Below are 55177 nucleotides of genomic sequence, written 5' to 3' on the forward strand. Positions count from 1 at the left end.
TAGACAAGTTGATTTTCCATTTTTTTTAGGTCTGAAAAGAACGCTTTTATTGAAAAACGCCCATATTTGTAAATAGTGTACATATTATGTATTCTGTAATTTATAATTGTGCTATTTATTACATGTAACTTCTGTATACCATTGTATTGACGAAGGTTTGTCAGAATAAAGATATATTGTCTCGAACTCGGTTGACTCGAAATTTCGGATGAGTCGAAGTTTTCACGTGGTCCCGAACTTTATTCCATTCAAAAGTATGTAATTCGACTCCTAATTCGACTCCTGATGAGTCGAAATTGGATGAGTCGAAATTTCGGTTTAGTCGAACTAAATTTACGGTCCCAAGATTAACAAAAGCATTCAAATTCATTGTTTATCTCGAACTAATACACATGTCAAAACATGACCTCTGGGATTTAAATGGATTGAAGAGTTAATCTGACAATACACGTGTAATTAAATTTCCGGTCACTGACCACTGTATTGATTTATGACATGCTATTTCCATGAGTGTTTACCTAAGATTATCTTTTATAGAATTTTTATAAATAATTAGTGATACATTGTTAATGTTCATGAAAAAGTATTTAAATTGTTTACAAAACAATTAATTTGTGATTTACACTAATGAGCTTGGGTGTGTAAAAGTGAGGATTATGGCTTCCGTTGATGATCACCTAAAAACTACTCAAGCGGCGTCTTTAATCTTCTGAAAAGAAGATTCAGATTCAATATTTTATTAAAGTCTCACTACTTGCAATACATAAATATACAGTACATACAGAGTATATACACACTATAAAACAGACAATACACAAATATAAATTACAAGTACCATTCTATTAAGAATTATGAGAGACTATAAAACAATTTCTATATAAAACTAGTTAAAATACATACGATTATTAAAATAATTTCATTTTAAGAATATAAAAAGGTATTTCTTCTACTTAAAATATCAAAGCAGGTTTTGGCAACCATATCATAACAATTAATGTTTTTAAATAAATAAACAAATTTATCATCATCAGACAAATCATTAAAATCTACATTATATTTCATAGCTTCGCTATATAAACAAAAGCGCAAATCTGCATGTAAAGGACATGATAGTATTACATGTTTTTCGTCTTCTATGTTATCATTACACATAAAACACACTCTTTCGTCTACATTTTTATTTTCATACCGCCCTGTTTCAATTCTCAACGGAGCTACTCCGCATCTAAATTAAGCAAAAGCACTTCTATATCTATAAGATAATTTTTTTGATAAATATAATTCACTTCCATAACTGTCTTTAAACAATTTATAAGTCCGCAATTTTTTACCAACATCTTGTGTTAATATTCTATTTTGCCAGTTTTCTATATACTTATCAAGTAAAAATTCTTCTATCTGCATAATACTTTGTTTACACAGTACATTATTTAAATCAGTATACAAATCTAAATTACATTCTTTAAACTTAGACATAATCCTAAAACACCAATTTCTTCTCTTAATTAATTATTAAGAGCATTTCTATAACACCATTTAAATATTCTATAATTTAATCTATCTGTGCACATTATGTTACACCTAGCCCAGTGTCGAAAAACACAAGTCCACTGCTTAACACTTGGAGGTCTCCAGCCCATATCCCCTTGAATTGCATCGTTTGGGGTATATTTACCCACACCCATAAAAGACCTGATAGCTCTGTTCTGGACAGCATTTATACATGAAAAATCTCTGGTGCCCCAAATGGCTGCAAAAGAAAGAGTGAGATAAATCAAAATGAAAAGAAATCAAAATTTTCTTAAATCTCTTGTATCCGAGAATGAACAATTTTGTCAGCTATTAGCGACCTGAATTACGAAACTGTCGATTGGAAATTACTCTCTTAAAAAAGCCATAGGATTTTATTTTTAATTGAAACAATTGAATAAGTAAAAGTAAAAGTCATTATAATAATAAAAGACTGTGACATACAAATACATCGATCTGATACTAGAATATCGATCCCCTTGCCATATTCACGCGGATTTATTTTAGCTTTACCAAGATAAGCAAGAGTTGTGTCCCTTAGAATGTCGAACTTCCAGTGTTCGTTTGAGTCGAACTACGTGTATCTCGAAATATTTCTCTGGTCCGGCTGACTTCGACATAACGATAGTCGACTGTATATACAAATCAAAACAGCGTAAAAATAAAATATTAAAAATAATATTCGTCTTTTTCACAAATAAATGTTCCTGAGCTTGAGTAATTAGTTATATAAAACATAATTTATACTCATTTTACAACAAATGATAAAAAAAATCAAAGTACCTTTTATGATAAAATATCAGTTTATAAATCACATTGTCTAATATGCTAATTATACTAAATAAATAAATGATTTGGAAAATACGTTGAAGGTATAAAAAGTCATGAGAATTACGAATGCAATTAGGTTCTATCCGGGCACTCTGGTTCTAAATTCTAAACCTTGGTTCCATCTGGGTTTTTTGGTCCTGAACCTTGGTTCTATCCGGGTTATATTATTTGGTTCGAAACCATGATAACTGGTTCAACATCCGGGTTGTTTGGTTACAGCAACCCAACTTCTTGCTTCCATCTGGGTTCTACTCTAGTCTGAGCAATTGGCAAAACATATATAAAGGAGTACCACAAGGTTCTTTTCTAGGTCCTATACTGTTTAACATCTTCATTAATGACATATTTCACTTCACCACAAACAGTTCACTTTACAATTATGTTGATGACAACACATTATCTTATGCAAATAGAGATATAGACAACGTTATCTCCACACTTGAAAAAGACAGTTTGGCTCTGATAGAATGGTTTTCTTCCAATCAAATGAAGGCAAACCCTGAAAAATTTCAAGCTTTGGCAATTGGCAAAAAAACAATGGGCAAAACATTACGTTTGATCTAGCAGGTAACAAAATAAAATGTGAAAAAGAGGTCAAACTATTAGGCATCACCATTGACTTTGAACTAAATTTCAACACGCATATATCAAACATCTGCAAAAAAGCATCCAGACAACTAAATGTTTTAAAAAGACTTGGCAAATACTTAAACAAACTTTAATTTCTGCTCATTGTCCTGGCATTTTTGCAGCGAGGCCAACACCACAAAAATTGAAAAAGTACAAGAAAGAGCACTTCGCTTCATTTACCAGGATCACAATAGCACATATGAAGACTTACTTTTAAAATAAAAAATGCCATCACTTAAAGTAAGACGCCTAAGAACCATGGCAATATAGGTCTTTAGAACAGTCAATCATGAAAACCCAGTGTACCTCCATGATCTTATAAATATTAAAAAAACAAAATATTCTTTCAGATACTAAAATTTAGCTGAAATACCTGACGTAAGAACAACAAGGTATGGCTTGAAATCTTTCAGATATTCTGCTGCCAAACTATGGAATGAGTTGCCAAACCACTTTAGAACTGAAACATCTTTTACCCAATTCAAGAGTCTAATAAACTCATGGAATGGCAACTCATGCCATTGCAATGCATGTGCTTAGTTTTATTTATTTTATGTTACAGCTTGAAATATAATAGTGCTGCTTTTTGTGAATGTTTGCTTAGCTTTTTATAATTTGTGAATGCTGTGCTTTATTTTTTATGTTTGCTTTTAGTGCTTATTCTTATGCATGTATAGAATATAGTATTTAAATAGTGTAGCCTAAATGTGCATGAAATGTATGTTCTATATGTCTTTTATGTTTTAATATTTGTATTGTGTATGTTTATTATGTAAATGTATGCATTTGTCGGTTATAAAAGCTCAGAGAGCTTATGTTTATTTGTTATGTAACATGCCGACTATAAATAAAGCTTTGAATTGAATTGAAGATCATTCTAATATTCCCGTTGAACTTGGAGAAGATAACCGCAAGTATTCGAATAAAAAGATAAAGTAGGTCAAAGACGCTAAAATTGTTTTATAACATTAAACATATCAGCATCGACGGTAAAGGAAGCTGTAAGGTATTTATCCTCTCATTTTAATTATTTTGATTAGGAAACTAGATGAAAATAAAGCATCGTTTAGTTTTTCAAAAAATAAACCGAAATATACAGTATATATAAAACATCCATTTATTTAATTCAGTCGTTCTGATTTCATTTATTTTCCTTTACTCATCTCTTATTTCCGTTAATATTTCTAGAAGTTTTAAAACCACGCAATTAGGACATGTCGTTCAATTGGCCAACGATATGTGCATCTAGCCAAGGATTTGTATAGTGACGCTTGACCAGTTGACGACTTGCATATATATTTGATTGCACATTTCTTTTCAAGTTCGACTGAATTATATTTATTGGCTTGTAATAATGTCAGATTTGATCGAAATACATATAAAGTATACAGGCCCGTAGCCAGGAATTTCCAAGGGGGAGAGGGGGGATATTTGGACTCACGAACTCGACTTTAACAGTCACAATTCAAACAGAACGTTGACTTTAACAGTGCTTATTTGTTTTCAAGGGGGGGGGGGGGGGGGTCGTCCAACCCCTACCCCCTCGAACCCCCCTGACTACGGGTATGGTATATGTAACAAATCGACCAATACAGAATGTTAAAAGACATATAAAAAGAAAGTGATGATCAATTTAAGTTTGTAAGCTTTTAATTTAATAAGTTGAAAAATAAGCTATCAAATATTACAAAAATGTATATGTACAATAAATTTGTCAAATTTGATACTTCTTGTGAAGGGCATGCATATAATCATTCGGCCCAAAATAAAGAAATAAAAAAAAAATAAGATTGAATATTTTTATAATAAAATTTAGTGTGTGTTAATGACAGTGCTAGTGGGACGAGTATACCAGCACAATAGTCAGAACTTCTGTGTTGGCGCCATAGTGGAGGGGCATAAAGTGTTACCCTAGTCCGTCCGGCCCGAACGTCCCCAAAAATGGGTTCCGTTCTACTAACTTTAGTTAAGTTTGCCTCAATCAAAATACTACAAGACTTATACACAATATAAAAAGGAAGATGTGCCATGAGTGTCGATGAGAACTCTCCACAAGAGACCAAAATGGCACAGAAATTAACAACTATAGGTCACCATACGGCATTTAACAATGAGCAAAGTTCATACCACATAGTCAGCTATAAAAGGCACCGAAATGACAATGTAAAACAATGCAAACGAGAAAACTAACGGCCTAATTTATGTACAAAAAATGCACGAAAAACAAATATGTAACACATAAACAAACGACAACCACTGAATTACAGGCTCCTGACTTGGAAAAAGCACATACATACAGAACAAGGCAGGAATAAACATGTTAGCGGGATCCCCAACCTCCACCTAATGTGGCACGAGTGCTAATGAGAACTCTCCACAAGAGACCAGATGACACAGAAATTAACAACTATAGGTCACCATACGGCCTTCAACAATGAGCAAAGTGCATACCGCATAGTCAGTTATAATAGGCACCGAAATGACAATGTAAAATAATTCAAACGAGAAAAGAAACGGACAAATATATGTACAAAAAATGGAAAAAAACTAATATGTAACACATAAACAAACGACAACCACTGAAATACAGGCTCCTGACCTGCGACAGTCACATACATACCGAATAAGGCGGGTTTGAACATGTAAGCAGGATCCCCACCATCCCTCTAACCTGGGACAATGCTTATTACCACACAACACAAAATCAAATATGAAATTTGGTAGCGTCCCTTTAAAACATAGAAAATGCTCAATTTTTCGTTTCCGCGTTCTCTTAAATAAGTTTGACCCAATCAAATAAACCTTATACGCAATGCTTATTACCCCATAACACAAATCTATCAAGTTCGGGTGGCATCACTGTTCATGAGTTTGATGTTAATTAGATGTAAGAAGCTGTGGTACGAGTACCAATGATACAAATGCCAACACGGAGCCTTAAGATAGGGAAAATGCTAAATCTGTTGTTTCCGTTCTCTAACTTTAGTTTGCCTCAACCAAATGTTTTGAAACTTATACACAATGCTTATGGTCACAAAACGGTCAAAATTACGCGAATCATGCATCTACATGTGAAAGTTTACTCATGGTTTTTTTCACAAGCAGGGGAACCTGTGGCAAATAGACATATTCTACATTTATTTCAGTAAACAGCTTATTACTTCCATTGAATTCTACACTGTGTACTTCTAATAGAATTAACTTGCATATTTTTTCAGGATATCGGTGCAGTTTAGTAACAGACAGTGATATTTCAAGTTACATGTGACCAGCATTACAAAGTGTGTCACTAGATTGAGCTCTCTGTCTAAGTGTACTTTAAAGGTTCTTTGCACTGAGTTCAGTTTATTGATATGCGTATACCTTCTGTGTGAAATTTTAAGATGTAAAAAACAGACTATCCATATCTTCATGTGCATGAAATGAAATGAAATCTACGGTAAAATGATGGAAGCATTTTGCATTTTCTATCACAATTCGCAGCACATGGTGATACTGAAGTAGTAAATGTTCTCCCTAACTCTTCATGGAAATTAATGGATTTAGTTTTTATTTGAACCAAACATTCTTAAAAACGAGAAAATCCCACACCCGGAGCCGGGCTTCATATGGCCCCTGAACAAAATTTGTAATAATTCAAACTTCAAAACATAAAACTGAACTTATAATTAAAAACATACAAGAATAACAAAAACCAGATACTCCTGACTTGATATCAAGGATACTAAGAGTCAATACAATGCAATATGCATAGGTCAAGAGTCAAAAAGTCATAGTCTGGTCAAGAGTTATTTGTTAAAAAAAACACAAAGCAGATTTTTAGGAAAGGGTCATCGTGGTACACAAAACTAACATATATATCTTTATATCTAATATTGATATGTAAGAAAATATGGTATGTGTGCCAATCAGACAATTCTCCATTTAATTCAAACAAAATAAACATGTTGTAAATTGAGGGCAAAGGTCAAGCTCACATGAGGTTTCTGTGCCACTAGACTCACCATGTTATGATAATACATCTACATGCCACATATTCAGAAGCAAGGTCAATTGAAAATTATATTTTGAGGTCAAGGTTATATACGCACTGTATCATGATGACACACCCAACGTGCATAGATCAAGAGACTTAAAGTCAGTGTCTGGTCAAGAGTTCCATGTCAAATATACTCACAGCAGTCCTGCACAAAAGTTCATCGTGGTACACATAACAATGTCTTATGCTATGATGCACTACACATGCCAAATACAGAAAACCTAGGTCAGAGACAGAAACACAAGACATATAACCAAACTCAATGGAACATGATGGAATGGTACTTGTATTGCGAGTCACTACAATTGCCTTCAACATAGAACATAAATTCTCGCAACACTGCAAAGTTAAAACCGTCTTTTACAAAAGTTTGAGCAGGATTCTTTACAACAATTATCTTACCACTGTTAATTAAGAATCTAGTTGTACAGCTATGTCAATATACTTAAACTGTAAGATTTATATAATAGTTCTTGAAAAACTGGTCATTATCGTGATATATGGACTGCCCACAGGACAATGGTATTGACTAAGATAGTGATAATGACTGAGCCGAAGGCGAGGTCATTATCGCTGTCGCAGTCAATACCTCTGCCCTACGGGCAGTCCATGTATCACGAAAATGACCAGTTTTTCAAGAACTATTATGTTTATTTCATTGAGAAACCATGTTTTAGAAAATTCTCATAAATTCAAAATGCCTACAGCGAACTCGAGTAGTTGTACGATTTCTATGGCAAAGAGTTCAGACCAGTCGTAGTAATACTGCCATTCATTTTAGTGCAATTTTTCAGTATATCAATACTTATTAATCAAGTTATCTTTAATTTTATAATTAATGAAAACATATAATTAACAATTCAACAACTTAAATATAATCATATATTAAAAACATTTTTTTATAAAAGGTACATCTCTCTAAAAAGAGAAACCACGCCCCACCGGTCATTATCAGAGAAATCACGCCTCAACGGTCATTATCAGACGGAAACCACGCCCCAACGGTCATCATCAGACGGAAACCACGACCACCAGTCATTATCATATAAAAGTTCGTTCACGATCGGTTTTCTGGTCCGTTTTTTTCTGTTAATGACCGATGGAATTTATTACTGAAGAATAATGAATGTCATGTGACCCCTTTTAATCCAATAAGAGAATCTTATTCTCAACCGATATGAAATAATAGACATTAAAACAGTAAAAAGTAGGGTTTACCATTAATGTATAACCTAACCATGCGATAGTTCTATGGTAAGCTGATGGAAACACATGATGCAGTCATGAAATTGAATAATTGCAATAGTACGACCCGAACAATACAAGACAGAGTTGTAAACAAATAAAAGTAATGATACATACGAATTTTTAATCACAATGAACAAATAATGAACCGGAGTTTTTTTTTCAATTTATCTAAAATGTACGCTTGCGTTTAATAATGGAAATTAACACTGTATATTTATATAAACGATCAATCCTGTAAATAAATAAATAAAAAATATCAACTATTTATAAAATATAAACTTTTAAAAATATAGTACCCTGTTATTTGTCCAAAGGTATAAAAAAGAAGTTGAATCATTATGAAAATAATTTTCTACGGCTAAACAAATTTGTGTCGACTTTTACAAAAATAATGCTGGATTTCTGTGCCATTCATAATTCTTAGAAATTTGTCATTAATGTTAAAATTGTCAAAATTCGTAATGTGTTTAGAACATTCGTAAAACAAGTCATATCTTAGATCACTATACAAAGGACATTCCCTTAGGAAACTTTTTCATCTTCAATGGCTCTACAGTCACACAATACACATAAACGTTCCTCTGTAGGCATAGACGGCCTGAAGTATCTCCCTACTTCAATTGCGAGAGGAAGGGAGCCTGAGCGGAAGAGGGCCATAGTTCGTCTTTCCATTCTAGAAATGTTTAACTTAACGTATGTTTCTGTTTTCACAGAGTTTTTGTACATACGAAACGTCCGAAGCTTGTTCCCATTTCGTGTGTTAGATCTGTCAAGATCTGTCAAAAGTTCTGTATACCATTCTGTATTGTCAAGGTCAACAAGTTTTTCACTAACCAATCGCATGGCACATTTTGTTGATATAGATAAGCCATTAACCGTATCTCTAACATACAACCGATTAATGGTCTTTTTAACTTCGAAAGTCCATCCTTTTTTTCGATGTGAAATCCACTTGAAGATTTTATATGATTTTCTCGTTTCATAAGTACGTAAAAGTCTTCACAAAAGACGACAAAAGTGTATTTGGTCCAACATGATGTCCATGCCATATCACCTCTTGTAGCAATATTTGATGTATGCTTTCCGACAGTGAGAAAGTATTTACAAGCTCTATTTTGGACGACAGTGATACAACTGAACTCCTTTGTGCCCCAAATACCGCTTCCGTACATCGATTCTACTGTAGATGAATAAGTTTGGTATAAATACTTTATGCGTCATACCTCCCGTCTCTACTACTTTTGTAAATAACGTCCCTAACGCACGACTAGCAGCCTTTGACAATTCTTTTGCGGTTTTTTTTAAATGTCAAATTTTCATCAAACCAGACTCCAAGGTATTTGTAACTGTCACTATAATCGATTAGTTTATCAGAACATTGGAACATAAAATCTGATTTACTGCTGGATTGTGGTCGAACATGAACGATCTTATTAATTAGTCTTATTAATGTTGATAGACAATTTCAATTCTGAACAACAATCTGTCACCACGCATACTTTGCAAACTGTTCTCATTTGGTGCTATCAATTTGAAATCGTCTATACTCACGCCACAGTTTAGAGAGTTAATACGTTCAGTCAAATCGTTTATGTACACAGAAAAAAAGTGTAGGCGACAAAATACAGCCATGTTTCACACCAGCCTCTATTTCGAACCACGGGGTTAGGTGGTCGTTAACTCGAACAGTACATCTTAAATCGTTATACAGTGATTGAACGGCGGTTAAATATTTTCCTCGTACACCATCCCTCTGTAGCTTGTACCACAATAAATAATGTTCAACGGTGTCAAACGCCTTCCGCATGTCAACGAAACACACATAAGATGATTTCCCTTGATATTTTTCGGTCATTTAATACGGAGTGAAGCGAGTGTATATGTTCCTCACAGCTGCGACCACCTCTCAATCCATTTTGCTCATCGCATAAAATATCATTTTGATTAAGCCAAACACCTAAACGTTGATTCAATATGTAGCAATATATTTTGCACGGAACGGAAAATCAGAGTTATTCCACGATAGTTCAAAGGTTGTCTGTCGTCATCTGCTCATGGTTTAAGTATCGGATTGATAATTCCACTATTCCATTGAGAGGGTACCTTTCCTAGGTTAAAACATTCGCTTATAATTTAAAAAGTAAATCAATTGTTCAGGAATCTATTCCTGCTGCTTTACGAAGTTTAGCATGAATAACGGCTTTTAAGACTTCTTCTTTCGAAATTGGTTCGTTTAAACATGTCACATCTATTTCAGTATTACAGATTGTTTTTTTTTTCTAAATGATCATTTATATCTTCGTTACGTTTGAATAAAGTTTCAAAGCCATTCTTCCATATGTTTAAAATAAAATTGAGAATGGAAATGGGGAATGTGTCAAAGAGACAACAACCCGCCCAAATAAAAAACAACAGCAGAGGGTCACCAACAGGTCTTCAATGTAGCGAGAAATTCCCGCACCCGGAGGCGTCCTTCAGCTGGCCCCTAAACAAATATATACTAGTCCAGTGATAATGAACGCCATACTAATTTCCAAATTGTACACAAGAAACTAAAATTAAAATAATACAAGACTAACAAAGGCCAGAGGCTCCTGACTTGGGACAGGCGCAAAAATGCGGCGGGGTTAAACATGTTTGTGAGATCTCAACCCTCCCCCTATACCTCTAACCAATGTAGTAAAGTAAACGCATAACAATACGCACATTAAAATTCAGTTCAAGAGAAATCCGAGTCTGATGTCAGAAGATGTAACCAAAGAAAATAAACAAAATGACAATAATACATAAATAACAACAGACTACTGGCAGTTAACTGACATGCCAGCTCCAGACTTCAACTAAACTGACTGAAAGATTATGATTTCATCATATGAACATCAGGCACAATCCTTCCCGTTAGGGGTTTAGTATCATACCATCATAACATATATGAGTAGAACATAACCCGTGTCATGCCAACAACTGTTTTTAGAATAAATGTGTTTAGTTCCGATGCAAAGACCTTATCAATGACTCAATATTAACGCCAAAATATGCAATCTTTAATGACTTGACAACAGTATCGTAATTATATCCCTTCTTAATAAGTCTATTCAAAGGTTTTGTAAGTTTCTGAGGTGAATACTGACACCTTTGTGCTTTATAAAGAATATTACCATAAAAAATTGGATGTGAAATACCTGAACGTATTAAAAGTCTGCATGTTGAGCTATATTTACGAATAATGTCTTTATACCGATGATAAAATTTAGTAAATGTTTTGACTAGTTTGTGATATCGAAAACCCTGGTGTAATAATTTTTCAGTAATACATAAATTTCTCTCGTTAAAATCTAAAACATTGTTACATACACGAGCGAATCGTACAAGTTGAGATATATAAACACCGTAAGATGGTGACAAGGGAACGTCACCATCTAAAAACGGATAATTAACGATAGGAAATGAAAAATCATCCCTTTTATCATAAATTTTAGTATTCAGCTTTCCATTAGTGATATAGATATCAAGATCGAGAAAAGGGCAGTGGTCATTGTTAGTATTAGCTTTATTTAAAGTAAGTTCAACAGGATAAATTTCATTAATATACATACTGAAGTCGTCATTATTGAGAGCCAAAATATCATACAAATATCTAAAAGTATTATTAAATTTGTTTATCAGATGTTGTTTCGATGGGTCTTTGCTTATTTTTGTCATAAATTGTAACTCATAACAATACAAAAACAGGTCCGCAATAAGTGGTGCACAGTTAGTTTCCCATTGCTTTTGTCATTTGTCACATTTCCGCAATTACCAACCACTGCTAATGGAATCGCTCGTTTCCTATCGTTCGCAATTCCGATTTTCCCGATCGACTTCCAAAAATCTTTTTGATTCATGTTACTCAATTTGTCTTCTAGTTTTTGCTGTTGTTGTAATTGGTACTGTCGCTTATACTTTCTATTCAGTTCTTAGTTTAAACATAATTTATTTGCTAAAAGCAAAAAAGGACCAGACACAAGTAAAACATACTTATAAAGTCTTCTCCACAATACAATATTATATAACAATACAAATTGAACGTGAGCATGCATCATATAATATAAACAACATAAATATTACTAAACTATACTAAAAAAAAGGGAGCGGGAATGAGGAAAGAACGATCGAGATTAGGATGATGATGATGATAATGATGATGTGCGTTTTACCTATGTTGATACTATACTACGAGGAATCGTTTTGATCTCTTTATAAAATTGAATACTTGTTTAACAATTTGCACATTTTGATCATAGGAAAGAGTTTCTTTTCCAAAAACCAGTAGTTTTAAGTCCAAATCGCAGCCTTCGGGAAGCAGCTGAACAGAATAGCCCTTTCATTTAGATAGAAAGGACAATCAAAGTAAAATGGTGCATGTCCTCAATATCCAAACCACATTTACATGTTGGATCAGATATAATGTAAGCTCTAAACAAGTCACAATTCAAGAAGTAATTTTTTAATCTTTTCACATTTGACCATCTATTCTCCAGTAACTGAATGAGGTATTTCTTTCAAGGCAAATTGATTTGATTGGGAATTTAGTACCATGATGAGAGGTATTTAGATGCATCAATCCACAGTAATAGATAATTCACCCTTATTAAACAGTTACATTGACACAAAGCCCGTAAGATAATTTGTAGCTTTAAAAAGACCTTTTATAATGTTTTGAAAATTCTTTTTTCCTAAACATTAATTATATCATTTTATTCTGGTATCACCTAAGTTGAACAAAGGTATACAGAAAAACATAGTGATTAACATTACATTGCGTTGTACATTTGTTGAGGAAGAATTAAATATGAGGTATATTACAACGGTATGATCAGTACAGCGGACAGGTTAACATCAGAGAGAATCCAGTTTGTCATTTATAATTCTAATAAATTGGCACAATTTTCGAAGTTTAGATTTCTGTTTTTGGTTCATAAAAGCTTTAAATTTTAAAACATTACAGTTCGATAGGTATTTTTTGTCAATTAGTAGTGCTCTATCTGTCTGTAGACTGTCGCTTCATTAAATAGTGGTATTCGTCACCGATAGCAACTCTGCACAAAGGACACTTTGTCTGTTCTCGTGTAATGTTTTGCCATCTTTTTCAATCGGTAGCTTATGGTTCATTGTCCTGAACCGCGACATTGTTATTACATCTTTATCATCAAGTATGTTAAGGTAGTGTTCGAAATTGTGTCATGTCTTTTATAGGCGATAATTCAGAGTTTTAGGTGAATTGTTTACCTTTACTGACCATGACTGTGTAAATTGATCTTCCAGTCTTTGTTTAATTACTGATTAAATGTTAGGTGTTGTGTTTTGGAATGACCATAAGTAAGAGAATCCACAATTGTCTAGAATACTTTTCATCTTGTCTAACGATCGTGCTCGAAAATTTGTTTCTTGTGCCAACTTGAAAAGGTATCTAAACATTACAGCTGGGAGCTTACTTTCTTTAATGGTTATAATCTTTGTCCAATAAGATACAATTCTAGTTTGTACATCTATTTCTAGGGGATACCGACCTAGTTCTCCATAAATGAAGTCGTTTTGAGTAGATGGTTTAAGATGTAAAAGTAGATTAAAAAATTTAGTTTGAACTCTTTCTAGTATATCTATATTTTTGTTACCCCATTAGAAAAGCTTTTGACACTGTTTTAAGAACTGGATTATGGCAAAAACTACATCTTAGTGAAATCAAGGGGAAATGTTTCAAAGTTATCTTTAATATGTATCAAGGTATTAAATCTTGTGTTCAATATAATGGTGAACAATAAAAAAAATTTTCGTGTCTGATTGGTGTTAGGCAAGGGGAAAACTTATTTCCTTTTTTATTTTCCATTTTCTTGAACGATTTGGAACAATATTTTAGAAATTTAGATGGTATTCCTTTAGAACTTTTAAAGGAAAAATTTGAAAACGAACTTCACATATTTTTTTGAATTGTTCGTAATTCTGTATGCTGATGATTCAGTAATCTTTTCAGAAACTAAAGAAGGCTTGCAAACTTCCTTAGATATTTTCCAGTTGTACTGTGAAAATTGGAAACTGAAGGTGAATGTTAAGAAAACTAAAGTTATGGTATTTAGCAAGAGGAAAACTAAACAAAATCTGAAATTTTCACTGCAGAACGATTTACTTGAAATTGTTGATACATATTCGTATTTGGGTGTCATTTTCAAATACAATGGTACATTTTTTGATACCAAGAAGAAATTTGTAGATCAAGCCCAAAAGGCACTGTTTTATATTTACAAAATTATACGGAATGAATCTTTACCTATTGATCTACAATTTAAACTCTTTGATTCTATGATAGAACCTATCTTACTGTATGGTTCTGAAGTTTGGGGCTTTGAAAACCTGAAAATTATCGAAAAAACTCACTTGAAATTCTGCAAAAGGGCGCTGAAAGTTAGAAACACTACGCCTTATTTTATGGTGTACGGAGAATTGGGTAGATTTCCTCTTGAAATAAAGGTGAAAATTAGAATGATTATATATTGGTGTAAAATTGTAAATAATGAATCAAAACTATGCAGTTTATTGTATAGACTGATGCTTGGTTTAAGGCCTAAATCTAAATACACCTTTAAATGGGTAAATTGTATAGAAGCAATATTAAACGATACTGGCATTGGATATATTTTTGCCAACCAAACAGGCTACTGTGATAAAATGTACTTAAAACAAATAATTTGTGATCAATTTGTACAACAGTGGTTTAGTAATATTGAAAATTCATCACGAGGACAATTTTACTCAATATTTAAAAAAGATTTTACTTTAGAAACATACCTGCTAAAACTTCCTGAATATTGAATGGCTTTGGATCACACACTTTAGGTGTTCAAATCTGCGTCTGCCTATAGAAACAGGCAGATGGCAAAATATCCCGAGGCACGATAGAATATGTACTTTGTGTAAGAGTAATATTGGTGATGAATTTCATTTGTTATTTAAGTGTACTTATCAAAATATTGTTGTATTAAGGGAAAAGTTTCTGCCAAGCTATTACACAGTGAACCCTAATTATAAAAAAATGGAAGGTCTTATTTCAATATGTAATGTACAACTGTATAAACGTCTTTCTGTATTTATCAAAAACATTGCCAATATGTTCTGAAAATGTTAAAAAAAAACCCAACATGTTGTATGTTATTGTTATATCTTTATACTATGTCATTGATACCACATAATTACTTCGTCATGTTTATATAATGCTATTATGTATGACCTCATGTTACACATGTATCTGTGTCTGAGTGTTCAAATAAAATCTTAAAAAATCTTATTTGGTATCCATATAGCAGGATAGGTTTTACTAGTAGGTAAAATAAACCTACGTGGCACTTAATTGATAATTAATCAAGTTGCACTCTAAATAATCCCCAAAAAATCCTAATAAAATGTCGTGTACATGCAAATTGAACAACGGGGTTGAATTTTGTTTGAGTTTACTTTTGGACTCCTCCTTACCACAAAAGTACCTTGTAAAAATTAAAATGAAAGTAATTAAAAACTCTGCATTTGTATGCATATATTTCTAAAAGAAATACGTTGGCAATAGACTTAGATTTATAGTTAAGTTTTATGGATAATGGGTTTCTTCCGCAGGTACTTACTAAACAATTGTTTTCAAATTTTTATCCTTTACTTTCCATTTCCTGGTTTAATATGAACAAAAGAAGGGAGTTTCCAAAAAACTTTTCAATACGAATGTGAAACTTCCTGTTTGACAAGGGAATACGATAGTGTGAAGCTCAAAGAATGATACAATTTTATAAAAGGGACTAAAAATTAATTGAAATCACAAGGAAAATGGGAAATAAAGTAATTTTATCAAATTATTCGACTAGGTGTAGCTGTATTAAATGGAAAAGATTATTAAAGCAGGAGTAATTGAGAAAGGCGTTACAAATTCATGTCTAACTTAATAAAATTTAATTATATCTTGACAATGAATCTTGCAAGTAGTCCGCGAATTCAGTGGAGGGGAATGACACGGCTTTTCGAAAGTGAGATTTTAGGGGTAGAAGGATTTTACAAAACGTGGCGATGTGGGAAATAGGATTGTAAAACATGGGGATATGAAATATAGGGGACAATAAAGGTGGGATCTGGGGGAAAAAGAAAAGAGGATTTGGGAAAAGGAGCACCCCGTGTCACCCCGACCCCCTCACATAAATAAATTTATAATCCCACCTAGAATTTCTCAGTAAAATTTTAACAGTGTGGTTTTCTTTTTGAGTGGAAACATTATATAGAAAAATCTCCCACCTCTCATTCAAAATATGGATAACTGTATGTTAAGGGGGTTTATAATTGTTTGACAGCTTCAGACATAATAATGTTGTACCTTTTTCAACAAGACCAAATCCTGACGTTAACTTAACATGCAAGTGTCAATCACGACTCAAGTTTGTTTCCAATTAACATCCATTGTCCATATTGGACTATATATAAAGAAAACAATAATTTCAATTACCTCTAACAAGATCGGGGCCTAATAATTTAAGATTGCAAAACATTGCTTTTTTTTTAAAATGTCATATATTGTCGCTGGGCTTCCAAAATGTTGTAAATTACAAATTTTTCAAGAAAAAAATATCTCACAAACAGGCTTTGAAAATTTTGACAAAGTGCATGCTTCCAAAATGTCGTATGTGAACTTGAACATTTTTGTAAATAGCAGTGAAATAAAAACTTTGACATTTCTGGATTATCCAAGATTTTAAATGCTCTTCAACTTTGTTCTTGTTTGGCTTTATAAATATTTCGATATGAGCGTCACTGATGAGTCTTATGTAGACGAAACGCGCGTCTGGCGTACTAAATTATAATCCTGGTACCTTTGATAACTATTTACACCACTGGGTCGATGCCACTGCTGGTGGACGTTTCGTCCCCGAGGGTATCACCAGCCCAGTAGTCAACACTTCGGTGTTGACATGAATATCAATAATGTGGTCATTTTTATAAATTTCCTGTTTATAAAACTGAATTTTTCGAAAAACTAAGGATTTTCTTATCCCAGACATAGATTACCTTAGACGTATTTGGCACAACTTTTTGGAATTTTGGATTTTAAATGCTCTTCAACTTTGTTCTTGTTTGGCTTTATAAATATTTCGATATGAGCGTCACTGATGAGTCTTATGTAGACGAAACGCGCGTCTGGCGTACTACATTATAATCCTGGTACCTTTGATAACTATTTACACCACTGGGTCGATGCCACTGCTGGTGGACGTTTCGCCCTCGAGGGTATCACCAGCCCAGTAGTCAACACTTCGGTGTTGACATGAATATCAATAATGTGGTCATTTTTATAAATTTCCTGTTTATAAAACGGAATTTTTCGAAAAACTGAGGATTTTCTTATCCCAGGCATAGATTACCTTAGACGAATTTTGGATTTTAACTGCTCTTCAACTTTGTTCTTGTTTAGCTTTATAAATATTTCGATATGAGCGTCACTGATGAGTCTTATGTAGACGAAACGCGCGTCTGGCGTACTAAATTATAATCCTGGTACCTTTGATAACTAATTATCCAAGAACTTAAATTATTTTCACAGAAATAAAAAAATGTACAATTAATTTTTTCCCAAAGCCATTCTACAACGATTTTCAAGTTTTCATACAACATTTTGGAAGCAAACTTTACAAACAACTGACATTGGCAAATTTGTAATAGGTCTTATTTCAAACATTTTGATTGGTCTTACTGTATGCTATTTATTAATACCAAAGATTTCCTCCCGTCCAGACCATTGGTGTCAAAAGTATTTTTAGCCAAAAAAGTCATATAATAGAACGACGATATATATATATATATATATATATATGTAGAGATATATATATAAACAAGTCTAAATTGAAAACAACGTTCAAACCTATGATTGCGTTAGATAAAAACCGCAATTTTTATATGTGTGCATGTAAAACAAATTTCGTTGTAGAGGGGTCCAAATACAGCACAAACAACATTTTCCAAAAGACCAAAAGAGTGAAAAGTATATTTTAACAACAAGCATTTGACAAGCAGGTCGAACAACTGATGTTCTTAAACCCTGCTGACTGCCATTGACGATTGCCAAATAAATTGATCACAAGATGTAACAAAATGGATCTAAATATTAATTTAATACTAAACAGAAAATAATTAACTTGCGGCAAAGATGTTAACCCACAAACATGAGGTGCAAAAATTAGTACACCATATGTCTCTTCAGTGATGTTAGGGATCAAAACGGTATTTGGAAGGCCATATAATTTACCTCAGTTTAGGATAGACTCTTGAATTTTAAGGAGTAGAGATAGGATGAACGGATTATATAAACCGGAGGGAAAATATAATACAAGCCCAAACGAAAAAATATAAACAAGTCTAAATTGAAAGCAACGTTCAAACCTATGATTGTGTTGGATAAAAACCGCAAGTTTTATACGTGTGCATGTAAAACAAATTTCGTTGAAGAGGAAAATAGTCTAGCCGAACAAATAGCGTTTATATGGAGTAAGTCTAACTGCCACATACATGTAAACACGTCCTTTTCATATGTCTGAATGTTTTATACAACACGAATACAATCATTGACAATATCGTTCAGTTACACTTGGAAACAATCTGCAATGCATGCCATAATATAATAACTACATTTATTTTATTTCCCCCTTAATACACACAAGCTATGTGCTTTTTCTATATGCCTTTTTTATGTTTCTTTGGTGCATATACGACGTGGCTGTGTACTTATACATCCCGTCATTGTGTTATTTTACTATGGTAAATTTGTGTATTCTTGTCATTAATTTTTGATAAAATGCTTGGTCTATATGCCATTTTGTGCTTCTTTGTAACATATTTTTTTTGTGCTTAAGATTATAACACAATATTGACTGATGTACTCCTATTTTTGACATTTTTACCTATTATGTCTGTTTGTTTTGTTCACGCATCGTTTTCAATATAATGGAACTTGATGCGACTGTCATACAAGTGAGAGGGTCAGCTAGCTATAAAACCAGGTTCAATCCACAATTTTCTACCTTAGAAAATGCCTGTACCAAGTCAGGAATATGACAGTTGTAATCCATTCGTTTGATGTGTTTGTGCTTTTGATTTTGCCATTTGATTATGGACTTTCCGTTTTGAATTTTCCTCGGAGTTCAGTATTTTTTCGATTTTACTTTTTCCAGTTACTCATGCTGTAAAGTTGGAAGATTCTATCTTCTACAGTGGTTAAGATTTTTGTTACAAATTACAAAATGCATTAAAAACCATTTGCACCCTTTGCAAAATTACCGTGTTTTTGTTTTGCTAAAAAAAAAAAGAAGATGATTCAATCATATATACATGTTGAAGGATGTCATTGTGACTAAGGGATGCAAAACAGCATAAAAAGTGTTGTTCCTTTGCGTTTTGTTTGGTTTTGCATACACTGATTTTGTGTCATGGATGTATATCCCACATCCTTTGTTTTTTCTATTTTAATGATTTGTGAAACATCAAGCTTGATGATAAATAAAGTTCATGAAGTTTATGAGGAAGTTTTTATTATAAGACAAAACAATGGAACAATTAAACTAACTGTAAAGAATGCTTGCAATATGAGATAAAAGCGAACTCCCTTGTTCTTTCCTTCACTGTAAGTATTTAGGAACTCAGCCCTTATTACCCGATTGTTTATTTAATCGTGGGAAATACTTTTTGTTTTAATATTTATTAGAAAGAAAGAAATCATAAAACTGTATATTCAGCGAACTACTTATCTTTAGCACAACAGTATGGATTTGCAACAACGATCAAGACCTGTTAATTTCGGAATATATGAGAACAATACAGAAAGACATGATGATGATGGACAAATGCCAGATAAAAGTTACCAAAGCCTTGTTAGAATTAAATCACAAAATGCAGACGATACTTATGATGTTCTTCTCCACGAAGAAGCAACTTCAAGAAGTACCGAAAAGAACAATTTGAAGAATGGAAACACTACAATATGGAAAATTTTAGCCTTACTTTTTTGCTTGAGTACCGTCATTTTAGGTGGTGCGGTAGCATACTTATGTGTAAAAAAAATGTGTATAAGAAGTGATTTGCGTTTATCTGTTGGTAAAAATCAAACAGGACTCGATCACGATTTTGCATGCAAATGCAAAAACGGCTATTCCGGACAATGTTGTGAAATTACGCCATGTGACAGAATAATTTGCGAGAACGGAAAATCTTGCGTTTATGGGGGGAATATGACATTATGTGTTCATATTTTAAATCAGAGTCAAGGGCTAATTAACTGTACATCTGCTTGTGCTTCGTTTCCCTGTAGAAATAACGGACAGTGTGTAGAAGTGGTTGGCGGATACAAGTGTATTTGTTCCTCTGAATACACCGGTCTCACTTGTAAAACTTTGATTAATCCGTGCAGTCGTTCACCTTGCAAAAACAACGGGGTTTGTACTGAAAATGGTTATGACTATCAATGCGTCTGTCCCAAAGGGTTTTCTGCATCTGACTGTCGCTTAACTCCATGCGACAACTTTCCTTGCAAAAATCAAGGTCGTTGTGAGAACATTGGCAGTGGACGTAATTGTAATTGCAAAGAAGGCTACACAGGAAAAGATTGTGAGAAAACACCTTGTAGTGGTAGCCCATGTAAGAATGGAGGATTTTGTTTAATTTGGGGAAGTATCTATCATTGCACATGTCCCCTTGGTACATCTGGAATTAACTGTGAAAACATTTCGTGTGGATTTCCAGAGTATAGACAAAACGTTCTAAAACAAAATAGATGCAATATCTCACCGTGCCTAAAGTACTGGAGATTTAACATTGCGACATTTTCATGCTATTGGATAGACACCAGAAAAGCGAATTGGAGTTCTGCAAATGAAATATGCAAATCAAAAGGGTCAAGTCTCGCTTTCATTCAAACTCTGGAGGAGATTAAATGGCCGGAACAGTTTATAAGTGAAGACATATGGGTAGGTGGACATGTGGTTAACAACAAGTATCGATGGCACAGTACAGAGTATAATTATACTATCGATATTCGGTCTCCTCTATGGGCCAGAAATGAACCAAAGATATTTTCTAATAATTATTGCGTACAACTCTGGGAAACAACTGAAGGTTTTTTCCTGGACGATACAGCATGCTATTACGCCCAGCGATTTATTTGCAAAACTACAAATCTTCCAGGAATCTAAAACTAACGCCCTAAACTACTAACTTGAAAAACTAGTGGACAAGATTAGATTTAAGAGAGAAAAAAATTGTTATGTGTTCATTGTTTCTTTGTTATGAATAAAAATGAGAAGCATGCAAATAATACGTTATCTCAATGTACATCTGACCCTTGACCTGCGATCAACCCCGGTTTTCGATTGGCTTCGTATTGCCCAGTCTTTTGTTTGCGTTGTTGTGTTTTGTGTTTTGTGAGCTATTTGTGTTTTGTGTACTATTAGTATTATCGCCGTTTTGTTTCTTTTTCGTTTTTTTTTTTTTTTGGTTTTGACATTGTTTGTTTATTTTTTACTTATGAGTTTTAATATGCTATTAGTATCTTCGGCCTCTCTTTTACATACTCTTCAAATGTTCTATTGTAGCGGCTGTTTCATGGAGAATATACATGTCAAGGGGGAATGGCGGATACACTTCGTTTAACATCCGGTTTATTAAATATTAAATCTATAATAAAAAAGGCAGTCAGTGGGTAACATACAATCATCAGAAATAAAATTTAAAAAAAACAAACTAAATATCAGCCATCATCGTCCTAAATTAACATCAGCAATAATGTAATGGAACGCGGGAAACACATTTGAAGGAACAAATAAGTATTCCTATGAGAACCAACTGTGCCCCTCTTTTTAATGATTTGTTCCTCAACTCATATGATGCTGAATGCAAATAGCAACTCTTTAGAAAAAAAAAATTATCAGTATCCTTTAACTTTACTTTCTGTTACAAGTATATAGATGATTGATTGATTGATGTTGGCTTTACGCCGCATGAGTATATAGATGATGTTCTCTCACTTAATAATTTCAAAGTTGGTGACTGTATATTTTATTTGTCCCATCGAGATAAAGGATACAACATATACAGTTGAAAGTGTCTCTTATCTTGACTTGCATCTAGAAATTGACAATGAGGGTCGGTTGAAAACTTTACGACAAATAAGATGTTTTCAGCTTCCCGATTGTAAACTTCCAATTTTTTGAAGCAACATCCCAGTTGAACCTGCAAACGAAGTTTATATCTCCCAGTCGGAACGATATTCCAGGGCTTGTATTAATTTTCACGATTCCTTTGATAGTTGTTTGCTGTTCAAAAAAGAAGCTACTAAACCAAGAGTTCCAAGCTGTGAAGTAGAAATAATACCTTTGTTTATTTTACGGATACCATCATGAGTCGGTTGACCGCAGTTGGTTGGCCATAATGAATATTAGTTTCACAGATGATAGCGGATATGTTCTTTACGTCGTAACTACAGTCCCCCTTTTTGCCCGACCTACCGAATTGAACTTATTACCGGGTTTGCACTAACATCTAACATGAACAACATGACGGGTGCCTCATGTGGAGCAGAATCTACTTACCCTTCCGGTGCACCGGAAATCACACCGAGTTTTGGGTGGGGCTCGTGTTACTAAGTCTTTAGTTTTCTGCTGGTCATTTTATTTTTAGGCCATGGCGTTGTCAATAGATATAAGAAGATGTGGCATGCATGACAATAAGACAACTCTCCATCCTAGTAACAATTTGTAAAAGTAAACCATTAAAGTTCATTATACTGCAATCAGCTATTTTACTATACAGATAAAGCTATACGTATAAACGTTAGCTTTATACGTCAATGACATCAACTCACCTATAAGCCCCGCCTACTTACAACGTCACGTCACAACCATGACAACGTGTAGTAACAATGGTCAAACTTTTATGAATTTAAACCTGTTATGTCTTCAAATTGGTAATTTATATACCATGTTTATCAAATGTTATTAATTAAATTCATTTTCCCTGTCTAATTCCTTAAATTGTCAATGCTTACCGCCTAGACTACGCTCATAGGGAAATACCCCAAAATGGTACCCCAATGGAGAAATTCCAAACACTTTTTTTTAATAATATTTGTTTCATATCTTTATTATTTTTTTTTTTTTTTTTATCGATTTCAGTATAAAAACAATATACATATAGTGTCTTGAAATATGAAGTTTATTTGTATTCGGCACGAAACGGGAAAATGCTCGGTAGAACCTCGCATTTTCCCGTTTCTAAGCCTCATACAAATAAATTTCATATTTCAAGACACTATACGTATATTGTCTAAAAGTACGGTCTTCAATACGGAGCCTTGGCTCACACCGAACAGCAAACTACAAAGGGCCAAAAAATTACTAGTGTAAAACCATTCAAACGGTAAAACCAATGGTCTAATCTATATAAAAACAAGGAACGAGAAACACTTATGAACCATCTCAATAAACGACAACTTCTGAACGTCAGTTTATTTTCCACTTATGAGTTTGGATGTCCCTTTTGAATCTTTGGCCTTTTTTATATATAGTTTGATGACATAGAAATTAACATTGAGTGAAATCAAATTAATTGGCGAATTTCATGTGCACTGCACGGAAGGGAAGTCTATAAACAGTCCCTGTTCTATAATCTATCATGCTACCATAGTAATGTATCATTTATATCTCGAAACATTGCAATTACATTTAATTTCCATCCACATACATTTGTATAAACATTTTATGCTGAAACTGCCAATTGCACATCATGATTCTAAGCTATAATTGGACCCTTTTGGTGTAATGGTAAGGATTATCGGTTGTTTACCGAAATTTGGATCTATTAATACAATTGTCTTTTGAATTGGTTCTTATTAAATTATGCATGCACTGATGTGTTTGAATATTTGTTTTGGTCTACTTTTTGAAGAAAAAATTTCAGATAAAAATGAATTATTAGTTATTAAGAGGGTGTCCATGGAAAAACCAGGCAGTGGATGGCACATGACATATTTTGTTTTCAATTTTTTCCATCTATTTCATATCACCAATTCATTCTTTCTCAAAGTTAAATTTTCGTTTTTTATTAACTGCAACAAATAAAGAGAAAAAAAATACATAGAAAGCACTGAAAATTCATTGAAAAGGGGAGATAACTCTTCATTTTGTACAAAAATTTGTTGAATTGTTAGTGAACATCATTTTCTGAGCCATCCACTGTTGATTCGAAAATATCTTTGACATATATTTCCTTTAGATAAACATTGCATTGGAACCAAAAATTCAGTGGGAAAAAAATTATGTTGTGCAACCCATATCATAGGATATGCCTGATATTTACTTGGACAGCCTCTTAAAGGTACCAGGATTGTAATTTAATACGCCAGACGCGCGTTTCGTCTGCATAAGACCCATTAGTGACACTCAGATCAAAATAGTTATAAAGCCAAACAAGTACAAAGTTGAAGCACATTGAGGACCCAAGATTCCAAAAAGTTGTGCCAAATACGACTCAGTAATCTATGCCTGGGATAAGAAAATATTGAAAAATTCTAAGTTTTTTAAACAGGAAAATTATATAAATGACGCATATAATTGATATTCATGTCAAAACAGAAGTGCTTGTGATACCCTCGGGGACGAAACATCCACCAGAAGTGGCATCGACCCAGTGGTGTAAATACTTATAATAATTAAAATTGAAAAGAAAAACAACTTGGCTTTTGTTATAATTTTAAGGCTAAAAATTGTTTTCGACTCTTGACAATAAGTTAACAATGGTGGGAAAATCAAATTAAAATTCATTGATATTGAATTTAATCCACATGTACTAACCTAGTGTGTTGTAATGTTTACCATCAACTCTTCATCTCTCTATCTAAAGTGTCACCGGATGGAGAACTACAGAACAACAAGCCGTTTTCTCTTATTTTACATTGCACTTGATATATTGTTATCTCATCAAACAGATTTGAAAAGTTTACAATGATTATTAAGCAAGATAAGTCGCTCGTGAATATCTTCAAATAATATCCTATTAAAAGTGCCTACAATTCAAACTTACAATTTTACAACTGGTCTGATTCTTTGCTTCTTTCCTAACCGGGACTTGAACCTGTATTTCACACTTTATACATTTTACATATACTTCTATGATTCTATGGGCTGTCTTTCTGTCAATAAAATTCAAAATTGTCCAAATTTGTTTGAAGTTTATGCGAATTATTACTATGTTACTCCTGTTGTCGTCTCTATGTACTTTTTATTTTAGTTTCACATTTTTCTCTTTCTACTGAACTTAATAATACTTTTTGAAAATGATAGTCAAAAACTAAATCCAAAACAAAATTCAGTAATGAATGGCATGCCCACTTTCATTTGTAGAAGAACTAAGAGGTCTGTGGATTAAATGAAAAGCTATATTACGTTTGTAAAGATTGTTGCCAATCTTTAATTTAAAAACAATATCTTTGGTTTCTGGATATTAAATAATAACTAAACAACTTTTAAAAGTATCAGAGATTATTATTATCAATAATACTAAATACAGGTAAATGAAATACAATATATTAAAACCTTTGAATGTGTTTTTCGTGTATGCGTTATTACCTCTTGGATTCTTTCAAGCTCGGGTCAAATTCGTTTCGTTATAAGAAAAGTCCGGTTTTTATAGTTCTTAGCACGCCATGTCCTTGCGTGTACGAATATAGTTCGTTGCCGGTCAAAGTCTATCATGTAAATAACTGTCAGTGTGTAAATAAATATGAATTATAAAGAAAGCAAGCACGATGTCATAAGTCTTGATACCGATTCAACAATATAAAGCATGTAAATACAAGTAACTAAAGAAATGTAGGATTCATAACAAGCTAGAAAACAAAGATGTTATTCGAACGCCACATGTTGGCGGAATTTCGTAACGTTAAATCGGCAACTGTCAAATTTGCCGGGAACGACGTTACGTTTACAAAAAGGTACTGCCGCGATACTTAACGTTCACAACACTGCCCTCTGTCAAAATAGAATTTCGTCTCGAAATTTAAATAACTACGAAAGATTAAATATATACAATGCAAAATTTAAACAAGCACCTACTGTCTCAATAGTATATTCAAATTAAGAAAATTTGTTTTTGCCAGTCAATTTCGACTAGATCACGAATAACCTTTTATCACGATTCATGGCACGTGTAATAGTAAAATTGTACCAACGGCATACAAAACAATATGCATATAAATAATGTCAACAAATTTCTATAGTCATGTGTCTTTTCAATATAATAAAATGTTTTTAAAATTTTCAACGTCTTCTTTTTCTAACAGCTCCACTGTGTTATTGGTTCGTCTCTTTTGGTCTGTCTTTCTGTGTATCTTGTGTTCTTTCTCTTTATGTTTTCTCTACTGCTCCTTTCTTCGATTTTTCTAATCTTTCTGTGTGTCTTGTGTTCTTTCTCTTTCTGTGTTCTCTAATGCTCTTTTCTTCCTTTTTCTCCAATCTTTTTGTGAGTCTTGAGATACATATTTTTCCTTCTCAAGTTCTTTCTTCGTTTGGTCTAAGTCTGTTTTACGAAAATGTTCTTTCAGTTGACTCATTTTTTCCTCCTGACAGAACAGGTTTTGGTCTTCTTCTGTAACTGAAACATTTTCATTTTCTTCTGTTCCTAGAACATTCACAATTTCATCTGCAACATTTACGGTTTCTTCTGCAACATATACATCTTCTTCTGCAACATATACGGTTTCTTTTGCAACATTTACGGTTTCTTCTGTAACATAATGCAACATTTGGACGTCGACCTTGTCCGTTTGTGTACCCTTATAACTTATAACATTTTCTATATACTCGTGCATGTCCTGCGTACTTGATACCATGGGTTTTCTGTCATCTGCCATTACCGACTCTACCATTGAATCTCTGGTTGACAGGAACTCACTTCTTTCCGCTTCTTTGTTAATGACTAGCCCAGAATTGGTGTCCTTTTCTCCGACTCTGACTACTGTCATTTCATCAATTAGGTCACAGCCTAATGACATGTTATCTCCAATGGGCGCTACATAAACTGGCCATTTGAAGGTTTCACTCCCGAGATAAACTTTCACCTCTGTAATCCCTTCTGTTGTTAAGTTCTCTCCGGCCCCAGCAACTTCCACATTTCTTGCTGCTCTCCTTAGTTTTTGCTGTTTACTTTCAGGAATCTGATTATACAACTTCTCACTTAGAACCGTCACCTCTGCTCCAGTGTCAATAACTGCGTTCGTCGCAATCTTGTTAATGACCACTGGAACTGCAATGCTAGCTGCTGTCACCCGATCAATGATAATATTCTCTTCTATCCTGCTGGTCGTTTCTGCACTACCCATTACCTCCTCTGGTGTGTTCTCTGGTGTGTTCTGTTGTATCTCCTTAGACTCCTCAAACAACATCTCTAGGCTTAAATCTAGGTCCTGTATATCTAGGCTATCTTCTTCAAATTATCTCTTTATACAAACTGTACCCACTGATGTTTTCGGTTCCACCAAATGCTCTTTCATTTGGCAAGGTTTCTCTTCATTTTTCAAATTATTCTCTTTAACTATTTCTTTGTCATATTTAGGGGCTGACACTTGGTCGATTGTTTAAACCCTTAGCAGTTTAAAGACTCTTTAGTTTGGTTTTGACTCTTTTCATTATTCCGTTCAAAACCGCTTCTGTTTTCTTTATGATAGGGGCTTCTCTTTTCTTTTGGACAATCTCTTATGTAATGGCCATCCTCATTACAGTTAAAACATTTGAGATTCTTCATCTTGGTCGTACGGTCTTTATACAATTGCTTATTTTGCCATGAAATACCGTCATAATCTTGTTGTGTATAATACTTTGCCATTTCTCTTTGAATGACTGTCTCTAGTGACTCCGAAATTCCTCTTTCAAACTGAGTCAATCTCTCCTCTGTTACAATTTTTTTTCCTCCTACTTTTCTGACCCCTATATCTTCGGACCCACAATCATTTCTATGACTGTCCTCTATTGCACCAAGCTGGCGAATGTTTCTGTCTCTTGAACCTCTCTTGTAAGTCTCATATAGCGTGATTTGGTGTATTACCTCTGTGATACTGGAAATCCTTTTGGTCAACAGCTCAATAGCAATACTTTGGTCCGGCAGTCCTCTGAGCATATACTCAACACTGAGTGTACTGTGTGTTGCTGTGTCAATTGTGGGGAAAGACTTCCTGACTAGTATCTCTACCCTAGAAGCATACTCTTGAATTGATTCTCTATCATTCTTTCTCAGAGTATGAATCTCTTGTCTGTATGTTTCTGGATACCCATGGTCTCCGAATCTATTTGACATGGCTGCACAAAGTGCTGAAAATGATCTCTTTGTCTCTGTTGTAAGAAATGAGGCATAAACCATTGCTTCATCCTTTAGGGCTGTAACCAGTTCTATGACTTTGGTTATTGGAGTCCAATTATTCATTTCTGCAATTAGTTCAAATTGCATCACATATGCGTTCCATGGATCCTTTCCGTTATAGAACGGCACTCTTGTTCTTCGTCCATTATCATTAAATCTGTGAACTTCCGATGTATTTATATACCGTGGTTCACTGTAATGCTGCATTTCTAACAAGTTTGGCTCTGTGATTGAGTGATACTGTTGGAAATCTCTATATCGAACTGGATATTGTGACAGATTACTGTTCGGGTCTTGATTCTCTATATATCGGCTATTCTGTACTGTATTTGGCGAATAGTTACTTTCTTGCAGTGTATTATGAGGATAGGTGTTGTATGAGCTCATCACTATCAGAGTATGTTGATCTTGAATTTAAAGCGCCATCAATTCTACTTTGGGTTGGAACCAGGAATGTATTGGACTTATTCTCAATTCCTAGACTTATATCAGATAAGTGAAAAGAATGATCCCTTGTACGAGAACTTTGATTAGTCATATGAGTTATCTCCCTTTCTCCTTCATTAATTGAAGTAGGCAATATATTTGTGTACTTATTTATTGTCTCCCCTTGATTAAAGTCAGGGCCAAATCTTGCAGTAAAATGATCATAAGAGTTTCTAATATCCCCTGGAAAATGGGCCTCGATATTCCCAGATGATATAGCATGGTTGGGATTTGTTAAACATGTTGGGTTTATTCCAGATCCCCTTTCCCTTCCTAAAGACCTTGATCCCGTAGACATAATAGGTTGTCTATTTATAGAATTATACATCTTAAATTTTTTAATTGCTAAATGGAATCAAGAGTTTCAATTTACTTATCAATTAAACTTTATCCTTACTTAGATTACTTTTTATCCTTGTTGAAATTGAAAAAGAATTTCCTATGTCTTACTTTAAAAACTCCTTTTAAATTATGAATCTATCTTTTACTTTGTGAAATAGACTTTAATTTACAACTTTGAAATAAACTATAGTTTTTACAACTGGACCCGTTTGAAAAATTATAGTCTTCATACTTAACTTGGATTCAGATTTATCCTTGTTAAAAATAGAATCCTAAATTTAAGCTCAACTTGGATTAAAATTTATCCTTGTTGAATATGGCATTTACTTTTATTGTATTCAAACTTTCAACTTAGATTAAAATTTATCTTTGTTGAATTGTACACTTAACTATTTTCAACTTGGATTTATATTTATCCTTGTTGATATATTTTATAACTAACTATATTATCACTTTTCAACTTGGATTATAATTTTTCCTTGTTGAATTTTAAATTATAACCTTTTCAACTTGGATTAGAATTTATCCTTGTTGATATAGATTTTGACTAACTAATATATTTTTCCTTTTCAACTTGGATTAGAATTTATCCTTGTTGATATAGAATTTAACTAACTATATAATTACTCTTCAACTTGGATTAAAATTTATCCTTGTTGATATCTTTTAAACTCAATAACTCTTTTATTTCAACTTGGATTATAATTTATCCTTGTTGAATTTAAAATTACTTAAGTATATACTGTAATCTAATTTATATTCACCAACTGTACTATCTATTTCTTTCAGCTTTCGTTGAAGTGTCTTTTTTTTATGTTTAGTTTTTTTTTTAAGTGTAACCAAATATCATAAAATATGGACAGAAACAATGGATGTCTTAACAATTGCGTGCCTAATAAAATATTCACGTAAGTTCTTAAAATTTTCTTAAAAAAGAAAACTAAATTCGCTGCCACCAGTGTAAAAAATGTTGCCAATCTTTAATTTAAAAACAATATCTTTGGTTTCTGGATATTAAATAATGACTAAACAACTTTTAAAAGTATCAGAGATTATTATTATCAATAATACTAAATACAGGTAAATGAAATACAATATGTTAAAACGTTTGAATGTGTTTTTCGTGTATGCGTTATTACCTCTTTGATTCTTTCAAGCTCGGGTCAAATTCGTTTCATTATAAGAAAAGTCAGGTTTTTATAGTTCTTAGCACGTCTTATCCTTGCGTGTACGAATATAGTTCGTTGCCGGTCAAGGTCTATCATGTAAATAACTGTCAGTGTGTAAATAAATATGAATTATAAAGAAAGCAAGCACGATGTCATAAATCTTGATACCGATTCAACAATATAAAGCATGTAAATACAAGTAACTAAAGAAATGTAGGATTCATAACAAGCTAGAAAACAAAGATGTTATTCGATCGCCACATGTTGGCGGAATTTCGTAACGTTAAATCGGCAACTGTCAAATTTGCCGGGAACGACGTTACGTTTACAAAAAGGTACTGCCGCGATACTTAACGTTCACAACAACGTTAATATAATGCTGAAATCTACAATGTTGACAAAAGATTTTTTATTGGATTGTCAACAAATATTGCCTGATAAATATTTAGACACTCTTATTGACTCACAACACCAGTAACTAAAATGGTGTTTAATTTCAAAATTATATTTGAACAAAAATTTGTTTCTTCCTGTTAAAATATTTTAAAAAATCGAGTTGCAAACCTGGAAACGAAATCATGTCAAATTTCAAAAGTTTCGAGCCATCATATCTATAAATGAAAGAACTCATTTGTTGATAGATGCAACTTAGCTAAATAGAAAGAGCATCTAAAGCTTCCTCTGGTATCCGACTGACATCAGACCCATAGAATATTTCCATGGTAATATTTGTCTGTTCTGGGTTGTATATACCAAAAACTGGCCACAATGGGGGCTCTGTCGGTGAAACTACTAAGTTTTTGAAGTGAGCCACTACCTTTCTACCTTTTAAATCAACAACTATCCAGTGTCTTTTAGACGTATCCAGCAAAAATCCGTAATGTAATTTAGAATATGATCTGATGGCTAAGGGAATTCGATCACTGAATGGATAATGACTTAACATTTGTCCATTATGCCATCCATGAAGACACACTTTCCCACATAAGTGACAACCACTTCCACTGATTACCCAGGCGAACGGACTACGGTCGTTTCTAAAACTTTTATCGATTACGTCATTCCTTGCTAGACCAATCTCAAATAAAACTGTCCGTCGAATTAGGCGCAAGATTTTGAATTTAACGGAAATTTCCCAATAAAACAGCCCCGGTTTGTTGAAAGATCGTGTTCCTATAGTTCCTGGAAATAAACGAAGTCTGCGAGTTCCGGTTTTCCCTGGAGTAGATCCATATATTTGCTTTGTCGATTTTAAAGCCAACGTAAGACTGTCACGTGACACTTCTACTGAGGGATGAGAAACAGCTGCATCAAATGCTATACTCATGCCTGAAAATGTATAAATATAGACTTGAATAGTGAAAATAATACACACACTGTTTTAGTTAATTTACCTTTTTATAGGAGACAAACTGGAAAAATATTGTTCAATAAATATAAAGAAATTTAAAGAAAACAATACAAAATCAAACGTCAAATCGGAACAGAAAACACCTTGAACAAGTTAAAAACCGAAAAATGAAACAAAATCCTCTAAAATGGATGGACGAATAAAGGACAAGTATACATAACAATCAAAACACCACTTCAATTTTTTTTTCAAAACAAGTCCTGCTAAAGGAATATGAGTACAATTATTTGACTCAATATATGTCTTGAGACTGTCATCCATTTTTTTTAAACTTACAGTTTACGTCATTGTACAACAAATTCCGCTCCGTAATGGTCTCAGAATATATTCGTGTAGAGAAATCTGCAATTAAATAAGATTAATTTGTATTAATGATAACATTTTATGAATGTATTTCTGCAAACATGTATAATTTTGATTATTTCTTTTGTACAGAATTTCCGAATTTCATTTTTTTTTAATAGTTCAGAAAATGACCAAGTACATTAAAAAAATTAAAGTTCTTTGAGAGTCCCTTATAAAAACATTAACATTAATTATAGTAACCCTTTAAATTGATATATTCAAAATTAATCCAAACGGTCTCGTCGCTTACAACGATTAGAATATTTATGAATAATTTATTTGGCATTCTCAGTGTTGTGGATTTTTTTTTTAATTGGACGTGTTTCTACGAACAAAGCGTGTTGAAAAGATGTCCAACCTATAACGTATACTGATTTCTTTCATAAATCCTGATTTTCTAATTATGTCGAAAATTAAGTTATTCTTATTCTAATCATAGGAAGTCTTATGCCTGCATTGGCACTAAGATTGGACGGAAAGTCCATTATCACTGACAAAGACCAAATATAGAAGTTTATGATTGAGCATTTATTATTTGTTTCCAATTAATTTCTGTCACATTGATACCAGTGTTAAATAACATTACTATTAATAGATATACTTTACTTACTATCCGTGTCAACTTGATCTCTGGCAGAGTATATGGGTGCATCTTGTAAAGACTCATCTGCAAGTGATATGAAAGCCTAGACAGGTAGCGTTTTATCTAAGTACGTTACATATAATCCGGTAAACACTTTATGTTAAAGGAACAGTTGTTCTAAGTAATGCATTACAGGGACGGACATTTGCCTCGGAATTAGATTTTTATTTTAATTTATAAAGTGTATTGGGTTTGTTTTTATTTGTTTTTATATGAAATGTCAGTGCATATGATCATTAGGTTTTTTCATCCTGTTTGATTTTATACAAGACGTCATAGATCACACATTTTTGCTATTGCTACTTTCACTATGACGACTTTATCAAAGACATGATATATAACTATGGAATCGCGTGATTGATGTGCAGTGTCCATGGAATTCTTTGTTTATCCTAGGATGCTTTATGTTTACCCTGTTCCAAGTTTACATAGTTTACATTTTTCCAATAGTTCCATTGGTATCATCTTCACTAGCCAATGGTTACAATCAAATTTCCTCTCCCTCCTAGCGAAGATGCATCGGTGTGTTTATTGATGAAATTGATGTCTGGTTTATGTTAATAAGACAGGTATGTGGCACTCACTTTACAAGAGTCATTGGGGTTAACCTTCTGTACTAATCCGACGTGACTGAATATTTATGCATCCCGTGCAATGAAACAGACGCCCTACTTATGACAGATTAGTCGACTATACCTATGGACTATATTATTTTCAAAATGACAACATTATTTTACATCTCTTATGTGACGTATACATTCTGACGTCAAACACGCGATTGTACGTTATAGTCAATGTTTCTACCATTCGGTCCCTATCTTTCAATCATTTATGGATGAATTTAACATACATAAACAAAATTAAAAAAATAAGAAATAATGAATGAGGTTGTTTAATTTAATATATGTCTTTTTGTGCTTCTTTGTTAAACATTTTTTTTTGTTTTATCATTGTGATTAAGATACTTATGGTACTTTTACATTATGTCATTCATGTTTATGATATTCTCGTATTCATGTCTTTCATTATTGTGCTATTGTAAAACTTGTTTGTTGCTTGTCTTTCATTTTTGCTATGTGCTTTGTCTATGCCTTTTTGTGTTTCTTTGTTACATATATTACGTGGCTCTGTATTTGTACATCCCTTCATTGTGTTATTGTATTATGGTAAATTTGTGTATTCTTGTCTGTAATTTTGGCTGATGTACTTGGTCTATTGTGTGCTTCTTTGTTACATATTTGTTTGTTTTTTAGTAATTCGGATTGCAACACATTGTTGACTGCTGTCTTTTTGTTTTACATTTTTACCTATTATGTCTATTTGTTTTGTTCACGCATCGTTGTCAATAGAATGGAATTTTATGGGACTGTCATACAAGTGAGAGGTTTAGCTAGCTATAAAACCAGGTTCAATCTATCATTGTCTACATCAGAAAATGTCTGTACCATGTCAGGAATATATCAGTTGTTCTCCTTTCGTTTGATGTGTTTGAGCCTTTGATTCTGCAATTTGATTTGGGATTTTCCATTTTGAATTTTCTTCGGAGTTCAGTATTTGTGTGATTTTACTTCTTTTCAAAAATGTATATATCCTATCCTTTTAATGTACTGAAAGTAAATGCAATTGTTACTGAATTTCAAACTTACCTAAAACAGTCAGACGTGAAGGTGGTTTTGTCGCTACTACACCTGTAAATTAAACGATATGTTCTTAGAGCAATTCAAATGATTATTTCTTGTTTCAATTAATTGACTCTTAATGTCATTTATAAAAAACGAGATTTCAACCTTTTAGCATTGAGGACCAAAATTCCTAAAAGTTTTGCCAAATCCAGCTAAGGTAATCTATACCTGAGGTAGAAAAGCCTAAGTATTTCAAAAATTCAAAAGTTTGTAAACAGTCAATTTATAAATATAACTATATCAATGATAATTCATGTCAGCACAAAAAGTGCTGACTACTGGGCTGGTGATACCCTCGGGGAAATAAATCTCCACCAGCAGTGGCATCGACCCAGTGGTTGTAAATAAACTCACCATAGATATCAGGACTAAATTTTGTATATACGCCAGACGCGCGTTTTTTCTACAAAAGACTCGTCAGTGACGGTCGAATCCAAAAAAGTTAAAAAGGTTAAATAAAGTACGAAGTTGAAGAGCATTGAGGACCAAAATTCCTAAAAAAATTTGCCAAATCCAACTAAACTCACTTCCATATAAAAAGGTTTTTGTACAGGGAAATTACAATAAATATATTTATTGGGTGACTCCTCATTCTCAGTTGTTAGATAGGTACCTTTGAAAGTTCTTGGTGTCCCACGATACAAAATATCATCTGAAAGTAAAACAGGAATATAATTTCACATAAGCTAAATAGAAAATATACACACAAAATATTAAAACATTCTTTGAAAATGATTGTGGTTTATTAATTGCATAAGGACTGGTCGCAGTGTTTGCAACGTCAAGAACGTTGTTATTATGTTGTTAAATTACAATGGTTTTCAAAATATTCTTTGCATAAACATTTGAATGTACAAAAATTCATGTTGTTTCATTAGGCCACTTGACTTTGTAGGTTCTAAGCATAAGTGAATTTTCTTTCTATTTAAACATTTTGTACATCGTTATTAACTAGCGAGAAGGGAAAATGTGCTGTCAGCCATAAGCATATCCTTCATATAGTATATCAATCTTGACAAATTCCATTTCAATTCGATGGGGTTTTCATTTTAGGATTAATATCCCCTATGAAATATGTATTGTCGTATTAAAATAAATATATCCTACAAAAATATAATGATATGAGAAGGATATTGTGACAAATAGCAGCTACCTTAGTTAAAGGTTTACCTGATTTTGCTGAACGTGATGACATCAAAGCAGAAATTCTAGGTGATGACATTGACGACAACATCCCTTACAAAAAAGTAGAAGATGTTACTTACTGATGTACGTGCGCGGTTTTCGGGACCACAAGAATATAATATTAAAAAAATGGTAAAAGATAAAATAGACGGCAATCCAGAGTATATTTTGAAGATAAACAACGCCAATTAACAAGGAGAAACAAAAAATTCATCTACTGTAACAGGTAACAAAATGATATAGTGGCCATACAAAATGATGATGATGAATGGCTATTTGACATCAGAAGCAAATATCAGTTTTCTAGTGTTTGGTTTGATCCGTCTTGAGATCACACTCACGATCTCCTCAGTCGACGAGAGTAGACAACAACGACACCACCGATGCGCTTGTTCAATCCATAAGTGTCACACATCAAGATAAGTGAACATTAACTCTCTCCTTGTGTGTTCACTGTATTTGTTAATGTTCAAGCATAGTTCAAGCACTTGTTGTTACAGTATTTTTTTTGTATGTATACATAGTTGCTGTCAGTTTAAAAAATAAATATACATCGATTCCAGATTTAAGAACATTACTTTAAATTTACGTCTATATAATTATATCTGAAGATACATTTTTTATCTTTTGTCATCGCAACTTTAAATAGTAAATTACCTGTAGTCATTCTTGAAATACTTCTGGAAGGCATGTCTCCTAGTTGAAAGAAAATAAACTGTGTGTGTGTGCATTAGTATCTTCATTTGCAGAAGAAATAAACCCAATCAGCTCAAATAACATGATCATTATTGGTTTTAATAAAGTTTAATCTAAATTTATTTTCAAACAAATCGATTAAATTCACACATTCATCTTAAATTGTTGATTAGTGATTTCTTGAAGTTTTATCTTTGATTCTTTCAAATACTTCTAATGTTAAAATGCTACTTATTTAACAATACTAAGTTACCTGTATATAGCCTTGGAGAACTCCTAAAAGAATGTTTTCCTGCAAATAGAATTGTTCAAAATAAGTGCAATAACCATTCTATGATATATACGTTCAACCAAATATTTCCGCAAAATTAAATTCATCATACTTCGTTCAATTCCTGCAGCTCAGATGTCTCCAATAAGGACGAAATGTTACTTTCTGTTACGTTGTTTTTCTTTCGTTTGCTTCTTTTACCAAAAATTCAAGTGTATAAGAAGGTACAGAATGCAATACCGATCAAGATGGAATATTTCTTACTCAATGCGAATGCTCTATTTTTTTTATGCAAATGCAAATATAAAAAAAAGATGACCAGTAAACAAATAGGAAAAAAATTACATCCTTTTTCGAAAAAGAAAGCTACTGGAAAGGATTTATATATTAGTATTTCGTTTATATGTCAACTTACTTTTGTTGTAAGAATACTGTCCTAAAGCACTGAATTTGTAACCTGCTGTATTTATACATTTCCCGTTTACTAGCACATGTGCAGTATATTTCCCTGGTTTTGGAGCAATGAAGTATACTTTGTACGTTCCATCTTTGTCAGTATAATCTTCTGCGTGAGGGCGTAGTATATCATTGTCTGGATCTAATATCTCTATACTTATGTCTGCTGTCGCTATAAATAGAAAAAGATCTTACTTGCTCATGTTGCTGTTGAACTGTTATATTAAGTCCTGTTTACTCGAGTATATAGTTTTAAGGACGACACTCCGTATAAATTGTAGAATGATGCCTTTCAAATTACTTTATGAAATATCTATTTATACAAAAGAAGGGCTACAGGTTGGATAACAAAGACAACATTTTCTAGAAATACTAGAGGAAACCTTATTGTTGATATTATCTTGACAATGGCTGAAACCTCAACCTGTTTGTCTATTTGCACTGTATTCAAGTCCTGATGTCTCTATGTCTGTATGAATGTTTGTCCCAATATCTGTATGCATGTCTGAATGTGTATGTGTCTGTCTGTCTATGAGTTCATGTGTAACAACACAGGTGAAGTTACATCGTTTCCAATTATAATAAATAGACATTTTTATCATTAACTACTTTCAGTCTTCAGAAAGGAGTGAAACCTTTTTCAAAAAATATCATGTATTTAAATTTCCGTTTCGGTATCTTCATTCTTATGCATTCTTCTTTCTGGATCGAAAGCAATAATTCAGAAACTAAGGTTTCAAGGAAATATTTACCTTAAAAAAAGGACTTTAGCTATTCTTTCAAGCCTCGGTCACACCTTAACGGATAGCTCAAACGGATGCCTAACGGATAACTATTTTTCAATCCGTTCATGTCCGTTATACGTCCGTTCTTATCCGTGAGACGTCCGTCCATATCCGTTGCATGTCCGTTTAGCGTACGTTTTATCCGTCGACGTCCGGTTGAAAATTTTGAGCATGTTCAAAACTTTGAACGGACGTCCAACGGATGAACTGTCCGTTGAACGTCCGGTAGGCGTCCGTTTTGTACGGTACTCGTCCGTTTCTATTCCGTTTGTACCCGTTACGTGTCCGTTATACATCCGTTGGAGGTCTGGCAGATAAATTCACCAACGTACTTCTAGCGGACGTTTAACGGATAAAACGGATGTTGAACAAATGTGAAACGGACTTCTACCGGACGAAAAATGGATAAAACGGATGATGAACGGATCTGAAACGGATAAAAGCCAATTGAAAATTTCGTATCAGAAATGCCAATTATTGGTATGTCAGATTTCTTAAGGTTCACGAATTCTTATTATTCATAATCGATCTTTGAGTAAAGGCACGTCTTCACAATCAAGCAGCTCTTATTCAGGCCAGACACTGCCCTTTGGCGGCATTTTGAAGAAGAAACCAAAACCAGTAATCCAGAAACATTTTGAATACTGATGCGATTTACATGTAGTATTATTTCGCCTTTAATTTTTCCGTATAGCTTGTTCATCCCTTTTATCCGGTATACGCTTCCGTTATGTGTCCGTTTTATGCGGTACTCGTCCGTTGAATGTACGTTCGACATCCGTTCAGTCCGTTTCTCGTACGTTGCATATCCGGTGTGTGTCCGTTATGCATTCGTTACGCTTCCGTTTTATTTCGTCAGTACATCAACATACTCCCTACGAATAACAATTTTGTCAACGGACAACTTTTATTTTCATCCGTTAGGCGTCCGTTAGTGCTATCCGGTAAGGTGTTACCGAGGCTTCAGGGTTCCTTTTGTTCATATAGCTCTTTACGTTTTTTATGTATAAGTATATCTGCGAGCGTTCTAGATGAAGACAAAAGAACATTATAAAGTGTATTTAATTTTCAAAAACAATGCATTTTGAGAACGTTGCTAATGAGTCTTACCATCATATATTGGGATGAGTTCATCGTTATAAAGTCTTATTGTGAGGACAATCTTTTCTTCATCTACTGCAGCATCACTTGGCACGACAACTGTGTTTGGAATACATATGGCTATTGATGTCGGTTTCTTAAACAAATCTTTTGATCGTCTAGTATCCATCTTTGTTGTTGAGGATTGAAGCTTGTTTTTGTATTCCTAAATGTTTTAATATAAACTATCTCATATTATATATTTTGTTGGATGTATATTCAATCAGGAAAAGCTCTCTTCATCAAAGTTATCCATTGCCTCTTTTTTTTTTTATTATAGGTACATTTAATACTTAGAGTATAAGCATTTCTATAATTGTGTAAACCAAAGTTTTCTTTCATTATCATTCATTAATATGACATTTTTTTTAAAGACTATGTCAACTTAAAAAATATGCATATCGTTTTGCATTACTTTCTACAGTTTTTCGTGAAGCTTTTTGCTGTTGGTTTACTATAAAGAAACAAAATCAATAGCCCTGCATCATTTAACTTACATTTTATTTTAAGTTTTAGGTTACAATACACCATTAGATTTTATGGGCGCAGCCATTTTATTAGCATAACATGGTATTCAGAATTAAGAGTATGGCTAATCCTGATTGGTCGATATGTGCGCCCGTTATTTTTTTATTTTTAGAGACTTCGTGCACTCTGCTTTATACAAAAGACAAAATAAAAATTATTCCGTAGCCCTAAAGGCACTGAGATGACTTTTTAACGCTAGGACAAGACACGTATTTTTAAGGACAAAATTGATAGGCATGGGAGATAAGTACAAAATACGCTAAGAAAAGCAACGCGAACCTATATTTTTGGGACCAAAAAATACTGTCCTAATAACTTTTCTTTGATTCTAGCAAGGTTTCGTTAAAAAAATCAACTTTCTAAAGTCTGTATCTAGAAAAAGGCTACCATTGTCGCCTATGGGAAAATTAATTGTTTATTTCAATCTTTACTCCTGTTTACCTGTGGATGTAATTAGTTCAGATAAATTATCAAATTTAACGAACTTACCCTGTACATATAAAATGCGTAGTGAAATGCATGTGTCAGCTATCATGAAGAAGTCGATGGGCTATATATTGTTTCACAGAATGGTCTGCAAAAAAAATAAACCATGATACATTGCTGACATATTTTGAATGTTCATTTTTTTTCAGAAACTCAAAGTATATTTAAAAAATTGCAAAATAAAAGAATATCATAATTATATTCATTTTAATCAAAATTGTCATGAACTTTTAATTTTGTCAAACCAATTTATCACCAAAAACAGTTAAAAATCAGTAATGAAATAAAAAGGTTTAAAAACACATAGACTATAAATTAAACATACCACGATAAGAATTTGAAGAGATTTCTTCTGATTGAAATTCTGATTCTCCTTTTTTTAATGTTTCACTCTTGACTTTTAAAAAACAATGGATATTGAAATCAATACACAAAAAACTTTATAAGGTATTATTTAAAAATCAAGATAGTCAACAAAGTTCCCAAATACCTTCACTTTTTGTTGTTCTTGAGGCATGAAATTATAGTTTGTGATTCCTTTCAGCGTAACAATAAACCTTAATAGCAACGTGAAATTGATACATGGAAATCGAACTCGAAAAGTAAAACAACAAATTTTTGGCCGAGAATCTAGATCGTCATTTATAAGTACAGAACTATCTATTAAGGTAGGTGATCGAGAAAGTGCATTAAACGTCTTTTATTTACAAAAATGTATTGTTTTATTGTCTTTATTACTTTTGAACTGGATTGAAAGATACATACAAAATACCTTTATTTTGATTGGATTGATATGAAATTTTATAACTTAAGCAGCAAATTTCTATGATTTTTCAGAACTAACACCCGATGACGCCATTTTGTCTGCTGTTTCGGAATTCTTGCTTAGTTTGATATCATGCAAATATTTCATTACACACATATGTGTTTTGATTAAATCTACATACCTTTTTATCGAAACAAAGGTTTCAACTTTTTTGTTTCAACCTCCTCCTTCCGGCTCAGGTAAAGTCTACCTTAGAAGGTAGTTTGCAACTTGTTTTTTCTCTTTTGTCTAATAAGTAGACATTTTGCGTCTTTTCAGTCATTATACCATAGTGAAATTTTTACCTACATGTATTAAGATATGTTGTTTTACTTGTTAATTTATTATTTTGTATTCCTATAAAGGTCAAAATGTCAACAGGCACTTACCATCCGGTAATGACACAACCATTTCGTGTACAAAGTAAAACTTCCATCCGGCCGCAAATTGAGCATGTCCGGCAGAAGTTCCTTGAATGTTATGTCTGTAATGAGGATTTCAATGAGACTGACCATATACCTAGAACTCTGCCATGCCTTCATTGTGTTTGCGAAGTTTGCATGGAGTCTCTGAAAACACGTGATTCAGTGGTGTGTCCAGAATGCAACGAATCGCATCCGGTTCCAAATGGAGATGTGAAGAATTTTGAAAAAGATGGTTGCAGGGGATATCTTGTTAATTATTTGCAGGTACAAGCGAACGAAACTGCAATTACCTGCGATGAATGCTCTAATAAGCGACGCGGGACACATCGATGTAAAGAGTGTTCACAATTTCTTTGCAATGATTGTACCGATGCTCACATGAAAACAAAGGTCACCAAGAGGCATGAAATAACAAATGTTAACGACCTCAAGGACTGTACGATAGAAGAACTACAAGCCATTCAACGTTGTTCGGTCAAAGGTCATGAAGATCAACAGTTCCAATATTACTGTGTCTCGAACACTTGTGATAAACCGGTCTGTGCTCTTTGTGCTGTCCAGTTCCATTCAGAAAGTAAGGGACACAAGCTTCGGACTCTTATGGACGTATATCTGGAAACAAAACGAACGGTGGACACTTTGGTGTCAGAAGTTAAACACAAACAACTGACAGCTGAGGACACGTTGAATATTGTGGATGGAATAATCGCCAACCTTGACGAAGTTCAAGATAAAATGGTCGAAGATATTGAAGTTGCTTTCGGACAATGTCAAAAGAAATTAGAAGAAAGGAAAGAAGAAGTAAAAAACGAGCTGTTGAATGCAGTAAGCGTAAAGAAAAAACGACTCCAAGATCAGTTAAGCTCTCTCAATTTCCACAAAGGAAACCTAGATGACTCTAACGAATTTGCAACATGCGTGTCAACATATGCAACCCCTTCAGAGTTTATGAACTTTAAAGATAAAGTAATTGATAGGTTGAAAGACATGAACACTCGCCATTTTGACGTCAATCCACATGATAACGCCGATGTTCAGGTAAAGATATTTTCATATAGTCTGTGCTAATCGAATGTAGTCCGATTCCAAATAAACAATTGTGTCCGCGTGATCATTTATTTATCTACTTATTTTTGTATTTTCTTATGCAGGCATTGTCAGTTTGGACGTCAATTATATTTCTTGTGTAGCTATGTTCTGATACAAAACAAAATGGTATATCTTTCGCATCTTTTTCGTACATTCTATAATTGTTTATGCCCTCTTCAGTTTTTGACCTTGTCAACTCTTGCAGGATATATTTAAGTGTATGAGCATAATGTTTCAAGTGTCGTCTTTTACATTGATTTGAATTGCAAAAAAAAAAATTGATTGCCAACGTTAGGGGATTTATATATAAATAATGATACACCATGCAGTAAAATATCAAATAAGGAATTGACACATGTTTTTTTTTAACATTTTAAACTTTTGTGAGAGAAAAAGAACATTGATCAGTTTAATGTATTACTTCATTCCCATGCAATTTAGGAGTGAAAACCGAATATGTTTGGTATGTGACAATTGAAGGCCGTACCTTGGCCTATAATGGTTTATTTTTGTAAATTGTTACTTGGATGGAAAGATTTCTCATTGGCACTAAACCACATATTACTATAACTATATAAACAAACACAGCAAGCACATACGTCAATGTAAAATCATCTACACGACATTAAAGATCAAAACTACATCAATAGTTACGGTCCTAAGGAACATACGCTTGCCTATAACTATTCAGTATGTATCTTTCCTTTTTGATTCGAGTCACTGGTGAGTCTTTTGTAGACGAAACACGCATCTGGCGCAAATATAAAATCCAGGTATCTATGATGAGTTTATCTATCCACAGCAAATTGTGTCTAACAGCATTTCAATCACTGCTGTAAGACGACTAAAACGATTTTGAATTATGCTTATCAGAAACAAATGAAGATACCGATGGTCAATCAAAATCTCGAATAAAAACAAAACTAGACAAACACAAACAAACAACAGTAAACAAACAGTACAAAAAAATAAAGATTCAAAAGCCGTAGAGGACTTGTAGTATTGGGTCCTCCGGGTGGATTAACAGATCGTCTCCACTTGATTGCATCTTTTACGGAAAATAATTGCTGAGAATTCTTTGGAATCTTTCGCCTCTTTAAAGTAATTAAAGTCTTTGATTAACTTTCGATTTCAATAACAGTTTCATCTGGACAATATGGGAGAAGATTTCAAGTATTTTGCAAACAATGTTGGAAAGATATGGTCTTCGTCGCTATACATACCAAAAACAAATGTGACAATGAGTGACATCCCAGCTGACGTAGAGGACGTTCCTATCACCATCTTCCTATACAATATTGACGGTGATCCTCAGATAGAAGGTAATAGTAAACTATTCATGTCATTCAATCTAGAATCAATTTCAATCAGTGTAAGTTCTTTGTGTCGTTTTAGAATAATATGCATTATTATTTTCTTTTTTCATTTTACATAATATAACGTTACAACATGGTATTTGATGTGCTTGTTTCATTCATTCCCAGCTGTGGTCTCGAAAATTAGAGGTCGGTTCTGAGTCAAAATAGTTTGTCGAAGTATGGTAATGTGGTTTCCTGTGTGCTGCGATCTTAGAAAATATTCACAAAGAGTCAAAAATCCACTTCAGATGGTCGACCTGGTAGAAAGCAAGGTTATAGATTTTGTTATATCTTATTAAAACATGCACTTTCTATTATGAAGGTAAAACTTGTCACTTGCCTCTGACATATGATATTCTTTATCCTGGGTAGAGAAACCCCTTTTAAAAATTGGTAGATTCATCCCTGTCGACCAAGTACAAGGGTTATAGATTTTGTCATATCACATTAACACATGCTCTCTCTGTTATAAAGGTAAACTTAATATTACTACTGCCACTTGACAGTTAACATCAATCCATCCAACCACTTCTGACTTTTAATAAACCTTCTTATACTTTAATCTAATGGAGATTTGGATTTGTCAAATTGTGTCATTCTACTATATATATTTTTGTTCTTGTATGAGAAACCTTTCTTTAGCAATAGCTTGATGAAAAGCGTTTAATTCCTATTTTCGAGTCATTGTCATTGCTTTCGACTGGAAGCTTTTGGTGACATCGTCAATGCTGAGAAACTGGCGTGATGAAACACATTTTGTTTTCAGTTGACCATGGACGCGCGTATCAGTTTTGACCTGTTACAGTAATTGTTTTCTGCTGTTGTGACAAAAACGATGTATGGGGAAACTTTTTTTTATTTTCAACAATCATACAAACTCGAAATTCATGACCTGGTTTATTTGAAACCCTATGTTTTTTCTATCTGTATGCGTAGACGAGACGATCTTCGCAATAGAACTCTTTGTTTTTTTGGTTTACGGTGATTTTGCACATCGTCTTTGTCTTGCAGCTCGTTTGAATCAAGTTTTACTGAACATCTTATGTAGGTAAAAAAAACTTCTGTCGTACACATTTATGAGCCTATAATCTCTTGTTTTTATCTTTTAAATTTTTTTATAAACTCCTTCAGGCAAATATGACCTCAAACGGTTTCTACTATTTTTTCTTTATCTTCAAATACAAAAAGTTTTGATGTACTATTATAATACTTCAGTACTTAACTTTAAACCAATGATTGTTTTGTGAAAGTTTGTTCCAAAATAGGGATTACATTGCCAATGTACTGTATTATTCAATGATCAGAGGCGCTTGTAAAAGATTTAACAAGCTTTTAAGTTTGATTTACGCTCATGAAAATGGTATATAACGATTTAAATGCATATATTTCATTTATAAAACCAAGGTGGTGTCGACATTAGGGTTGAAATTGAAGATCCAAATGGAAAGATTCACCGACCTACTGTTGAAGATTTTACTGCAAAGCAAGGCTGTTACAAAGTGTACTTCATGTCGGCAAAACTTGGGAAACACAAGGCAACAGTTTTAATCAACGGAGATAGCATCAATCCTGATGGGTACAGATTCAATGTCATCTCCCATGGTGCTGGAAGACAATCTGTTACTTACAGTAAGTCATGTATTCATTTTCATTGCATATTTTTGAATAACTTCAGCCAACAATTTGAATAAACCATTTTAATTTGGAAGATAAACGTGATTTCTTTATTTTTTAAATAATTAAATTAAAGAAATTTCGCAACATATTCTTGTAAGATACAGTTATGAACTTGTTCTAAAATAACTTCTACTGTTGAAGTTCTAACAATTTAACAAATTTTCCTTAGATTTCACCAGGAACAGATTTTGACATACTGTTCCCATGTTTCACTAAAGTTGCATTATTGTCCTATGTCTTTTCTATAATATATCAATGTAATGATAATGTTATGTTCAATGACTTGGTTCTTGCTTATTTTAGGGTCTGCAAGGATCCCAGATACACCTCAACCTAGGAATATGGTGTCGCCAACTAACTCGGGTAGGTTTTATTTAACTTTAACGCTATTAGTGAAGCGTATAATAGTAATAAATGGAAAGACGATACAAACGTTTTTATATAAAACAATCCAGAAAATTAGACAACACTATTGCAAAAACATAAACGTACAGATAAACAACATTTCACAATGCACCAATGATTGAATAACACTATAATCGCTGCAATAACCGAATAGAAGTCAGACTTCCTGGAACGGTCAAAAGAAATAAGTTAAGATAGCATAGCGGGTTGGTGAATGTCTTTTGTATAACTCTCCAAGACATTACATAGTTCATATACCATCGTTACATTTGATTTTCGAATACTGTCAAATGATCGAAGGTGAGTGTTTGAAATAAACATATGGTTTTCTAGACAAAGACCGTAAACGGTAGACACTACCCATAAACTGACAAAATACAACAAATAAAAATTAACACAAAACCAAAAGATACATTTATTACTTTAGACAGAACCAATGAAAAATGTGTGTGATTCTGTAAGTTAAGCAGTTCCATATGACATAATTGTACCCGTCGTGTTGTTCATTCTAATAGGATATCTGGTAATAAGGTGCATTCGGTTCGATGAAAATGACAATCGATGAAAATGGATGGAAACGTGGCAACGATATTTGGAATATGTATACCGTGGTCAACTGTGATATCTAGAAACGTCAACCAAATTATGATACATGTATATCATTAAGATCACATGCCTTGATAACTTTCTTTCAAGATACACATAGGAAACGACATTTAATCAAATTTGACATATATACTTCATATACAAATAATGTTTGAATGAAGGTACAAAGAAAAGAAATGCTCACAATCGAAAAAAATTCTCTTTATCTTAATGTATATCAACGCTAGATATATTAATAATTAAACATATGAAGCAGATTTAATTGTATCTTTGGTATCCTTTATTTCATTACAACTCAGATCTTGAGTTAATTTTCCAAGAAAGTTCCAACCTTATGATTCATCGGTTTTCCCTTTTTTAAATGTCGTGGGAGGATTTGTTGCAATAATGTCAATACCTACTTGCCTTTATCAACAGAAAACGGTTTATAACAAATCTATTAAGTGTTATTTTCCTTTTACTTAGAACAGAAAGTAATGTACATATAAAAACAATATCATTCGGAACAGCATATGTGATAAACCACAAAAACAGTTGTCATTTAGATGGAAACATTTAGAATGTGTTCAAAACACGTAACCTGTAATAGTTCTATACGTATCAACAACCTCATAGCCGTATCCATTTGAAAAGAGTGTCTTACTTTTTTTTCATGTTTTTGTTTTTGTTTTGTTTAGCATAATCATCGCATCTACATAGTAATTCAATGTTTTGCTTTCAGTTTATTGATTACTACTTGCGGTATTTCGTAAAGAAATTTGTTTGGCGATGTTACAGTTGTCAATTATAAAGCAACCATCAGAACTATATATGCAAGGGAACTTGTACATGTGCTATAAAATGGTCGTAGCTGGCATTGAGATCATCAAACAATTAATTTGGCAAAGGGAATTTCTAAAATGAAGCGTGTTTACGTGGCAAAGTTTTCAATTCCAAAGTTTCTGTTTGTCATAAGATACATAGATTTTATGGAACTGTGTTCAATCTAAAAAAAAACGACGCGGTTTAAAAGTATACTTATATATAAAAGTTAGAGCAGATACTCAGTTTAGTAGATAAAAGTTCTACAAAATGATTTATATTTTTTTATATAACAGATGTTACCATAGTGGGTCGAATTACTCCCAAAGATATCATGCATGGAGATGTCAATTGTAAGTATTGGATGAGGCTCCTCTGGCCTTTTATATATAGAAAATTACACACAATATTTGTTTGTGCATTATCTCTTTCTCGGTACCACGATTTCCCGAGGATTACAAGAATTAATTAATATCCAAAGGACAAATTGATTTGTCCCAAAAACAAGGTGTTACACTACTTAAAATATTATTAACGTATATAATTCCGTCGTTTTAGCACAGTGCTAACTCTTTTCCTAAGACGACTAAGTTATACAATACGGTATCCAATGAACTTCTGCCATCCGACAATAAAACCAATGTCCGTTTAGGTGTGTGGGATGTATAAATACGCAGCATATAACTACAAATGGTAGTTTTTGCGTTCAAAACCAATCTCATTAAAATCAGCTGTTAGTTTTCGCTACGATACTCCCCACTGTAACTCTACAAAACACCAAAAAAATTGAAAACAAAACGAAAATCAAGGAACATGAACCCCGTAAATACGGGACATGGAAATTAACATTGATGTTTCAGAAGTCGCAGCAGTTTTGTTCCTCGAGAAAAAAAATGCAGTGACAATATATTGTATACTGTATAATTGAAAAAATACCTGATAAATGAAGCTGGTAGAGGAAGAGTAACAATGAAAAACGATACTTCTTCGTTTAGTTATTTATAAACGCGTTGTGTGCTATTGGTTGATTTAAACTGTTTGGGTTTTTTCTTGATACTTGAAAGTATTGAACTTTTATATTCAAATCCAAACGCAAATTAAAATCTTATAATATTTTTCCACATTTCAAGGTGTCGACATTTCCTTTGATTCGTCTGTTGCACATAATTCAATGGACATATCCAGCGACGAAAAGGTGATGAAAGTGAAGACGATGAAGCAGCGACATGGAATTAGTTTCCGGGAACCCGAGGCAGGACATTTCAGAAATTATAAAGGAACGATAGCAACTAAATCTTTCAACAAGCCTGGCCTATTTTACTGGGAAGTTGTAGTCCAATACAAAATTTTGCGCTTGATCCGACAGACAATGCTTTTCGAAATGGGCCTTGCGAGAATTGATTGTGTTGATAAGCGATACACTGTGGATGCATTTCCATACGCATGGGCAGTAAGTGCACGTGGTTGTCATATCTGCGGAAAGGTATGCCTACAGACGTGGCATAATGGCCAACTTATGACACATAATCCTTTGTCAAATCGTACACCAACGCCTGCCACTATGGTAGTTAGGCTTCATTATGGGTTTCTTCTTGATTCAATCAAACGTCATTGGATAATCGTCGACCTGAAAACCAAAAAAGTCATCTTCCATTTCAAAAACTTGGTTATCTCTGAGATGTCTGATCCCCTGTTTCCTGTATTCGCCCTATACAGCCCAGAACAGGTTCAAGCTTCCATGGAACTCTTGTCTGGAATGAATATCACGGGAATCCCAGAGGAGGCTTTAGATGCTATAGTTATTACGTAGTTAGTTCTTTTGAGTGGAGTACTAGCATAGAACTGACAATCTTGTTTCTGAAATTTGTTTATTAGAAATATATTGAACAAATTGTAAAAATTTAGACCGATAGATTGTATTTCCATTTTTTTCAAATTATACATTATATTAGTTTTCATATCATGTATATAGAGCAAAATTTATTTGTAACATATTTTACTGATTAAAAATATCATATCAAACCATTTCTTTGAGTTACCACGATACGAAACCATCAATCAAGTTTAATACATGAATGAAATCATATGCGGGGTATACTTTAATAGGATAGTCTTACCTACACCTCACTTATAACAAAAACTATTAAACTTGTGAAAATCCTATACATAGCTATTTTCAAGCTAATAGCTATAGGCCATTTTCTAAAATTGATCTTTGGCGGTTATAGCAGATAGTTAGATAGTTTAAACATATATTTAAATTGTTCACAGCAAAAAGGATCAGTCACCACAATACAAAATATATAGCAATTAAAATATTTAATGTGAGCATGCATTTATATAATACTTCAAAAAGAAAAGGGAAGAAAGAAAAAACGACATACATTAGGGTGATGGTGCTGTGTATTTTGCCTATGGTAATTATACTATTGGGAATCGTTTTGGTCTTTTTATTGAATTTAAGACTTATATAACAATTTGCTAGTTTTTATCACAGGAGAGTGTTTCTTTTCCAAATACCAAAAGTTTAAAGTCAAAATTGAAGACTTTGAAAAGCCAGCTGAGGTTATTAAAGATAATGGCCCTTTCATTTAAATAGAAAGGACAATCATAGAAAACATGGCTCGTCTCAATATCCAATCCACATTTACATGCTGGTTCAGTTATAATGTAAGATTAAATCCCTATATGCTTGTGCCGAGCGTAGAGTATTTATGACACTCTTTGTTTTTCTCTCCAAATGATCTTGTTTTCAAAGAAATAAAATAATAAAAACTGAGAGATTTTTTTTTTAATCGGTCATATTATCGATGTGTTATTTACACGATACAGATTTGTTTTTTTCTGCTGTCTAGTTTAAACATTTTTTAATGTCCAAAAAGGACAAATGGATTAGGCACAAGTAGTTAGTAACGTCTCTCTGTGTTGTTACGCTACTTTCCAGAGTGTTTTCACAAACATATTCATAGCACCCCGCCACTTTCACAAACAGGTTAAATATTTCTGCCTCATTATTAAGGGCTTTTATAAATCTTTAAAATTTTACATTTCTTGTATGAATTAATCTTGATAACATTAATGCCCTCTTGAACTTATGGGGAAGTTATCGTTGAGAAAGGTTTCCGTTTTCCAAACTGATTAAAACTTGACGGTACTTAAATATGGATACACAAATCTTTTCAAGGAAAATTTTCATTAGCGGTAAACACTCTTGAAAGATATTCTGAAAAATTTGAACATTTTTCTTAAAAATTGAAACCTTTTTTAAATACATGATACACACAAACATATCATACAGAAATTTTCTCATTTAGATAAATGATATATCGAAAGGCACATCAGGGACGTCCGGTGATGCGACACGAATTCTATAAATTATACTTCACGTAAGGACAAAAATGGCAACTAACAATTAATCTAGGTAAAATATCTTCAATTTTCCGATGACAAATGCACTATATGAAGGTCTGGAGAAGGGCTCCCCAACACAGTATTCTTTAATTTTCTAAGCCATGTTCCTCTATTCTTTATATTTAAACACAAAATTGTTGTTGCTTTTCCCCCGGCTTATTTTCTGTGTTTATATTGCCCTTAATTCGGTACTTTTGCCCATTATTCATTTTTTTCTGTTGTCAAACCCATCCAGACCCTCCTAAATGTATATCTCATAAGTCTGATATAAGTAAATATAACGTATGTCTCTTTACGGTGGTCTCTATTAGTACTACCAATTTGCAACTAAATATGATGATAAATGCTTTTTCTCATACAAATAGGATAAATATGCAAAAATATAACTACTGGAACTAGAAATATGTTATTAAATCAGTAACAAAATATTTATTGGACAATAGGGGCTATCATGTTATCAAAATTTCGTTTTGGACAATTCAAGATTGAGACCAACTGTGCTCTTGAAAAAGAAATTTATTCCAGTACTTTTACAATTCATAGCTTTTGTCAAACGCAGTAAACATGGTAAAGATCCGTCTTTACATTATGTTTTCACACTAGTTGAAGTGTGTGTCGTTCCAAATGAACGGCGAAAGACACCAAAGGGACATTAAAAATCATAAGTCGAAAATATACGCCGAGGCAACAAAAGAAAGAGATCCAAAAACGAACCCCACCAAAATAGTGTGGTGATCTCAGCTAGGTGCTCCGGAAGGTATACAGATCCTGCTCCGCGTGTTGCTTAAAAGTACACGAAAGGAAGTTATATAAAACATTATTAGTGATATTGTGTTGGTAATTTTAGATGGGATATTTTCGTTAGATATTTCAAAATTAGTGTAATCGGCCTAGCATAGACAGTTCATTTTAGTTCGCTGAGAGCTAGAAAACACCAATAAAATATTGGGTTATGTCGCTTTGAACAAATACGCATCGCCTTCTTTCGCCAAAATAAAAACAAACGAAGATTAAATCATTGCTTGGGTTAAACAAGTAAGACAAATTACTTGGATTTTTTTCTATCAAAAAAAAATGCAGATCACAAAATGTTGTTTTGTTCGCGCTAATTTAAAAAAAAATGGATTAATTAATTGATAGAGTAGCATAAAATTTACCCGATTTTACAAAACGTTGTTTGCATGACTTATTTGTAGGGTATTGAACATCAATTACTTGACAAGTTCAAAAGTTCGAAGTTTGGATGATTGCTCAAAAGTATGTTTTAACGTAGAAATCGACTGTTTATGCCATTGGCATAATACACACAAAAAAAGAAATTATGTACTTCAAAATAAAAAATAAATAAAAGTACTAACGTACTGTTAACGTTAATGACCACAAGATCTAAATGGTAACGAATAACTCATACAGAATGAGATCTCCCTATAGGTTTTTAGTGGCAATTTGAATTTGTTTTCTTATGTTCACTGTTAAATATTTCACATCAATTTAAACATTTGAAATTGGAACCCGAAACCTTTATACAAGCATGATAAGTACGCTTTCTTTATTTAAATACATGTTGACAGTAAATGGACATGGAATTTTAATATACCTGAAGAGTTGTACATTTGCTCTCTATTCTTAAGGTCTTGGAATAGCATAACACAACTTGGTAGATGTAAATATACCGCAAGCCCCTGATAATAATATTTGATCGATTGATGATAATTATGTAACATGTATTCATTCACATTCATCATCACGCATGAAGAATTCCGTTATCTTAGATAATTATGATTAATTGTTTCCTGCAATGTATAATATCAAGGAATTTTATATTTATACAATTCCTTGATAATTTGTAGTTCAACCTCTGGTAGAAGTGCAATTAATTATTGAATAGAACAGTTGGACTAGGTAACATATTATTGAAGCAAGTATGACAATTGGACCATGCAGTTAACATATAACTAAATTAAATGTAACAATTGGACTTGTTAAAGGAGTTCGCTTCTCAGTTTCAAAGTAATTAACTTTTCAATACACTAGTTTATATAGATAGCACGCCTGGTAAACCATCTAGTCTCAACCAAAATGTTGAGACGGAAAAAAGTATTCTGGCACTTCCTGTTGAGCTTTACTGGTTCAAAATATTCAAAATAAATACAGGGTAGGTCGACTTTTCGTCAATTTACTGAAAATCAATGATTTTTTGGTAAAATAGGAGAATGTCATGCCATAGATAAATAATAGTTGTAACTTATATATCTCTTCTTGGTTCAAAATATCTGAAATTGAAGTCACAATCACTTTCCTCCTACGGATTATCATGTTTACATTCTTTGAATCCGATAGAACTGCTATGATAACAATGACTTAGCAAGAAAATTTGTCAATTATTTGTGTTTTTTAAATTTTAAATGCTTTACGATAACCACGTCTGTAAATTGCAAAACTATTTGTTTGTCAAGCCTACTCTTAGCAGAAAAATGAAAAATTCTAAATGGTTGAGATATAAAGGTATTGGTTGAGTCTTTCTGTCACAATGTTGAGACTTTCTGGTTACTTTGTGCCATAAAATATTTTTTTTTTTAAAACATGGGCGCTGAGGTTTCAAAGTTCAAATTAACTACGACTAGGAATCCAACACGCGTGCATTATTACAATACAAAGATAAAAACTATTAAAACATCTATGCTAGAGGTTATTTCAACTAATTAAAATGTAATTTCTGTTGTAAAAATAAAGTTATTTCCCAAAATGAACTAATAAACTTTATCAGTGTACCATTCGAGTTTACCTTTTTACGGTTAAACTGATTTATGTTTTCTCTCTGTAGTATGTTTTAAAATCTAAATACAGATACAATTTTAAGAATTGCCGATAGAAAAATGCATGCGTTACAAGTATAAATAAGATTATTTTAAAAATATTTATTAATATGATTTGGATGAATTCGATTCCTAACAGACATTAAATATTCAATGCCGAAAATGCGTACATTTATAAAGAAATAAAATTGTTTAAAACTTGTTTAGGTTTATTTTTTCTTACACATTATTTCAGGATAAAGTATGGTCGTGGTATTGTCTTGGTGAGGTCTTGATGATCATGTTGAGAGTAGCCGACTTTAAACATGTTCAAAACAATAGTGATGAGTTCATGGCGAAATCAGGTTGTATAATAGACTATATTACAACAAATGTCTCTTCAGAAGATGCTGTCATAACTACAGACAAGATTAAAACGACAGTTGAAATGTCAAACAATCACGACAAGTTTATGAATTTTGACCGTTTTTATGTAATTGATATACTATAAAGCTAGTAGTAGAAAATTTCTTTCACCAGAAGATCTCAACATTGTTCCAGAATATCTCAACCAATACCAGAAAATCTCAACATGACATACTTTGTAACATATTTAGCTTAATAAAACTATATAAGTAAAAAAAAAGAGAACAAACTGTAACTTTATGCGGTTTGTAAGGTTTAGAAAAATACTAATTTACTAATATATATGTTAGTTTATCAATGATATCACTGTCATTTTGTCAATAACTGACTGTACTGGCGACATTTACCTGCTGGAGAATAGTCCGTGATTCCGATGTCATTTTAAATCATATTGGTCCGTGTTAATGTACACGAGACAGACAAACCCCAATTCAATTATCTATGGCATGACATTCTCCTATTTTACAAAAAAACGCATTGATTTGCAGTAAATTGACGAAAAGTCGACCTACTCTGTGTTTATTTTGATGATATTTTGAACCAGTAAAGCTCAACAGGAAGTGCCAGAATACTTTTTCCCCGTCTCAACATTTGGTTGAGATTAGATGGTTTACCAGGCGCGGAGATCATGATTAATATTATCATTGGAGTCTATCGTCCGTCGCCCGTCGTCGTCGTCCGTTAACTTTTTAAAAAATCTTCTCCTCTGAAACTACTGGGCTAAATTTAACAAAAGCTTGGCCACAATAATCACTACGGTATCTAGTTAAAAATTGTCCGATGTGTTTGGTTATTAATAATAGATTATCTTAGATATCATATCAGTAAATAAAGCCGGTGAGCCTCTAGTTTTTAGAAATAAATATAATTCTGATGATGTATATTGTATATCGGTATGATTATATGATGTTTTGTATATATTAGAAGTTTTTTCCTTCTGAAACAGAAAACTGCAGAGGCTTTTGGCGCAAAATGCAAATTCCTTTAATAGTCATTGTGTCTGATTGGATGTTATTTTGGCC

At 33.0% G+C, this 55177-nt stretch overlaps 3 protein-coding genes across 3 annotated transcripts; 2 read left to right on the forward strand and 1 right to left on the reverse strand.

The window, feature by feature from the left end:
- Window positions 1-20054: 20054 nt before the first annotated feature.
- On the forward strand, window positions 20055-21629 carry LOC139481522 (neurogenic locus notch homolog protein 2-like). The gene has a single exon (XM_071264911.1). It carries the CDS (start codon window positions 20095-20097, stop codon window positions 21517-21519), a length of 1425 nt encoding a protein of 474 aa, XP_071121012.1. The 5' UTR covers window positions 20055-20094; the 3' UTR covers window positions 21520-21629.
- Window positions 21630-31206: 9577 nt separating this feature from the next.
- On the reverse strand, window positions 31207-40773 carry LOC139481523 (uncharacterized). The gene is made up of 12 exons (XM_071264912.1): window positions 40683-40773; window positions 40361-40445; window positions 39314-39509; window positions 37378-37590; window positions 36945-36983; window positions 36653-36691; window positions 35981-36046; window positions 35424-35462; window positions 34775-34816; window positions 33096-33152; window positions 32417-32482; window positions 31207-32058 (listed from the first exon to the last, which is right to left on the reverse strand). Exons 2-12 carry the CDS (start codon window positions 40367-40369, stop codon window positions 31382-31384), a joined length of 1443 nt encoding a protein of 480 aa, XP_071121013.1. The 5' UTR covers window positions 40370-40445; window positions 40683-40773; the 3' UTR covers window positions 31207-31381.
- Window positions 40774-40917: 144 nt separating this feature from the next.
- Window positions 40918-49545, forward strand: LOC139481525 (E3 ubiquitin-protein ligase TRIM45-like). The gene is made up of 7 exons (XM_071264913.1): window positions 40918-41025; window positions 41528-42625; window positions 43818-43998; window positions 45439-45663; window positions 46015-46074; window positions 47820-47876; window positions 48654-49545. The coding sequence occupies exons 2-7, from the start codon at window positions 41534-41536 to the stop codon at window positions 49331-49333; spliced, it is 2295 nt and encodes a 764-aa protein (XP_071121014.1). The 5' UTR covers window positions 40918-41025; window positions 41528-41533; the 3' UTR covers window positions 49334-49545.
- The last annotated feature ends 5632 nt before the right edge of the window (window positions 49546-55177 follow it).

The sequence above is a fragment of the Mytilus edulis genome, chromosome 7, assembly GCF_963676685.1.
Source record: "Mytilus edulis chromosome 7, xbMytEdul2.2, whole genome shotgun sequence".
NCBI classification, from domain to species: Eukaryota; Metazoa; Mollusca; class Bivalvia; order Mytilida; family Mytilidae; genus Mytilus; species Mytilus edulis.

What these genes read in the sequence shown, in the direction of transcription:
- LOC139481522 (XM_071264911.1), top strand. Translation starts at nt 20,095, where the DNA reads ATGGATTTGCAACAACGATCAAGACCTGTTAATTTCGGAATATATGAG.
- LOC139481523 (XM_071264912.1), bottom strand. An exon ending in GACACCAAGAACTTTCAAAG is followed by an intron (nt 34,817 to 35,423) that starts GTACCTATCTAA and finishes TTTAATTTACAG; the next exon opens with GTGTAGTAGCGACAAAACCA. An exon ending in GTTGTACAATGACGTAAACT is followed by an intron (nt 32,059 to 32,416) that starts GTAAGTTTAAAA and finishes ATACATTTTCAG; the next exon opens with GCATGAGTATAGCATTTGAT.
- LOC139481525 (XM_071264913.1), top strand. Translation starts at nt 41,534, where the DNA reads ATGTCAACAGGCACTTACCATCCGGTAATGACACAACCATTTCGTGTA. An exon ending in AAGACAATCTGTTACTTACA is followed by an intron (nt 45,664 to 46,014) that starts GTAAGTCATGTA and finishes TGCTTATTTTAG; the next exon opens with GGTCTGCAAGGATCCCAGAT. An exon ending in GGTGTCGCCAACTAACTCGG is followed by an intron (nt 46,075 to 47,819) that starts GTAGGTTTTATT and finishes TTTATATAACAG; the next exon opens with ATGTTACCATAGTGGGTCGA.